Source organism: Tasmannia lanceolata, unplaced genomic scaffold (genome assembly GCF_043159265.1).
Source record: "Tasmannia lanceolata isolate RefF3 unplaced genomic scaffold, GAP_Taslan_0.1 ptg000005l, whole genome shotgun sequence".
NCBI classification, from domain to species: Eukaryota; Viridiplantae; Streptophyta; class Magnoliopsida; order Canellales; family Winteraceae; genus Tasmannia; species Tasmannia lanceolata.
The window spans coordinates 21,893,508-21,964,632 of NW_027518682.1; the positions used below are offsets into that span (position 1 = coordinate 21,893,508).

Genomic DNA, 71,125 nt, shown 5'->3' on the forward strand with positions numbered 1-71,125 from the left:
GAAAGGTGGGGTGGTTCCTCCGTGGAGATTTCTTTCCATTTTTTATGAGATTGGTGACATAATTTCGGAGTCTGCTATCGGCTATCATCATGTCAGAAGATCGGCAAATGATAAGGCGGATGCGATTGACAAGCGCAGTGTATCTGGTGGTCCTATTATGTGGTTTGACCATCTTCCTCCTTGAGGAGTGGTGTGTCATTGATTGTATCTTTCGGTTCTTATGTCTTCTTGTTTTCTATTGTATATATGGGAGTTCCATCTTGGTCTCCTGTTTTTCTGTCATTTATAATATTGCCATTTCAAAAAAAAAAAATTTACCAGGTGGCACTAGTGTAGGAGTCTAACAACCGTTGTCTCTTTTCAGCATTTTCCTTTTTCAATAGATACCGAATATGCGGACTGTCACCCTTGGGATCAGTTCAGTACTAAGAGACAATTTTTGGGCCCCACAAGGGGACATTTATGTGCAATCAAGACCGCTGATCTTGTAGATCAACATGAAGTAACCCACGTTGTCTCACTCTCATGCTTGAGATAAATTTGTGAGGTGATATATTTGCCCCATTTCCTTCCCTGAGCCAGCCCCCTATATTGTATTTATGAGTTATGAGGTTTTTTTTTTGTTTTGGTAACGAAGGGTGTCCCCACCCCCTTCAGGGGGTAGGACTATTTCCCTACAGATGCACGCAACCTGGAAACCATGCGCATTAGGTAAGCAAGGGGGGATTCGAACGCTCGTCACTAGGGAGCAAACCCATGACTTTACGCCAGAGAGCCACACCCTTCCGGGTTTGAGTTATGAGTTATGAGTTATGACTACCCTTTTATACTACAAGCGAGGTGGCATAAGTAAGACAAGGGGGTCAAATATATCATATCCTTATGCTTTTCAAAGATAGGGAGGAGCGTAGAGAGGTTTACCATCTCTGAGAAGGCTGGCCGCAGCCAGAGAGACATTTCCCCTCATCGTATTTTCCTCGGTAATCGCATTTACCACACCCATCGGAAGGGGCAGTGAAGTTGGCCCAATATCTTCCGAGACTTTGTCCATTAACCCAAGCGTTGCCCTTTCCCATCCCTTGCAAGTCCACTACCACTGCCTCTTCACCAGGAGGTGCCTTAAACGTTGTCTGCAACAAGCAATTTAAATCAACTTCAAAACGGCTTTATATCAACATGTGTAATGGTTAGACAGAACAAGTGGTCTAGCCCACTTTAGAATGACAGTCCACTTTTAGTGTGTCTCTATGCATTTTCTTGTACTAAATTAAAAATTTATCTATGTTTAATCTATGTGTATAATAATGCTTGTAAACAATAAACTAGTTAAAATTACATACACGAATATAATGTATAGCTATTATCAAAGAATATGATGCTTACCAATAACATTCAGTAATAAAAAAATGATGAACTAATAATATATTCATGACGGTATATATGTTCAATAGACTAGGATAATGAAAGTAAAAACTGAGAAAATGAATCAAGAAAAAAAGACTCACTATGATAATCCTCATCAACATGACACAGAACCATCCAAAAATAGTATTGCTCTTTTAAAACCATTTCTAAATAGTATTTCATTAAGTGATAAGAGAGGTTTTGACCAAAATATCCTTCATAGAACGGTTAGCATTAATAAAATTTGGAGGGTATTTTTGCAAAACATTTCGGACCGTGACTATCCAATGGGCATCTATGGGGTGCCCATACCCAATACGAAATTTTTCGGATCCCAGATTTGATGATCCGAAATATGCCCATGGATCCTATTCATATGTTTAGATCCCGTTCATTGTTACAAGATCAAACATAAGACCAGCATCCTTCTAAATGGAACGCAAACTCCCGATTTCCTTTTCTTGGAAACAACCCGGTTTCAATTTGGAATAAGCTACGACATCTACCAAGGTATAACAACTGATCATGACGAGTAAATGATGGGGGGGGGGGGGGGGAGGAAATACACTTTTAGGAGAGAGCATGACGAGTAAATGATGACGCCATCTTTGACTTTTTGGATGGTGGGCAACTCCATAAACTTGATAATTGCCATCAGTGAGTGCACAAGTGAAACTAGAAGGAATAGAATCCGGGTATGTTTGTTTACACAATATCCCAAGTTTTGTAGGGATTTTGCTGCAAAATCAGCGAAGTATTCAGTTTGGTTGCATGTGGTTTTTAGAAGTATATACCTGGAGACTACCTGGTTTATCCACATGGAATATCACAGAAAACTGCCAACAAAATCTAAGCAAAAGATGACTTTTTACTGTCAAAATCCTGGGGTTGATGCTTTTCTCTTGCTTCTCTCTCTAATCTAGTAATGACAAGGTAACCACGAGGGCTTGACTTCTCACTGTTATTCCCGACTACTCCACAAAGTAACTACCTGCAACTAAATTGAACCTATTCGAGTACACACAAAGACAAACATCAAAGGGGCCATAATTCTGCCCGCCCAAAAATATTTTAAAAACTCAGAACTTCATCTGAACAACATTAAACCAAATGATTATGGAAAGATAAAGACATTTGAGTTTTTGGATCTTTTTTTTTGGAATTCAAGTTGGGATTGAACTCGGGAGCTTGTGGAACATTTTATCTAAGAACAAAAGTCACATTGAAGAGACGGTTTATTTTATCCCTGGATAAACTTGCTACAGCTATTCAGGCCAATCTTTGATCATGGATAAAATATTAGCACAACAAAATTTTTGAACCAGGCACAAGTAGGGCATAATGAGTGTCTTTTAGGAAGCAAAGTAATAGTGACTTACCTTTTAGCATTTTACTGTGTGGCCCAAGGACGGAAAGGCAGGGTGAAAATATCACTTCCTTTGATTTTGTTTACTGATAAACAAATGTGACCAAAGTAGTATACTAACCGCTAAGCCGACCCTTGACACTAAGTAAAGTTATTTGGTTCATCTGGCGGTCTAATGTGACTGGAATTATAATGAAACTCCTCACATCCCTAAACACTCTTCTAATTGGCTGTTGATTTCTTTATGGATATAGTATCAAGTGGAATTATTGAACATTTCCCATCTTTAATTTTTCTAGATTATAAGAAATAAAAAATCTCTATTAGTAAGTTTGAATCAGCTTATTTCTTATTTTATGAATTTAATTGTAGCCGATAAAAAGCCATTAGAAATCCAATAAAGAAAGTTTTTTTTCGGGAGCTGATATTTCCGCCCCACTTTTAGACTAATCCACTCCAACTTGGAGCGGATTGGTCTAAAAGGGGAGCGGAAATATCAATTTCCTTTTTTTCCGGTAAAACCATTCATTTGTCTGTAGCATGAATCACACTCTTCATGTTATTGGAAAATGGTAAAGCAAATTAACTCAAAATTAGATTAGTTATAAGATATAACATAATATTTGCTACAAATTGAGAAGCCTAAATGATGGAGGCATGGCCAATCAAGGACCTACGATCATCCGATCAACATACATAGAATTAGTTTTTGTTTGATAGATAGCCCCACCAAATCAAGAGCCCAGATTACCATGCATATAAAGCATATGGACGGTGGAGATGAAGGGAAACTACGAGGCATAGCCGTTGGAAACAAAAGCGCGCCCATAGAAGAAAGTGGTGTTTCCGTAATTTTCTCTATATTCTAGGGCTTTTTATTTACTCAGCTTTGGCCTTTATACAGAGGACAGACTCCAACATTTATCCAAATCCAAATCCAAATCAATATGGCCGTCATCGTCGGCTGTTCCTGTCCGTCTTCTTCTAGGTCAAATGCTATCTACCGGCGATCTCCATCGTTCCCAGCCAAAATTTCTGAAAAAATTCACGTATTTGGTCAGTAATTTCGATTTATTTCCATTTTCCTCTTTTGATTTTTGGTTTCTGCAATTGTCTCTGTAAAAATAATGCTACTTTCTTGTCGAGTTCATAAAAAAAAAATAGGCACGTTGATGGATACATACACGAATCATGCTCATACCATACATATATAGCTTTATAACAATTAAAAATAGCACATGTTAAATGAAATGAAAAATTAAAATTAAAATAAATAAAAATAGTAAATTAGATGAGAAATGCATGCATATGATCTAGCATGCATAAAACAACCAAACAATACATTAGACATAAATCTATCAAACATAAAAATAGAAAATATAAAAGGAAGTAAAACAATAAACTATGCGTAGATAACACCCAAATCTTTTCAATTCTTGTTGCAAACATGCATATCAAATAAAATCATGCATGATTTTTAGTGTTACAACTAATCCACAAATAAAAAAAAGTAAATAGAGAATGTCGATTTTATTTCTATTAAAAAAATCCCAAAATTTGTGAATCCAACTTCAATTCATGGCTTGCATTTCAAATCTTGTTTCTCATGGTCAAATGTAGTAAATCTATGTTGATTTAGGCCATATAGCCTTTAATCAAATGTATCATTTGTATTGCCTGATACACCTGGTGTATTGGTCGTATCAGCTGATAAACTTGCAATCTTTTGTGACCAAATTATGTGTGGGGGGTCCATATCCTATTGGACCCCACCGATATGGATAATGGGTCCATATCCTATTTGACCCCACTGATATGGATTCTTTTTTTTTTTTGATAGGTAAGTTGGGGTTTGGCGGGAACCCCAACCGGTTTATTAGAAAGAGAAAGATATTACAATCAGCATGCAAAATACTAATCCTGTCACAAGAAAAGGGAATCAGACCAAAAGAACAAAGATGAGACCTATCCTTAGGAGCACTATCTAAGCAAAGTGGAAGCACAAAGTATCTAAAGAGTCATTAATAATCAAGAGCGTCTATCATCCTCTGACTCAACTTCCTAGCTCTCCTCAGATTCTGGTGGATACTTATCGGCAAATAGGGATATTTCTAGCCATGGCTATATTTACGTGGTCCAATAAATGTCAATATGGATTAACTAGTAACATATAATGTTAGATGAAGTTATAATCGTATTGAACCAGTATCAAATCCTATCTTTGCAGAATTGTGTTCTCAATTTATATAGCCAATGATACGTGTGAGATCTAAATTCCATGGACTAAGTCGATATATCTGCAACATAAAATAGTTCCCTTTATATGTTAATAGCCTGCCAAACAAAACCTCTAAGTTCACAATAACCGTTTTCTCCTAGATGGAAGTTCTGTTTTCAATAGGGCAAAAGGAAGATAAAGGGAAGCAAGCTAACCTCAAGTAATTATGTATCACAACATCTGAACTTTTCATTTTTCCTCTTATTGTTTGCTTGCAGCAAAATCAGAGCTGAAAAGATTTCCACATCTTAGTGTAATTTATTTTCTCAAGCATGTCTCTGGGCTCACAACATTGGTTAAAGCAGAGGAAATACCATTTCTCCCACATAAAGAAGAAAATGCTACAATCCCCTTCCCCAAGTTAACTCATGGTACATCTTTGATGGAACAAATATTGTCTAGCAACCATTCCATTTCCTCAGAGTCCGTTGATTGCCTGATGATTAAGTGGGGTGAAACTTGTGATACCAATCAAAATCTAACAGGTTATGATCATATCAGTTTGGCAAACCTGCCCGCACATCAGGTATGATGGTGAGTCTCCCCTAGTGCTGCTTCTGTTATTTTTGCATTATCAATATGACTGAAACATTTTCTGTTTGGTTATTCTGTGATTTTCAATTCTAAGAGGCTTCTAAGTATCCAACAGACTGTGTTCGAAGTTTAATTGCTCACTGTTCCAGACATAAAAATACACCAGGGCTGAGCCCTCTAGCTAACTGGTTAAGGCTTTGTTCTTTAACTATGAGGTCGGAGGTTCAATCCCAGCTTACCTACGCCCCCCCCCCCCCACCCCCCGGCAAACAACCCACAAAAAAAAAAAAAATCCAAATAGGGCATTGTTCCTTGCCAATGTGGTGATTGTGTATCCTAGAAGTTGGAACTGGGAAATTGATGCTGCCAAGATATGGAAGAAAATGCACACAACAGAAAATAAGTAGGAATAGAGAAAACTAAATTGGTAGAACAGTACCTGAAAAGGGACTGTTCATGATACAATGGCTGGTGATGCTAGAGTGACTATGCTGGAAGAACTATCATGGGGACTATAATATAAAATAGTATATGCTGAAGAAAAAGACCTATATTTCATTTAGTAATCATCCTAAAAGCCATCTCTATACTTCATGCATATAGAGGCAAATCAAGAATGACCTAGACTTTAACCTTAACCCGTTTCCAACTAAAACTTCACTTGTAGACACAAAAATCAGTTTTAGGAATCAAACTACAGCTAAACCCTCTTAAACTGGAATTGTACCTACTTAAATACAAAGTTAACTTATAATCCTAACCTTATTAACAATTTCCTAAAGAAAAAAGACTTCGGAAATTGAAAATAAAACTAAAACAATTTAACTCTAATTTTCCTTTTTCTGTTTCTCAACAAAATTTGATTAAAATATAATTTTCGTCACTAATCGGGTCACTAAACTCTAATCTACATTTTAAAGTTTAAAACGGAAATATCTTGCAAAACGTATAGAAATATATGTTATAAATCTTGAAAAGATCAGACAAGCAATAGATCACACAACACTGATATTATGGGGAAAACTTATGCCTTTCAGAAGTTTCTGCTTCAACTGAGTGACCCTTAATTTCTGACTGCATCATTCTCCCCTGACTGGAGAGAATTCTGTAAGTTATGGATAGATTGTAATAATGAGAGGGAGGTTAGAGTTGTAACATAGAGAGATATTTTGAATGGGGTATAATTCAGTTTCTTTCTTGACCATAAAATGACTCAAGATGACCAAAAGTACCTCTGAGCTTAAATGAGACCCTTTGTGAAGATGTTAGCAGCTTAATCATGACCTGAAACATAACTTGGATGAGCCTTACCATCCTCAGCTTGCCATGGATAAAGTGGTAGTCTATGTCAATGTTTTTTTTTTATGAGTAGTCTATGTCAATGTTCTTTGGTCCTATCATTCCTCATTATTTATTTGACTCACATTTTCGTGGCAGTCAAATGTGAGTCTAATTGATGGGAAGTTAACTGTGAAAAGCAGGGAAGTGTGACTTCTATTGTTAAAATCCATGAGTTTTTCTATGCTCCTTTCTTAGCCATCACTCTTTTGTTTTTTGTTTTAATTTAAACTTTGTTGAGTCTTCATAATTCCATATCAAGCTTAGCATAGCCCTTGCTTTTGATTGAAATCATGATCATTGCAGAGAATGGGATCGTTCAGTTTTCAAGCAGCATTTGTTTTGACAAATGCATTAATTCTCGGTCTACCTTTTGAGGCTTTGGCGGAAACATGTGAGGCTGATAATTTCAACATGCCTCTTCTGTTTGCAATAGCCTTAATAGGGGCTACCGTTGGAGGTAAGATGAGTTACACAGCACCATTTCCCTTATTCTATCCATGAATCCCCACTTTGTATGTTTTATGTCGGCCGAATTCGGCCCAGTAAATTGCTTATTACTTTGTACTTACTAAAAATTTTGCCATAGAACAATTGTAGTTTTCTTTATGCTAGATTGGTTAATTTTGCAGTTGATTATGTTCAAGTACACTGTTTTTAATTGAGTTTTATGGGGTAAACCTCACAGTGAGGCGTGCCTAAATGCCTTGAGGTGAAAATTTTAAGGCATTTATCTCATGGTCTGAGATGCAATGAAGCATTGGCCTTGGGTGCAGAGAATGCCTCAAAGATTGAGGTAAGCGGCACCTAATACTAAACAGACTTTTTTTCAAAAGATCTTAGGGGCTTGGACCTCACTCCTTAAGCCCTTGAGGCAAGTCTCTTCTAGAACATCTCAAATTGCCTAAGGTCAGCCAAAAAATTACCCTTGCCACCACGCTTATACAGCATGTGTTGTTGCAAAATAGTAGGTTTTTTTCTCAACTCAACTGCTATCTTAAATTGCCTTTAGCCAGCAGAAAAATGAGGTGTTTTAGTTTTTTCATGGTTTTGGAGTTACGTTTTGTTAAGGCCCTATCGAATAAAATCTAAAAATATCAGGGTTTGCATGTTGGTCTTCACTGCATAAGCCCTTGTGGCAAATCTGTTCTATAACATCTCAAATTACCCTTCATAGGATTTGTGGCACGGCAGAGGAAAGGAGAACTGGCGCGGCTAAATGATCAGTTGCGCCAGATAAATGCAGCATTAAGAAGACAGGCAAGGATAGAGTCGTATGCCCCCAAATTGAGCTATGCACCAGTTGGTAGAATTCCAGAGGCGCAAGTTATCGTCGATCCAAGGAAGCAACAATTGATCACAAATTTAAAGACTGGGAAGAATCTCTTAAGGAATCAAGAACCAGAGAAGGCATTTGCAGAGTTTAAAGCAGCTCTTGAGCTTGCTCAAAACCTAGGGGATCCTGTTGAGGAGAAGAAGGCTGCCCGAGGCTTAGGTTTGGTTTCTAACCACATTCCAATTAATTGAAGAATTGTTTTCTGTAATTAATATGGTTTTGACAAGCAACTAATAGGAGAACGGCCACCCGAGGTTTAGGTTTGGTTTCTAACCACATTCCAATTAATTGAAGAATTGTTTTCTGTAATTAATATGGTTTTGACAAATCTTAGCAACAAATAGGAGAACAAATATGATGATTTTCTGTATTTTCAGAAATAGCACAAGTATTCCAGTTCTTTAAAGTGATTAGTATATCTTCATTTTCTTGATCAACCAGATTATCCTTCATTCTTTTTAAAATTGTCCCACTTAATCTTCTGAGCCATTTAGCTAGTTTTAACCACCTTGGTTTCTTAAATAGCATCTAATTTATGCATTACTATAGGACTGCTACAGTATGCCCAAATTTTGAGAAAATATTTTCTTGATCTCCTTCAACTACCCTACTCTTCTCACATGTTCAAATATTTTGACGCACTCACTTAACACAGCAACAGTATACTATGGAGTGTATCGCACATTCAGAAATCATGGATGTCTGCAACTCTACATTTAGCGAAAAGGACTAAACTATCTTCTAATTTCAGGTTTCTTTTGGTAAATGCCTAAGAATTTTGATAACTAGACCAGGAGCATATTTTTTTCTTCATCTCTACATAAATGCGAGGATGTTGAAGTAATTCTTTTAGCAATCGTCTTTATTCTTTTTGGTTGCATTCAGGGGCATCTCTACATCGGCAGGGGAAGAACCGGGAAGCGATAAAATACTACTCTATGATTTTAGCAATATCTGAGCGACAAGGGGACGATTCTGGAAATACGGACGCTTATGGAGCAATAGCTGATTGTTATACTGAGCTCGGAGATCTTGAGAGAGCTGGAAAATTATACGATACTTACATTGCGAGGTTAGAAACAGATTGATTTTTGGTAATTGTTCCATACAAAATATGTCAGTAGAGTTTTTCTTGAACTTGTTTATCAGGATGATGTAGTCTTTCAAATCTCAACCAATCATAGGATTTTCAGTTCTGTAATTTAGAACCATCTCTCACTGAAGCAAATTTTGTTAAGGAATATTTGCAGATTCGGCCCAAAGTGGGTTTTTGTATGAGTGCATTAGCATTTGTTTTTGCAATTTCTGAAACAGCATCTAATAAATGGAGAAAGTAAAACTAGACTGCCTTTCTATTCCTATCTCATTCTTGTTTATGATTCATTGCTCATTTATCTCATTTTTACGTTGTTTGATTCACTGAAAATGAGCGCTACTGTCAGCATAGAAGGAAAGGTTTCACTCCCGTTGAGCAAGAAGAAATGCTCTAAGCTCAGCTTCCTAAACCATTCCAACTAACAGTCAGAATTTCTTCAACTAACAGTCAGAATTTCGTCATTTCACATATAATGACATTTTGGTATTTAACATGGGTATTTTGATGGGTTAAGACCTCTGAGCCCATTCATAGGGTGGGGCCCACCATTTTACACCTCATGTTCTGATGGAGTGGTGCTCACTTTTTAACCATCATGCACATAGCATGGACCAAGAATGCTAGTAGTTGGTGTGACTGTGACCTGCCCTATCAAAACATATCATTGAGCATCACGGATATGTCTTTCTACAAGGTAGTTTTAGTCATTTCACATATAATCACATTTTGGACTTTGTATTGTTTAAAACAAAAGGGCAGTGATATTTTCCCCCTCTGACTTACGGGACTTCACGGTCGGGCATCATATAATTTCTCCAATTTGTAAATTGTCTTTGCGAATAAAGCAAAGTGGAGAAGTTTTGCAAAAGTGCCCAAAAAATATTCCCAAAAGAAGAAGCAAGCTAAGCTCCCTGCCTCTTTTGGGATTAAAAAATCCAAATTTGACAGATCAACGGAAGCATGACCTTAAAGAAGCCCTGGAAACAAGATCACAATCCCTAATTCCAACAGGATTGTGGATGATCATTCCTTGTATTGTAGGCCCTCATCATGGAGGTGACTTGATCAGAAGATCACACTTATCAGATGACTCCAAATTCCCAATCAATGGCTTGTAAATGTACAGCTAAGAATAAACGAGCAGTAATTTACATTCAGGCCATCTTCGTTTTGGATTTTGATAATTGATTTTGAATCCAAAAAAAACGATTATTGGACTACATATATTGGAGTTTGAAAATCATTTCAAGACAAGGTCCACAGATTAAATATTAAACTAAAAAAAATCATATCTTAACGTCCTTTTCATTAAAGATCTCAAGGTATAATGTATCCCATTAAAGTAATTAATTATATTTACAACACCAAGGAAAACATCCCCTCGCCTAATATTATTTAATAATAAAGTTGCCTTATGTCGGCCATACAAGATAAAAACAGAGGAATGTTTCAGTTAGGCGAAAGCAACACATGGGCTTTAATATATGCCCGATTGGAAAAAAAGACTACGATTACGCCCATTAAATTAATCAACCGGTTGTTCTATACTTATTAGAGCAGGGAAAGAGTCTTTTCACCTAATTTTAAAATCAGCTAGAGTTTATGTGGCCCATCCAAATGGAGATAATGGGAGAAAATGATAAAAAAAGAAGAGAAAACCACTTAAGTCGATCAATCTACAACGATAGCTAGTATTACCCCACTAATGGGGCAATACCATGTTTTGATAGTGGGACGAACTGACCTTGCTTTATATTTTTAAGCCAGCTGTCTAAGGCGAGTTATTGGGTTTTAAACCCAGGACTTGCCGTGAGGTAATAGCTCTGATACCACGTGAAACAACCGATTACTCAAGAAGCCTAAGGTGTTAGACTTGTGTTATTTAATCATTTACACTCAGACAATATGTAACTTGTTTGTCTCAATGCCAGGAGGCTATTGACCCCATCAGCAAGTAATATTTTTGGCTGATGAAAACTTGAAAACTAGTTAAATCGGCACATGTATCGGTTTTATCAGTCCTATTTATTGCACTGACTGTTGACGGAGATATAACCAATGTATAAGCAGCCTAAACCCTTTCTCATTGGTGAATTCTATGAGTCAGCCAAAAAAATTCTAAATAAAAGAAATGGGTGCTAATATCAATTTCCATGCAATACAATGGAATTTCATTTTTACGAAGATTGTTTCATTGTGGAAAGACTTATGATATTTCTGTAGAGACCATCTTTAGGTAACACTGCTGTGACCAAAATCATTTATTGAGACCTGAATCAAACTAAAGAGGGTCTCGAAAAGAATTGAAGTTGGCGACAAAACATGAAAAAGCCAATCACTGAAAAATTCATTTTCCATGAAAAATATCTGGGTAAAGTGAAAAATTCATTTTCCATGGAAAAAATCCTGCTAAATTTTATCAGAAAAGTGGAAAAAGTGAGTTGTCCCATTATCAAAAGATGGTAGTGTATATATCAGACTCCCTTTAAAAAAAATGGTATTTAAAGTAAAGTTATTCAGACCTAGCTGTCACTTTCATGAGAAATGTTATGATAATAAAACACCTATTAAATAATAAAGCAATGATGATGTGATGTATTTATAAGTTCAGGGCTTAGTTCTTCTCTCCTAATATTTAAAAATCAGCTGCCCTTTATTAAAGAAAAAGAAAAAGAAAAAGAAAATAAAACTAAAATATCAGGTAGACGAATGCGACACGTCAATTAATAAAAAAGAGATCCATTAAAATAATGTTTTATTAAAATGGTTCTTCCCTTGTAGGGAATGATACGATGAGACCTCTTTCTCTAAGATGCTCATGAGATGTTTTTTAATCCTTTTCGATGTAAAATGGGCATAAAACAAAAGTTTACAAATTAACAAATTTAGCGCCCATTTGCAATCTCCATTTATCCAACGGTTGGGATCATCCATCAAGTATCATTTCCCTTGATGGATTCATGTCATGTCGGGGGAGGACAAATTAAAGCGTCTCATGCACATCTCATATTAAGACTTCTCATAGTTTCATTCCCGTTCTTTACATAACAGACGAAATAGAAGAAATAGTCCGCTTCAATGTGGGGCCAGCAAAGACTTAGCAAGAGCACACGTGAACGGTGTAGATGTGTTCTCATTTAATGAGATTTGGATTTTAGCTGATTAAAATAAGTAAAATTGTGGGGTGGTGGGACCCATATATTAAACTGCTTTAAATTATATTTACAGGTACGTTCCAAGGGGGATTCCTTTTTCCGGCAAGAAAAGGAAATTTGAAAGCGAGACGCGTCAATATCTTGACACCCTAATGACGTGTTTGGGTAGCCTAATGGAACTGTTCAAGTCACGTGGCTCGAGAGATTTTTACCCAGTAGAAGTTAGACACGTATATGTGTCCACGTGATTTATGTATGTAGCTGGGGTCGGACTCAAGGAATTAAAGTGCCCCTTCTAAGGAGGTCAAATCATAGAGACCAGAAGGTCAATTTTTATGACTAAAATACCCCTCAACAGATGGAATTCAAAGCGAACGCCGACTAGCAAATAATTTTATGTAATTTTTTCACCTTCCACACGTGGAATGTGGATATTCACTTCTATCCTTTCTTTCATGCATTTTTGGGATTTAAGGATCTCAAAAAGGCTTTCTGAAATAAAAAACTGAAACAAACATGGCCTAAAAGAAGCAGGGCATTAAAGGTTTAGCCCCTACCTCAATTTTAAAGGCTTTGTTCTTCAACCTAGAGGTAAGACGTAACATAGATTGATACAAACATATTTAGTACACCCATCTAATTGGGATTTGCTAGGCACCATTGCAGAATGCATTTCCAAGAGCATCTGTTGCATGAGAGAGCAGCCACCTCAGATGAATAAAATGAATAAGACAAAATCTTAGAGTATGTGGCTGCTCTCTCATGCAACAGACGCTCCGCGAAATGCCTTCCGCGATGGTCCCTAGCAAATCCCCATCTAATTATCTAATGCTTGTCGACACAATGGGTATTTTTGTACCTTTCCATATCTAATGTTAATTTCTCCAAATTCCTTCTTATGGTAGTAACCTCATTTAGGCAGGAGAAAAGTACGGAATGTGGGCTTATGTTTGAAGTAATTACGATTGCGGGCACCTTTGAAACAAGAACAAAAAACGGGCTAATCTTCTAAATCGGGTTGGAAAAAGACCCTGATACTCTTCTGACATCGACAGAAACGTCATTTGACTTCCTTTTTCATTATTGCCTATTACATTGGCGTGTTTCACGAGGCTTCTTTTGGTTAGTTTGAATGCGTATTTGAACCGAAAGAACCTTGGGTTTGTTTCTATCTTAGCCGTCGGAAATAACTAGAGACGGATGGATGCTTTACACATGTTGAAAAACTTTTTGGAACGCTTACGTCTCTTTTGGCTGAGAAAGCCGCCGGATTCAGGAGTACGCTGCCGAAATATTAAGAGGTACGCCGACGGAAATAGGGCGTACGTTGGCAGAAATAGTGGGTACGCCGGCGGAAATAAAGGGGTACGCCTGCAGAAAGCGTAAATAATAGGGTAAGCCGGCATAAATAATGAAGGCCAAAAGATGAGAGAAAAGATTTTAAGCCAAAAGAGAAGTAGGGTGTACGCCGGCGGAAATAAAGGGGTACGACGGCGGAAAGTGTAAATAATGGGGTAAGCCGGCGTAAATAATGAGGATCAAAAGAGAAGAGAAAATATTCTAAGCCAAAAGAGAAATTGGGTGTACGTCGGCGGAAAGCGTAAATAATGGGATAAACCGGCGTAAATAATAAGGACCAAAAGAGAAGGGAAAATATTCTAAGCCAAAAGAGAAATAAGGTGTACGCCGGCGGAAAGCGTAATTAATGGGGTAAGCCGACGTAAATAATGAGGACCAAAAGAGAAGGGAAAAGATTCTAAGTTAAAAGATAAATAGGGTGTACGCCGGCATTAAAAAATGGGGTAAGCCGGCGCAAATAATGATGACCAAAAGAGAAGAGAAAAGATTCTAAGCCAAAAGAGATTTATTCAATAACGTTACCGTTCTAAGCCAAAAGAGAAGTGAGAAAAGATGACGCTGCTCACTAAAGTTTTCAATAACGTTAGTGTTCCAAAAAGTTTAAGTTTTTTAAGACGTTTCAAGCATCCATCCGTCTCTAGTTATTTCCGACGGCCAAGAGAGAAACGAACCCAAGGTTCTTTCGGTTCAAATACCCATTCAAACGAACCAAGAGAATTCTCGTGAAGCGTGCCAATTTAATAAGCAGTAATGAAAAAGGAAGACTCTGTCAATGTCAGAAGGGTATCAGGGTCTTTTGACCACCCGATTTTGAAGATCAGCCCGTGTTTTGTTCTTGTTTTAAAAGGTACCCATAATCCGTAAGCTCCGCAAACAGCAGCCCACATTCCGTACTTTTATCTATATTGATATTGACTTGAACACTGAAACTGAGAAATTACCCCGGTAATGGACTCCAATCATTGGAGATGGACGTGAGAATCTAATTGGCCCCTCCTACCTGACGTTTTATAAACTCATCTTGGGATCCGTTTTTAAATTCATTATTTTTTAATCACTAGTTTTGTTTTATTCAATTCCTCAATCTATTTATGTACCCCTTCAGTTTTTACTTTCTCTTGGACATCAATCATCACCCAATAATTCAATTGATTTGGGAGATGAGAATTCCCTTATAAATCTTGTTTTTGAGGCAATTTGAGAAAAGTCCATATCTTCATCTCTGAACATTTCCTCTCTTTAAGATTGAATTACCAACTATGTTGGGCAAACAATCTCGCCCTTTTCTCCGGCGGCCGGATCCGATAATTCCCGGAGATCGAACCGGGTTTTCGGATTTCATTACGAGCCCTAGAAGCCCTCTTGAATTCAAGATCCGATCACCCGATGGATGGAAGAATCGCGAATCCCAAGGGATCGGATTGGGGATAGTCGCCGCTCTGGAGAAATCTGAGGAAATTCAGGCAAAACTCGTATTGGGTAGTCCGAAATTGAGTCGATCGGATCCGATTCCGATTAATTTAGTGAGAACATCTGCTAAATTTAGAGGGGGTTTTGAGGGGACTGAAATTGGGTATTCTGAGAGCTATACTTGTGTGATTTCTCATGGTCCCAATAAGTCCACTTCTACTAGAGTTTATTGTGACGGAGGTGAAAGTGGTGGAGAATTTCATAGAAATGTGCTTGATAGGAGATGGAGGAATGGGGGACTTTTTTGTGACTCGCCGCCGAGATATACAGAAGAAATTGCGGCATTCCCGATGGCAGATTTTCTCAGTTCATGTTACCTGTGTAGGAAAAAGCTTCATGGGAAAGATATATACATGTACAGGTATAATTCTTGCTCTATCTTTTAGACATGAACATATTTTCATTTGGGTGCAGATTTTTGTTACCAAATTTGACGTTCTATTAATAAGACTCTGGTCGTCTATACTTGGATTGGATATGTTGTATTTTTCTTTTTCAGAAGTTTGGGCAGATTTAGCAGAATTTGCTTTCCTTTGTTCTTTATATCACTTGTGTTCTGATATACATTCAATATACACCTACATGGATTGGAAAAGAAGGGTTTATATAATTTTAAATCTGGGAGGAGATATTTTTCAGACCTGTGCAGTTGATTTCAACTTGTTTGGATTAAACTAGGCAAATGATCTATTCGCCCCCTCCTTTTCTTCATTGGGCCACCCTCTTGTAGTGTAAAAGGGTAGTCATAAATACACTAGAGGAGGCTGGCCAGGGAAGTAGTCATCAAATAATGTGAAATGACTAATTTTCTCCTTCTGAAGGGAATTGATGAACATGTTTGAGAAGAAATTGCCCAAAAAAATCATTCTTATATTGATTTAGAAGCCAATTAGAATATTAATGTAAAAAGTTTTACTTTCAGCTGTAAGTTAAATGTATCGTATTTAGCTGATAACCAATGATTATTTTCTTGGGGTTTATGCCTTTTGGGTTAACAACATTATTCTTATATTGCAACCTGCAGAGGAGAGAAGGCATTTTGTAGCACAGAGTGCCGGTATAGACAGATAGTAAGCGATGAGCGTAAGGAGAAATGCGGATATGAAGCTTCAAAATCATCTGAAATATCGGTTTCGCCCTATTCCGATAATCGATTTTTCTCTCCGGGAGTTGTCGCCGCTTAGTTCCACAAGGAGGAGGAGGAGATGATGATTTGATTATATATATGGTGACACTGGTATAATATATGAGAGCAAGGAGGAATTTAGGGAAATTTTGAATGTAATTTTGAACTTGAAGCTCAGTATAAGTTACAAATGTAATCAAGTGACATAAGGATGGGAGTTGCAAGTTGCAACCCTTTTCTTATTGATGTGTAAACAGTCAAATCTGAAGTGGAAATAGGAAGTGTTGGTTCGGAGAGATTTAACCAATCAATCACTTTTATGAGTAAATTCTTGGATACTTAGGCCATGACAGTTTTTTCCATGTAAAATTGGTTTATCAAGTGTTCAGAGAGGGACTAGGAGCGTGGGAGAATAAGAGAATTGAGAGAGCAGGAGTGAGGAGAGGGTGACTAGTGGCTGAAAAATAGGGAAATGATAACTCTATTCAACAGAGTTTTATTTTTAATGGTTGTGAAACATGGCCTTACGGCATGTTTGGCAGCCATGAAAAGAAATTCATGGAATATTTGTTTGAGAGAAAGGCAGAATGGTGGGAGAGAAATAGAGATTTGAGTTGGTTGGGGAACTGGGAAAACAAAGTTCCTATTCGATAAATGGGAAACAGGAAAAACAAAATTCCTATTTAAAACAGAAAATGTTTTTCTCCCTTTACCAACCCCACCACAAGCTCTCCTCACTCATAGCCCCCTCAAATCCCACTCTCACCAGCCCTATCTACCCTTCTCTCACCTTCGGTAAACAAATAATTGATGATTTTTTTTCATGGTTGCCGAAAATGCCCTTAGATTGAAGCCTCTCTTCGGCAGCTCACTCTGTGATGGCTTTCACCCTTTCCACATGTTGTCTTTTTTTTGTGACTCGAACACGGGACGGGGTGGATGCTCTGATATCAATGTTAGGTACCTTACCAATATGCTAAATGCTCCAAAGCTGATGGGATGAGTTAGGCAAGGCCCTTTAAACCTGTACCATACCAGGTTGGGTTGCACCCAGTTCCTTCCCCACCTAGGACCACCGTAAAACACAATTTCTGTAACAAAACTCTTCATTGGTTTAAGAAAGGCTACGAAGACACTATTTATTGGATGGACAATTGCATTCGATTGTGAGTGCAACTTGTGTGCAGGGATGACATTAAGGCAAGTTTGGAAGACATTAGTTCTATATATAATTTATAAAACAATAGCAATCATTATTAATATATAATCATACATAACTTCAAAATCATGTGCAAATAAGATATGGAAAAAAATTTGAGACCATAAGTGTGGACTATGAGAAGCACCCACCGGAGCAAAACTTTATGCAACTTGGTGACCGAAAAAGGCTGGTTAAGATCAAAATAAGGGATGTTTTTGGTAATTCAGCGGGCAGGTTCGCATTGATCCCAATTCATTTTTTAGCCATAGGTAATCCCACCCCGACCCAAATTGCAGTGTTCTAAGGCAACTGATGGCCACATTTGGGCCTCTTTCAATACCAGTAAAAATAATTTTTAATTTGCATATAATCTTGCAGTGAATCGTACTATGGCGTCTCCCAAATGTTCCCTTGTTAAAGGTGCCTCGACCTCTCACCTGGGCAATGTAAAGGTGCATTCCTTGTTAAAGTTTTCTACTCTCACGTAGAATTAGGTTTTTTTTTAAAAACTGAGGTTCATGTTTTTTGGAGAAATTATATGATGCCCGACTGCCAAGTCCGTGGTACCGTTTTGACGGTCAGGCACCATATAAAAACTCCATTTTTTTAATGGCTTTTTATCGAGGTTCACGGATGCATGATGAAATGTTTTTCTTATTTCTTTCACTACGGCTCTGTTCACTCGCGTTCCCGGGAGACCAAATCCTAGGTAAACACCCTCTTTTTTCCCGAGAGAGCTAAAATTCACATGTTCTCTTCATGGGATTTAGAAGTAGCCTAGGTGGAAAATGTCACATCTGACATGAAAATTGAAAAAAATGATGTGAAAATGAGTCTTTTCTCACAAGTGTGAGATTCCTTTTCCCTTTATTTTGATGGGATTTGCTTTCCCAGGAAAACTAGTGAAAAAAGTTGGGCAAGCAGTTTCTCGGGAGACCTTTTCCTGCACAGTTCCTGCGCAAGTGAACAAGCGCAGAAAACCTTTTCCTGCACAGTTTCTCTGAATTTCTTTTCCTAATGCCACATCAGATTCCCAGGAAACCTTTTCTTTTCCTTTCCTAGGAAAACAAGTGAACAGAGCCTCCATGCCAAATAAATTTGCATACATCAGTAACATCAACAACAAAAAGAAAGCGAGATGATTTCTTCACACCTCCCTGTAGGCTTATGCGCCCACCTTTTAACGTGAATGCGGGCAGACTCTTAACGCCTTTTGATGTCAAATCATGTTAACAAGGGGGCGCATAATCCTACAGGGAGGGTGATAAAAAATCTCCCTAAAGAATATGTTCATTCATTTTCAGCAAAAGACATAAAAAAGCGGATGGAAATGTTGGAAAAGGAAGCGTGGGTAGTGGAAATATCGTTATGTCATGCATAAAAAAGATGGCTGGTAAAATTTTGTGCAAAAGTTACAAATTTCTTGTACAAACAGTGTTAGCACGCACAAATTTTCATGCACCAACGTTAAGTATATGCATTAATCAGAATCAACGTGCAACTTAATATTAGTCGGCAATCTTGTCTTTGTACACCAAGTTCATAAGAGAACCACCAATTTTCAGTCGCTATTTGGGCCAAAGTCCTAAAACATCTGTCTTCGTATCATTTTCCAATGTCGTATTTACCAAGCTCATCAAGATATTCTTGAAAACTTTTGTATAGATAATAAATATCTTAGTAATAAAGGCCACAGATTAAGTAGAGAAGTAAGCTAATAAAAACATATCGACCATACAAACCCTATGTATATTAAATCATACATCCAATCCTTGCAAATAGAGCAAGCACTGCATGTGAAACAAACTAAAACTCACAGCTGACAGGAAAAGGAAGAAAGAAAACAAACCTGCAGAACCCTAAATCTGAGGTTCAGGTCAAAATCAAAACTAATCTCATTGCTGATAATACATGAGCTGCTGAGCCGCTGCGACGTTCGGAAAGCCACCGTCGTAGATTGCTTGACTAGCGCCAGTGCCCATCCCCATAGCCGCCTGTTTTAGGGCGTGTTGACCTTGGGCGTGCATCAACGCTGCCTGGCCAGAACCCATCTTGCTCAGGGCCAGCTGACGCTCATAGGCTAGTAGGTCCGTTGCAGAGAAACCAGGGAAAGGGGCGGCGCTAGGCGGGGGAAGAGGGGTTGACAACGTCCCAGGTGGGGTAGGCTTGCTACCCCATGAGCACTGCAAGCAAACATGAGGCATAAGATTGTGGACTTGCCAAATCATACCAGCGTTTCTTTCTTTTGGTTGAATGGTAAGTTTTAAGCCCAGAATCTGCTATGACTACATCATGTCAAATTTACCATAAGACAGATACATATTGGTTCCTGAGAGATTAATAAATCTTATGTTGATCTGAGTTTTAAATGCATATATACCATATATCCAATTTGAAACAAGATCTAAAATAAGCATTTTCAAAAAACAAAAAAAAAGAGATCTATAATAACATGTTAGAACATGGAGAAGACCGATTTTTGCATAAAGAACCACTGTCTATCCAAAGTTACCAGAAGAACCAGCAATGGGAAATGGAAAATAGGCAACTTTGGGTCGGAAGTGCCCAGGACGCACAAAAACCCAATGTGAAAGAGTCCCTGAGTAAGATGCATACAACACTAAAAGTCTACCAGCAAAATTTGCAGCACACAACACCAAGGACGTTAAAGAAGGTTACCTTAGTTGGCTTTCCGTAAAGAATCCGTGCATTACCCATCTGAACGGCAAGAGCAGCTTCACCATGGGTACTGTATCTTACAAAACCAAAGCCTTTATCTCGCTGTACACGAACTTCTTCTATTACTCCAGCACCAATGGCATGGAAATGTCGGTGGAGATCAACCTGGGTAACCTGCACGTAGATTATTCATGAGAAGAGTGGCAGAATATTAGTGGTCACAAGTGAGAGGCAGTCCAACAATTATGACTGCTATTATTTTTAGGGATTTGCTAGCGTCCATCGCAGAAGGCATTTCGCGGATGGTCTGTTGCATCTGACAGCAGCCACCTCGTGAATGAAGACAAAATCTGCTGAAAAGTGAGCCTGGGTGGCTGCTGTCAGATGCAACAGACCATCAGCAAAATGCCTTCTGCGATGGACGCTAGAAAATCCCTTATTTTTAAATGCGAAAAAATTATTAAAAGAATAAAAGAAAAACCCAAAGACTGAGATGGTCTAAAGATGCAGTACAAATATATATATAATAGAAAAAAAAAGCAGAAAATAAATGTGGAATGATAAAAGAACACAGAGAAACCTAAGGAAAGATAATCTGCCACCAAACTACACACTCTCAAGGTGGGTAAGCGATAAAATAACAGAATCTTCACTCTACCAAGTCCAGACCCCTGCTAAAGAATCAGCATCCGTGCTAGCCAATTGCCAGAGATGTCAATCTCTATATCAAGTCCCTCCAAAGAATCTCGGATCTCCTCGATGGCATCTGCAAACTGCCAAGGAAAGTACCTCCCTTCTTTCACCAATCTGATGACTTTGAGGGAGTCTCCCTCAATGATCATACACTGAATCTGATCCCGAGTAGTGGATCGAACCCACGAGATGTGCTATGACCTCTGCTTCGATAGTACCCTTCTCACCAATTGGGCCTGAAAAGAACCACAAACTGTCTTCATTTCTCAACAATCCCCCAGTGGCAGCCTGGCCTAGATTATCAAAACTCGAACCATCAAAGTCCATTGGAATTCACGGCCCTCCAGGTGAATGTTACTCAACCTAACCACCCCCTAAGTCCAATGAAAGGATATCAAAGAAATTCCACAAAAAAATGGTGAGGATCGATGTAACTATCAAGAAGATTTATTTATGAATACTTCACATACGCTTTGATGTGATGTTCCTCTCCTTCCATTAGAGCAACAAAATGGCAGCTAAGGAATAGGGTCCACAACTTACGTCCTACCTGTAGAGGCACAAGGGTCGAAACTCCATAACTCAGTATGATCAGCGATATGAGCATGTAGCGAAATCGACAAACTCTGAAGAGACAAAAGACAAAGTACCACAGGCCACAAGAATACTGCCAATGAATGAGAAGGTTAACGAAGTCGGCATCGGAAAGGCATAGAGCGGAATTGTTAACTACAATCATCCATTTATTGTGAAGGTGATCCATAGTGAGGATCTTATTTAGGCAAGCAGACCGGTAGAAAGCGTTAATCCTGAAAAGGCATGTATTTTTTAAATTAACAGGATTAGCGAGTAATAATCCCTTATGACCTATGGTTCGTAGAAAGATTTGACGGCAAAATGCCCATTGGGATCCATTTCCAAATTATTTTATCCTTTCCTTTCTGCTTTATGTAGATTGAGTTACATTCTTGTGTTGAAGGAGAAGAGAGAGTGGAGAGAAGAGTGAGTTGGATTTCTCCCCCTCACTTATGTATTTATATTAAAAAGAGAGAAAACATACAAATGACCACTATGCCCAATAGGGGTACGGTAGGGGAGAGAGGGGTTGGAGGTGCAATGGAGACGGGGGGACTGGTTAGGGGGGAAAGAGGTTGGGGGAAGGTGCAGGAGGTGCAGGGAAGGGTGGGGTGGGGTTTACGGTGGGGATGGTGGTTACGGCGGGGAAGAGTGGGGGCGGGAGGTTCAGGGTGGGGTCTGGTGAGGGGTAGGGAAAGAGGGGTGGGGTCTGGTGAGTGGTAGAGATTAGGGTTAGTGGGTAGAAGAAAAGAAAGAAAAAAAAAGAGAGAGAGAAAGGGAGGAAGAAGGAGAGACAATGGTGGTCCCTCAGGATCCAAACCCTAGGGCTCTGATACCATGTTGAAGGAGAAGAGAGAGAGGAGAGAAAAGAGTGAGTTGGATTTCTCCCCCTCACTTATTTATATATAAAAGAGAGAAAACATACAAATGACCACTATGCCCTTAGACAACACACACACAATAAACTTCTAACATCTTGAGAGAAAGGACATGACGTCCTCCAATTGCCACTCAAAGAAATTCCTCCTAAATCTAAAATTCCAATACAACATAAGGTTCACTCTGCAAAGAGATTCGGCCACAAAAAATTTCAGTGAGAAGTCACATTAAATATTGCTGGGAAATCTTTTTTCAATGATTTGTCCCCGCACCAGTTATCTCTTTCTAAAAGAGAGTCAAGAACTTCATGATGCCCCGCCAACTGCAATCCCATGAGATCTGTATTCATCTAAAGGTGTCCACTTTTGTGGACCAAAACTTGATTTTGCATTAATTACCCTTCTCCATAGAAGATCTCTATCATAGCCATATTTCAGGAGTCATTTCCCAAGTAAAGCCCTCTTCATTGATTTTAGCCTTTTAATCTCAAGGCTTTCTCTACAAGGCCAATATACTACATCACAACTAACCAGATAATACTAACTACTTTCATCCACGGCATTCCATAAAAGATTTCTTTAGAGTTGTTCAATTCTATTGATGACGAAAGCCGGACAGAGGAATATCGGCATAAAATAGAGGGGGAGGCAGCCAAAACTGCTTTGATTGAGGTATTTCTCCCACATAAAGAAAGCAATCATTTTTCCAAGGCGAGAGTCTCCTTTCCATGGATTCAATCGTCCGGGCCCACAAATTTTTGACGGCCTATCAAAACACAAAAGAAGGCCCAAGTACGTACTGGGGGAAAAGCCCACCTTGCATCCCAATACTTTCTCTCAATATGAAAAGCTTCAATTAATCCTTCGGATCTAGCCCAATCCATCATCCTACTAAAGGCTTCTGCAACAATAATGAGCAGATGGAGGTAATGGGTCTCTCTTTGACGAAAACGCCTAGATGTTTTGAAGAAACCCTTAGGAGAATCGTTAACGAGGTTAAAGCATCTAATCGACAACAAGCACTTAAATATTCAATCTCTCCATATGGCTCCAAACCCCATTCCTATCATAATGTAATCGAGACAGCCTCATTCTTCCCTATCATAGGCTTTTCCCATGTCAACCTTGGATAGGACCCCCGATTTGCATGTTCAATGGCAGAAATCAATGGATTCATTTGCTAGCAGTGCTCTTTCTATGATTTGTCTGGCTTGAATAAAATGAAAATGCACTAAGATTTAGAAATGATTGCTCCAAAACTGATCGGAGACTATCCACCAACACTTTGGAAAGTATCATACGGACACTATCTGATGCAGAACGTACGGCGTGGATCAAATCTTTTATTCTTATTTTCGTCATTTTATTTGTGGTAGTTTTTTGGGTTGTCAAATCTGGTTCTTTTAGCATGATTTTGGTGTTTTTTGAAAGGTTTTTCGATTACCTATCTAAAGAGCCCAAGATTACGCTATTTGGAGTTGATTTGGCTAAGTTATACGCAGTTTTAAGATGGTATAGTTATATTGCGGGATTACTATTTTAGGAAAGTTTTAGTCATGTTTCTACTCTTTATTTATGTTGCTTTAGTTAGAAGATTGAGAATAATGGTTAGGCAAGAATTTAGGTTTGCTATTCTTAGGTTTTGGATCTTTATATTATGTAATGACATGAGAGAAGAAAGATAGATTTGAATAAAGTTTGTTTTTGGGGTATCTTTTGTGAAGAGCATTGGCTCATTCATGTGGGTGAAGGAGCTTCGCTCCTATCATTTGTTATGTTGGAGCTTTTCTCCAAACCGTGGCATGGGTTTTCAAACCCCCACGAGATTATTTTAGTTGCTTCTTGTGTGGATCTTTATCTTGGTGTTGCCGCTCCACGCTCCCTGCGTCACTATCTACACGACTGATGGGATGAAAGTCTCCGCTCCGTCGTTTTAGAGGATGAGCATGATAAATGCGGCTCTTGTGCCTCTAACTAGATTGCAACCTCCACAAAATTCTTTGAATACCTCCATTTTATCATATTTTATCTATTCCCAGCACACCTAGTAGAGAGCTATGCAAAAGCCATCAGATCCCAGTGCTCTCTCTTTTAAAAGAGAAAATGACATTTACTATTAAGACTGCAGTGATACCAGAACCAATAAAGGAGCAAGGCATCCACCCTACCAAGAATGAAAGCTCCATGAAATTCTTTTAGTATCTCCATTATATCTTATTTTATCTATTCCAAGCACAACCAGTAGAAAGTTATGCAAAAGCCATTAGGCCGCTACCTAGATTGCAACCTCCATGAATTCTTTGAATACCTCCATTATATTTTATCTTATCTATTCCCAACATACCTCGTAGAAAGCTATGCAAGAGCCATCAGGTCCTAGTGCTTCCTCTTTTCATAGAGAAAACGGCATTTACTATTAAGACTGCAGTGATGCCATAACCCATAAAAGAGGAAAGTATCCACTCTACCATAATTACAATCTGATGTTCTAGAAAGTACGGCTGAATTTTCAGCTGGCATACAGTAGTAATTGTAAGGGAAAATGATCATACACAAGTGTGGTAAAGTTTGCATCACATAGGGTCCCCCATGAGAGAATAGTAACAAATAACAACAAAAATATAAACATATTTTTTGGAGCACAAAAAGATAAATGCATTTGGCTTTCCATTTTGTTGTTCATCAAAACGTACTTGCCTAATTTGGGTGTACATGCGAGAGATGAGACGAGTACGGTTTACAATCTAAAAAATTTTAAAATCCAAATTTATATTGATTTCTCCTGTTCATTGCAACTTTTGTTTTAAGGCAAAAGAGAAACTCTAAACCAACCAAAAAAGCTATGAAGAAATAAATCCTTTAGCCTTCAAAATCTTTTCCAGCATCATACTTTTCTTTTCTCTGAAAGGAAACAGACACACAAATTCATCCCTACTCAGAGCGCATTTAAAACTTAGATTTTTTTAAAATTAAAAATCAACTTGTTTTCTCTTCAAACACTTGGAAATTCAGTCAATTAGTTTTTGGAATATTGATGTTTACACCCTTCTCTTGGTACATAGACACCCTCTTTAAACACTTTCATTAGCTGTAAATCTCATTGGCATATGTAATGTAAAAACAGAGAAGGGTGTATCCACCAAAACAAAGGGTTGCAAAGATCAGCTCCTTTTTGCCTAAATTTCTTTTATAAGGGCATTTTCGGCACATTGTTTTGTTGGATAGAGTTACATAAAACCCAAAGCTATAATTTAGGGTCAAGTTGCATAGAAGTCTTTTTGGGTTGCGCCTTGCACGAATTGCACCCAAAATGCAAGTGGCTTGCAGACCCAAACTGAAAATTAGCTTCCGATTGAAATGCCAACACCAGTGTGTTTCTGATCTTACACGTAAGGGCAATTCCTAGTTATTTTGACATGGAAGTTACCGCCCAAAAGGTAACAGCACTTAAAGATGTGGAGCGACGAAAGGGTTGAGATGGGAGATGGTAGCTTGCCTCAGGTGCAAGGTTGCCAACATAAACAGTGGTATATTGGGGATTATTCTCTGGGGCATCCTCATTTGAAGCCTCCTGGCCATCATCTGAACAAGGAAAAGTAAACATTTAGTTAATTGAGTGTCCGTTGTTCACGATGAAAGCAACCAAAGAAATGTGTGGAGACTTAACAAAACCAATGATCCACACTACAAAAACTGGAAACATGATGGCTGCTGCTTAGAAGGGCAGAGAAGTACTAAGAAACACAACCCAAGGATTCAATGAATTTACTCTAATTAAGAATAAGATAGTAGTAGAAGACACAATATGAAGAGCAAAAACAAAACGCAATAATAAAAAAAAGGTATAACATGATTTACTGGACCCATATATAGATAATTTATGAGAACTTGAAAGCATCTTGGTTTCTCAAAAACATAGGTACAGTCATTCTTGACTTTCATTGTAGTTCGTAAAGAAAAATGACAACTAATAACATAAACTATGAACGGTCCAGATTTTAGAACCCACCTGATGTTCCATTTGTTAGTTCCACCACACATTTAGCATCTGAGCTCTGTTTATCATCAGGAAGACCAGCACCCTTTGACGCCCAGTTGCAACGGATCTGTCTACTCCCAAGCCACTTTCCTGTGTGATGAAATTAGAACAACATCAAAACAATCACAATCTGCAGTTGCTCTAAGGCCCTGTTTGTTTGAGATTGTGTCAACCGATTGTAAGCCCCAAACCTATTATCGGACTCAAATTTAAACGTAAGTTTGAGTCCAATAATAGTTTTTGGGCGCACAATCGGTTGTCACAATCTGAAACGAGCAGGCCCTAAAAAGTTAGAATTAGGGGGATTGTGCGTGCATGTGAGTGAGTTTGTGTGCGTAACTGAGTGTGAGTGCGTGAGTGCATATTCGTTGGTGGCAGGCGTAATAAATAGAATCCATAGCCTTGAGAAAAAGTTGTCCACGCATTACAAAATTCAAGAACACAACTAAGTATATGAGGAAGCCTGAATGCCTGATTAGTGTCCCTTTCAAATTCAGTTTTCAATTTCACGAATTAAAAGGAGTGACACTATTAATGAGGCAAATCAACAATAGTTGTTGCACAGCCAAAACCATATAAACAGGTTGAATCAAAATAGGATGAAAAGAAAAGTCAGAGAATCAATAGCACAATATAGATTTCCTTACCAGTTAAGTCATTTATGGCACTTTGCGCATCCTGCCGAGAATTAGAGATAATAAGAATAGTGAAAAAATGGTGCAGCATATAGAGTATTCCAAATCATCAGCATTTTATGCATTTCACCTGCTGATTCCGGAAAGCAACAAATCCAAACCCTCTTGAACGCCCAGTCTTTTGATCCCACATAACCCTTGCATCTCTGCCACAAATGAGATGGTTTAAACTGTTTCGAGCTTTTACAACCATGAGAGGAGGTTTGTACTGTAAGAACACAGTCACTTAAGGCACTTGAATTAAGATCCTAATAAATTCCTGTGAGTACTGAGTATGCACTGACAAAATTCACAAAGAACCGAGACAAAGATTATAAAAAAAGGCTGGCAATTGGAGCTTACGAACAACTAGGATAAACAGAGAAACATGCAAACAAGGTCGCATCTGTAACCTCGGGGCTAAGATCACCAACAAAAATGTTGAAATGACCTGCAGATCATAATATTAAAAAATCATTTAAGAGAAAGACACAGCCAATGTCCAACCTGAAAGAAAAAATCAAGAGGAATGATAGAATAAAGGGCGCCCTTGCAAAAATCAGCTTCAAGGGCGCCCCCATTGGTCTGTTTCAGCAAATTCAAAGCTGTTTCTGCTTTTTACTGCGCCATCCATTCTTTTCTGTACCCACTTTGCTTAAATAGACCAATGGGGGCGCCCCTGAAGCTGGTTTTTGCAAGGGCGCCCTTCATTCTATCATCCCTCAAAGATCAAACATCAGGACTGCAAAGATAATGTTAAGAAGACAAAGTAACAGCACATAACCTGATGTGTCCTCCCTCTGGCCAATGGCATATGCCCAGTTAACTTTAATAGGCTGACCAAACCTGGAAATTTACAGTTTACAGTTTCTTCAGAGTAACATACAAGAGAAACAAAACAAAACCACAGATGACCATTGTGATTCTACTTACAGATGCCTTCCATTAAGAGTCATAATAGCAATTGCAGCGTATCTGCGATCGAAATAGTCGACAAAACCAAATGACGACTGCACACATGAATCAACAAAAAGATGGTGATGAGTACCAGAACAAAATTACTACCAATATTCCCCAATTTTTTTCATGTTTCATTACCGTTTTTTTTCAAAAATGTTTCCAGCAACCATGGTTCAAACTATGGAGAGCGGCAACACTATCAAAAGTATCACATCCACACATTAACATGATAGAGATTTTTACCTCATGGTCAAATATGACAAGGGTGCTCTCAAGGCTATTTAGTAACATGAATATCAGATAATTCTATTTGGACCTATGTAACTTGAAACAGGGAAAGTGTTCCAGTAGCACACATGGAGACAGAAAAGTTGGGCACGAGTACTTCAAAATATCTGATTCTCCGACGCATTGGCATGCACACATATACACAAATGTACATTGGTGTGTACAGATCTTTTTTTACTTTTGAATGGTATCGGTGTGTATAGATCTATACATATATGTGCACTCATATACTCAACTCAACTCAACTCAACACACACACACACACACACACACACATTTAACTGTAAAAATGCCCAAATAAGGAGTAAAAAATACGTACAAATTCCATTTAAGTAAAAAAAAAGAAAGAAAGAAGACATATAAATAGGTATATATCCGTATATCGAGAAAGAAACCTAGAGCTGCACACATGTTTGTTGGTGCTGATACAAATTTCTGTATGTCGAGACTTGAGAAAAAAGTAACCGGGCATGTTCTTGTTTCCTATCTTCGCTCAAAACACATAATATCAGAATTTACTTTTTGAATGGTGACACATAATATCATTCTAGGTTTGATACTTCCCCAATATACATGCGCAAATAAAAAAATCATGGGTAAAGACATTTCTTCGTTATGAAAATCTACCTTCTCTTTCCTTATGAGCTTGCATCCTTCAACAGGGCCAACACCCTGGAAGACCTCTTGAAGAAGTGCTTCAGTAACTTGGACATGAATGTTACCTACATACCTGCATTCTCTCAAAAGCATAAGCCAAAAGTAAATAAGAAACACCTTCTCTAAATGACAAAGACCAATAAGTATAAGACAACCATACATTTCATGAATGTTTGAAAAAAATAAGGAAAGAAAAGGGAACCAAGAGAGGAAATTTCAAAAAGTAAGGATGATGTCGGAATGGAGTGAGATTAAAACCCATTAGGAGGGTTGGTACCGTAGTTAGCAAAACATGATTCGGCAAAAAAACAGGACGGCCAAAATTCGAGTATAATACGGTATTGATTCAAAAAAACGCAGTAAAAGAACGGAAACACAAGAAAATGAGTTTAAAATTTTTTCATTTACAAAATATGGTGGGGGTAAAATTGGAAAGTTGGCCAAAAACGTGTTTAAAACGTTTGCCTGGATTTTTTTTCATTGTAAAAGTTTTAAACGGAGTATTAAACGGCACAATAAAACACGTTTTTTTCACACACAAAAAACGCCGTTTAATATGGAGTTTGCTAACTATGGTTGGTACCAACGATTGACTATGAGTGTTTCCCCAAAAGAAAGAAAGAAAAGTGCATGGCTACCTCAAAGAATCCAGGAATAATACTAAAATGAAAAGAAGAAGAAAAATCGAAAGCAAAAAAGATAATGCCCTACGACACTCACACACTGCGGCATGAACTTGAATCAAACCCAGGAGGCAGATTTCCGCTTGGGATTGGCTCTATCTGCAAAACACAAGTGCGTAAAAAAATTGAAAAAGTAGAAAACAGCTCCCAAATAATGAAAAGTCTACCTTCATAAAGAATTATCTACAAACAAACAAAATCTAGTCTCGAGTAAGAAAAAAGTACCATTAAGCCTACGGTCACAAAATTGCATACAACAAAAAAATGTCACAAAATTGTCAAAAAAGATAGCAACACCTACGACTCCCCAGGTGAATAGTAAATCACAACTCTCCCTTTTTACAAGCATGGGTACAGGGAATGACATGGATGGACCTAACGAGAAGTCTAGAGAAGCAGCAAGTTTAGTCATCATAGACTCCAAGGTCCCCAGCCACAAATTATGTGAAGGGTTCTGCTGATATCAACCACAAAGAAACAAGAGACAGGAATTATACTCTCAAGAGAAACTAAATCCTCACACTCCTTTTTTCATCAAGCAAGCTAATTTCCTACAATCTCAGTCGGAGATTGTAGACATTGAATGCAAAGCTCCTTCTCCCTAATGAGGAAGCAACTTAGGAGATGTTTTAAGAAAAAGCTCAGTCCTCTAATTCAATCTCACTCGGAGGTCGGTCCCAAGGCTATTCTGCAATGTCGAATGGTGAATCGTAAGAACAGGACTGTGACTGAGGTGCTTGTTAAATGGGCGATTTCTTCCTGCTGAGAAAACAACTTAGGAAGTGTTTTATGAGCTACAAAAGAAATCCTCATTTCCCACGTTGAGGACAAGGTGTTTTTCAAGCAGGACGGAATGTTATGTTGTATATTAGCTCTTTATCTTATCTTTTATTGAGTTGGTAAAATCCTATTATGATAGCTGCTGTTTATAGTTTATTAGGATAAGTTTATAAGTGCCTGTAAAACATTCAAAAAAAAAGTTTAGGAATGTTTGAGTCCTATAGAACTCCATTGGGTGCTGTTTGGGTGAGTAGTTTAATTAAAACTATTTAGCAATTGTGAACAGTTAAGGAGAAATAAAAAAAAAAAAAAAAAAAGGTTTGTATTTTTCAGAGTACTTCCTCTCTAAAAGGAAGCCTCTTCCAAATTTCCTTTGTGAGATTCCTCACATCCTTCACCTAGATCTAACGAGAATAAAATGCCTATAGAAGACCGAAAAGAAGTTAGAACTTAGAAGAATAAATCACCAAAAGGCACGAAAAACATAACATCAAGAACTCAGAGCTTGGCTTGAACTCGAAACCCTAGCTCTCTCTCTTCAGGGAAGATCATACCAAATATGAAACACAAAGCATAAATCCAAAAAACGAACACCCGTGGAGATCATAAAAAATACAAAAGGAAAAAAAATAAAGAAATCGAGAGGAGAAAATGGAGGAAATACCTGAGGAGGAGGTAAGAGACCAGGATGATAGAGAGATTGCTGTTGCTGAATGAGAGCTTGTTGCATCAAGGCTTGTTGTTTTAGCCTCTGTTGCTGTTGCTGCATTTTTCTTCTTTGTTTGATTTTTTGGAGATTTCTTCGAGCAGAGAGGAATTGAGAAGAAGAAATGGCTAAAGTTAGGGCAGGGGTAGGTTTCAAACGCGAGCGAACAAGGGGAAACGGCAAAAACCAAAAAAAAAAGAAAAAGAAAAACCCTCGAAAGCGAGGGAAAAAAAAAAACAGAAAAAAGGACGAATAGAGAGTCCAGAGAGACAGAGGGAAATGAATGCGGAATGCCCAACCTAGGGATTTTGTACGAGAGCCTCTTAAGCAATTTCTCTAACGGCACCGTGAGTAGTGCCATTATCAAAATATAGGGGTTGGGGTCTGAATTCTGATATCCACAATACATTATTATTATGATGTGCTGTTCACATTGTTTTAAGATGTTGATAGCATCATGGGTATTATTTCTCATTGGATGTTCATACTTCATAGCATGTTGAGAATTATAACACTCGTCAGTGCCATTATCAAAATATGGTAGTGCATATATCAGCCCATATATTGATATATAGGGTACTGATATTCTCGACGAACTTACTTTGTCTTTTATTATTTAACCGTCTACTAATATTTGCACTACCATGTTTTGATTTTGATTATTAGACGACCTCACCTCGTCAAACACTATAACAATTCAAAAAAAAAAAAAAAAAAAACCTTAGCAGCCAATTACAAAGGAAAAGACAAGGAGACTTCAACTAAGTACTCAAAAATCACTAATTCCTATCTTCTGTACCTTTGGGCCTAATTTATTCTGATTTATGGATCCACCTCACCTTGGAAATGAGTACTGTTGTTACATATGCTTTGTTGTTGATTTTTCAGTAAGGTTACTTGCTTGTATCCATTAGTTCATAAATCGGATGCGCTCCCCCCTTTTATTAAGTTGAAATCTCGTCTCCGTAGCATTCCTCTTGAAGACTCCAATCCGTAGTGCAGAGAAGCATAGTCCAAGCCCTTCAATACCTTACCTTTGCCACCCAATAAGGAACATCGGAGCCAAGTCAAAAGAATCTTCGCTTCTTAAAGGATATTATATATCATATGGGCTCTTTCTTCCATCGTCTTGTACAAATAAACTACAGGCCTACACAGCTACTTTGTAAGCTTGGGTTCAAATCTCTTGTCTTGGAGCTCAAATAAATAGCAAACTATAACATACTCTTCTGCTGAATGGTAACGAGCATGTAGAAATGCCATGTTCATTTTGTATGATAATGTCACCAAATTAAGGCAACAAGCAACTCAATGTACATTTTCACTAGTGACACTTTACACTGGACCAATCAGTTTAGTTTCAACATTTGGCTAATGGTGAGTCTGATCTTGAGTAATGATGCTCTAAAAAATTTATTTTATATTAACAACATATTAGTGAAATAAACACTCATACAAAAGAGATTTCAAGAAACAAAAAATACAGTTTCACTTCCACTTACCAGATATACAAATACTTCCATATCCCATCACTGCCTGGGAAGGCAATTAATAGGCTAATGCATAGTTCTTTTATTTTTTTTCCTTTTTGTCCCTGTTTGCTCTTGTATGGACAACTGGTCTGATTGTATTGCATGAGTATCCAGGTTAGCAAGGAGAATCCAAGACCCAGGCCGTAAATGTCCTTCCTTACAATAATTTTGATCGGAGATTTTATGAATCAGACATGAGAAGAGCGACCATAGCATCAGCACTCTCGGAGCTGTTGTTATTCACACTTGGTATTTAGTCCTCGGGAGATAGGAATTGTAAAAGTCTTTCATTTCTGTAAAGCTGCAATGTTCGCTATAAGGGACTTCATACCTGAAAAATGAATGCTCTAAACGCATTCAACATAGCTATATATAAACAGATATAATAACAGCAACACAAACAATTCATGTAACTAAAGCTACAATAAGTTGATCTTCGATTAAAGTGAGAAAAAAACTTCCAAAGTAAACCCGGACTGATGCTTACATACATAAAAATTGCAACATTGTAATCAAAAGATTTCAACTAGTTCACTAAAGTTCTACTGAGATTTAACTTTTTTGGTATATTAGTTGGTTCCAAAAGACAAACCTGATAGCCAACGGAACCAGAGCCCATGAGATATATCACTAAAGAGATGACCTCAACCACTTGGGACACCGAGGTATTTGCAGGTTTCTAATGAAACAGCATATGGGAAAGATGCTCAATTGCATATAAATAGATTGTTGAGCAGGATCACAAGCACAATCTTGAGGACAAAGACAGTGTAATGTCACCAACAAGCCTTGCTTCTAGATGATGCATTTTACAGGTCATTGTGATCATTAGTTGTGGTATTTGCAGGACCTACAAATATCTCTTGCTCCATTTTACTGGTAGTTAAATGCTTTCTTCATGTGCTCGTAAGAGAAAATATTGTCATCATGCTTTAATAGAAATACGAGAAGTCGTATTTGGAGAATTTTCGATTGCAATCCGATGTTAGGTCCTGTCTCTGCTTTGTCTCTAATACATGATAGAAATTTATTTCTTTAGCTGGTACCTCTACTAGAAATGACTGATTTTCATTCCATTGGTGAAATCTCTTGTATTTTATGATAATAGAAGTCCTGCTAAGAAGCCGGGTATCTTATGCCCTCCGCTATTGGAGACCCTCCCTAGTTACTATTTGTCTTATTCTGATGACAAGTTATGCTCAAAGTATTATTATATAGTGAGTTGTTAGTTTCCTTTTAGTACAAGATATGAATAGGCTCTTCTGGATTGCAAAAGGCTAGGTACAAGGACACTAGGGAGAGGTGACAACAACACGCAGAAACGACACACAGCTAGAGGCAAGATTCAGAGTCTAAGCACATATGCCAGCAATTGCTTTTTCCTTTTCCTTTCTTTACATTCCTAGTTTTGAGTTGTATTCTTAAGAGGCTCTTGCTTGCAACTATCTTCTTATGGATCTTTAGCTCAATTGGAAGAGCACTTTGGAAACATGGCCTTAATCTTTGTTTCTCAAGAGTATAGTGGTTCGAATCCACCAAGATCTTTAGTCACTTTCCGTGAGATAGTACTTAATTATCATGAACTGTGGCTGGAATTTGTGGTGTCTGCTTCAACAACACTAACAATTGGTCTCCGTTCTTTTACAATTATGTATTATCAGTGTTCAAAACAGCCCTGTGACAACTAAATATAGTCCCAAAACTATTCAATGAAGCTGGTCAAATCATACTTTCTCCCAAATGTCTGCCATTTTTTTAATCTTCAGGATGATTCCATGTTGAGGAATACTCTGTCTTCTGTTGCATCTTATTATGGGGTTGCAAGTAACAGTTGTGAAATAGAGGGATTTCTTCATGAAAAGAAAATAAAAGAAGATGTGCAACTGGATATGACATAAATCACACTGACTAGTTATTTCGAGTGGAACTGCAATTAATGACAGATTTTCTTGTCATTGTTTCATCGAATGCTGGTGAAAGCCTATCTGCCTCCATCCATCCTAGCACCAATTCCTAATTTCCAAAGAACAGGGGTTAGTTATAAACTTGTTCCCCTGCTCAAAGACATGGTGAATGTATTCATCTTCTTAGCTTGAGCATATGAGTGAGTCTATTGAGAATTTCCTTTTTCTTCATGCCTGTATTATCTTTAGCTTGCAGCCTGTGAGAAATGAAGTTCAGCACTGACCCCTTCTAGAGTAGCTTCTAAAATCATTCTAATCAAACTCATGACATCTACAAATAGCTGCCCTCATGGATAGAGTCCAACTCCTAACTAGTAGTTCACACCATAAATGAACAGCTTAATTGCGCCTTGAGGAACCAGATTCTGCCGCAAGCTTAGTAACCAGTTGAGAAAGTAATCCCGGTGGCAAAAAATGATGGGGTTCCAATTTAGGGCCCTTTTCCGACTCTTTATACAAGGGCGCCTTTAGTTCTATCATTCCTCTTTTGAGAATACTTTTTGTAATATCGTGTTATACAATCAGTCATTTTGCTAAGTCATTTTGCTCATGCTCTACAAGTTATTTATCTTTCTTGATTTGTTTTTGAATGACTCTCTTTATCTTTCTTGATTACAGAAATCATATCCCCTTCAAAGAAAAGTGAAAATTTTAGGGAAGTTGTTCATATCTCTATGTATTTCTTCTGTTCTACACATCCGCACTTGATCCTACTAATAAATAATTAGGATCATCCGGTGTTATTGTCACGGAAGGGGTGACCTGTGGAAAGGGCTACCTGGAAAGGCCAGGGTGAAAGCCGTCACAGAGCGGGCCACCGAGGATGGCAGATTCGGAAGCGTGGTGGTATGTTACGGTCCTGAGTGGGGGGCCCGGTAAGGTACCTAACACCTCATGTGGGTGAATGCTCCAATCATCGGCGATGCCGGCTGTTGGGCCTCATCGTGGGGGCGTGCCTGAGAGAAGATGGGTGCCTTTTATAATCTCATTGATTCTTTATGACAAAAAAGAACTTACAATCGATTGAATCATACAAGATGTTCAAAATCAAGCCGAGGTTCATTGCATGTGTTCAGTCAGCCAAGTACGATAAAACTTGCAGACTATCGAGGGTGAAAAAGGTGAGCAGCGTAGGAGGGTGGAGAAGCCAGGGGGCTCGTGTAAACGGTGAGCACAGTAGGAGGGTGGAGAAGCGAGGTGGCTCGTGGTGGCAACGGGGAAGAACGAGTCCATGGTGCCGGAGATTGAAGGACTTAGAGAGTTCGGCAGCCGAGTAATGCATTTTTTGAGTATAAGTCTGGGAATATTGTAGGGCCGGGACAGATTTTTCTTCAAGTGGGTTGGGTTTTGAAGTTTTCTCCTCAGCTTTTCATCTCCTACTTTTGCCTTTTCAAAGTGAGAATAACAGTACTAAGCTGGTGTGTGTGTGTGTGTGTGTGTGTGTGTGTGTGAGAGAGAGAGAGAGAGAGAGAGAGAGAGAGAGATTAGAATTTAGAAGCTGTAGTTTTTCATTCAATCAACCAGTTTTTCATTCAATCAACCAAAGATGTATGAAAACCAGTAGAACAAACATGAAACGAGTAGATCAATAGTAGCTGGATTGTCTTTCTTCGTCTTCTAGATTCTTTAACTTTTGTTCCTCTCATTCGCCTGCTTCGTTGATTCTGTAGTTGAAGGAAAGAATGCCAACTTGGCGTTCTATTTATAGTAGATAACTACAAAGAGGAAAAGCAGATATTTTGGCATGGCGTTTTATATTCAATAAACACCCGACTACATTCAAGCGGCTCTTTAACCACTTGATGCTAGCATTCCTCATTATGTATATTGCTTACTAATTACCGTCATTTCCAACATGATCAAAATTTTCGTCTGAAGGGACCCACCTTGGAGAGGACCTATATCCAAGTGCGGACCTTGCCAACCACCAGAGACAGCGCCAACTCTGAAAAATGTGAAAAATTTCTAGACCTTTGAAATGCCCAAAAATGCCCTTTGTCCCTGTAACTTTTCAATTATTTTAGAAGGGGCAAAGGTGTTTTAAGAAGGGCATATTGGGAACTAAACATATGCATGACTACTTTATGTCATCTTTTTAGAAATCTCCTGCCAGTAGCCCTTTGTCCAAGAAGAAACCCTTTTTATTCCGTCAAAATTGAAACTATGCTACATTAGTTTAAAAAGAGGTGGGTTTTTAAGGTCTTTAAAAAACAGGTATGCATGTTTTTATAGCAGCACCAATGTAAAAAGGTTTATTATTGGTGTGCTGATTTTGATAACACCACTCCACTTTTGCTAAATTCAACACACCTAGTTTTGATAGTGACATCTTGTTATTCTATCCAATTTTGAAGAATTAATGTTTTTATGGTCACTTTTGCTAAATTCAACACACCTAGTTTTGATAGTGACACATTGTTATTCTATCCAATTTTGAAGAATCAATGTTTTTATGGTCAGTCAAGCTTGGTTCACTCTGATTGTAAGTTGTAGAATTTTAAGTCCTTTGGCAGTTTTGCAAGTTTGATTGTGTGGAACATTCTCGAGGCTCCATTTCTTTTAACGTAAAATGGACGTAAAATAAATTTTATGCTAATTTTTAGTGTAAAAATGGCATAAAAGAAATTTTATTCTCAATTTTAGTGTAAAATTTGTTTTTGCACCAATTTTATGTCGAGAAACGGAGCATAAGTAAGAAATGAGTTTGAAACTTAAGATATTTGACATCTTCTACATAGAGACTGTAATTGAGCTGCACAAATTTGATGAGTTGTTTGCCCCCTCGGCGCAAATTCCTGGCTCCGCCCCTGCATATATCCCATGCGTGAATATAACCATTTGATTCAAGGACAGTCGTCTGATGAATGTTGAGCAATGGATCTTTCTTTTTAACCGTCCATTTTAAAAGCCAAGAATTAGATGGCAAGTATATTCCAATCTAAACAACATCAAACATTGGTTGATCTGATCTTGTAGGCCATAATCATGAGGCGGGGTCCATTGTTCACCAATGCCAAAAGAGTATTTTCATTTCATTTGCCAGGCAAATAAATGAGGAATGTTAAACCAAAACCCACCCTTGTAAAACCCCAGTAGCAAGGGCGCCCCATTGAACCCACATCATAACTGGATTATGCGCCCCCCCCCCCCCCCCCTATTATCCGTTAAAGGGGGGGGTGCATAATCCTACAGGGGGTGAAAAAATCATCTCCCTTTTACATTTTTCAATCCAAATATAAATGACATTGGGTGATATGGATCCAATAAGGTGCCCTTGCAAAAACCAGTTTAGTATTCCTTGCAATGTATACCATATGTACGAAATGCTAAATTGAAGAGCGCCCTTGCCAAAATCCAGCCGCAAGGGTGTCTCTCATTGGAGCCATGTGATTCAACTGCATATGATTGTAAGTGCAGCTATAAATGTAGTTGGATAGCATGGCTCCTATGAGACGCCCTTGCTCCGGGTTTTCTGTGAGGGTTACTTTCAGTTTAGCATCCCTCCAAGGTTCAAACTACAAGCAATGTCCTTTCCCCATGATGCTTTTATTGGTGGGCTAAAAAAAATGAAAGCAAAGCTGAATTGAAGCGCACGTTTGTAACTTGTAACTTGTAAGGGCGTCGTACCCATTTGGCTCTATGTCATCACCCACATCTTTATCATTTTTCATTTTTAATGGCGTCATAAATAAATGAAGTTTGATGATGTAAATCCAGTGGGGAGTCCTTCACGCTGTATTTTTGCAAGGCTGCACTTCAGTCTAGCATTATTCTTGTAGAACATGATGAGGCGACATACACAGCCTTGGTCCCACATAGAGAGTACATTAGCTTTTCTTTTCAGAAGCGTAAACAAGCTAGGCGGAATTCTCAATGTCATCCTATCCGGCATTTTTCTGTTACTGTTCAGTTCAACGGAGCTGATCACTTAAAAGAGAACCATGCGTGAACGTGCCTGGTTGTATTACAACGACGTCCCCCCACATCTCTCACTCTCAGAAAGATGAGCGACATGTACCAGATCTTGTGAAGCATTCAAACCTACTCTCTTTTTTTTGTCGGTAATGACATATATATAGTCTTTGACACGTTTTGGGAATGGGCTTCCTCTGGGTCAATGAGGTTTTGAGTGGAGGTATATCATTCCATGGCCCCATCCCCCCACTTGCCTCTGTAGTGGAAAACGCGTCTCTATACAGTTTTTTTTATTTGCTCTTCACTCTTCGCTCCTGCTTCTTTCCTTTTTTAAGTCGCGACCTTAACAAGGTGGGGAAGTGGGCCCATCAAAAGCGATCGGTACGCGTATATTATAAGTTTCCCTTTCACATTTATATATTACAAGATCCCTTTAAATCATATAATAATAATTAACGAGCTAGATGATAAGGTAGTAGTGTTAAAATTATTTTTTGGACCCGCAAAAATGACTCGCACGGTCAATCAATAATGTGGCCAAAAATTCAGCTGTCTAGATTGACTTGTTGAGGCCACTTAAAATTGCCCTAGCAGAGCATTTTATTCACAAAAATCCCTCACTCGGTAGTCGGTTTGGCAGGCCTCGTCATGACCGACAAATTGTAGTTGAAGGAAATGTTAATTTAGAAAATACCGATTACGGGTCCAGATTAAAGTTGTAAGTTTGAATTGTTAAAAGAAATGTTACAAATTCATATATTTTCCTCGGACGCTGTACGAATTACCATTTCTTTAATTCTACGATTTCCATCACATGTATTCAAACTGCCTTTCATTAATAATCGACTCAGCATTATTTTATACAGATCAAGCAAGAGGAAAAGAGAATTAATAGTGTGCTTTCTATAGAAGACTTAGTGGGTGGTACATCACCTTCACCTTCGTCAAAAAAGAGGAGTTCATACATCAGGAATAACAATATTCAAAAAGAATACAATGCCATGCTTTACACGTGCTTGGGATTCAAACCGGCATCATGGAGTTAGTTTCAAAGCCGACTCGAAAGAGACAGCTGAAGGGGATTTTGCTGGTCTAAGAATCTAAGATGGCTACTGATAGTCTGATAGTTAGAAATCAAGTGGCTTGCGGAGCCAAGCCGAGCCATGACTTGCTTTCTGTCGGCGCCGAAGATGCTGGGGTTAATTGGTACGGAGCTTTTGCATTTATCCTGCAAAATAGCACCAAAAAAGTTTATTTTCTGAGACAAGGAAATATTATTTCACGGAAAAAAATTGTTCATTCCCTCTTCGGATTGCAAGAAAAATATTTCTAACAGGAAAATTTTTCTTCCGAATTCTGTGTGTGTGTGTGTACGAAAAGTAAGGAACTTTATATATAGTTTTTCCCTTCCAAACTTTTCCAAGAAATTCCTTGAATTTGGGTAAGAAAAATGATATTCCACGGAAAAAATAAATTGGAAAATTTTCTTTCTTCAGTCTTTTTATGCCGACGAAGAAATTTTAATAAATTAAATAATGCAATTATTTAATAAATTGACATACCTATCCTTTCTCTTCTCAAGGAACCGGTGAAGGGAAGCCTTTCTTGCAATAGGCAAATCTATTACAGAAAAACAAAAGAATTACGTCAGTTTTGTGTTATTGATATTAAATGTATCAGTGAAAATTAAGGAAAATAATTCATGATATAAAGAAATGGTACCTGAAACAACTGCCTGAGGAGGGCGTCTGATGCTCTCTTGTGGAGGATTGTGGGTAGAACTCGAAGTCAGATTAGGATTATGTTGTGGCAAACTTCCATTCCCAGAAGAGGAAATCGGATTAGGCTTTTGTTGTGGGAAATTTCCATTGCCGGAATTCTGTGAGCTTCCCATGCTTGCCAGAAGCATGAGTTCCTTTGCCTTTTCCGACGGAAAACTGTCGAAGACTAGTACTCTGCCGGCATAAAATATCGTCATCTGGGCGGTTTCCGGCTCGGTTGCAGTCCTGGATAATATTATTAAAAGAATAACGTGAATTTTCGACCATGATAAACCACATTTTCTACGTGCATATTCATAATAAATGCAATGCAGCCCATTTGGCGTGAAAGACGGAGGCAATCAATGCAGAATTTTGTCAGTTTACCAAAGTACTCTTGTAAAAGTACCAAAATTTTGTCAGAATTTTAGTCTTCTACGCAAATTCATATCAGCACAACCTTGCACTAAAATTTTTTATTTTTTTTAATTAATGGTGTAAGCCCTTATAGTCCCCTATTTTTCAAAGAGTCTTCTATGACCACATCATAGGATGATCCAACCACCCATAAGATGGAACACGGCGTAGATAAGTTGTTCCCCAAAAATTATTTCCATGGGATCATCCTAGCCCTCGGATCTATAGAGGTTTCCATCTTATGCAGTTCCTCTATAGATCGGAGGGTTGGGATCAACCTATGGTAATGATTTTTGAGGAACAGGGTTCCATCTTAAGGCAAGTTGAGACGGAAGATCTTTTCACATTCTTCATGAAAATTTTCTAAGGGATTCATTAGCCGACCGCAACTAGTTGGGACAAAAGCTTAGTTGAGTTGAGTTGACTTGAGCTTAGGGTTCTTTCTCAAGGAAGGTTTGGATCATCCTATGATGCGGTCCATACACTACTCTTTGAAAAGTAAGGGCTTGCACCATATAAAAACTCGCATTGCACTAACCCATCTGGTCGTTTATTACGGTTCCCAAAAGGACCCTTAAAACTAATTAAAAAAAGGAAAGACAAGCAGAATTCGTGCCATTATTAAAGAATGGTTTTTCCTATATCATTTCCCCAAAAGTTAAAATTAAATTAAAAAAAAGCAATAATATATCTGAATGTACCTCAAATCGCCTGTCTTTCGGACGTCTTGCATTGAAACTGATGGGGCAAAATTGGAAAACTGAGGGAACATATTCATGGATTTCGCGTTTCGGGTAACATGATTTCGGTCAGCGACGCCTTCGTTGCTCTCCGAAACTTCATCCGATATTTTCAATTTCGGCAATAAATCCATCGTCTCTTGCGCCGGCCGAAACGTTTCAAATCTTCCTGAAAATTCATCAACGAGAAGGAAATTAGCACCACAGTTTTTCTCCGCTTTATTGTTCACGTGTCACGGAAGAAAATTTATCCTTTTTTTAAAAAAAAAAACATAGAAAATTATAAATTATAAATTATTCACTGTCCAGATTTTGATTTCTAATAGTCAACATATTTGGAAAAAAATCACAAGAAATCGGTAAAGTCATGAAACTCTAAAGACTGATGTAGATAAACAATGGTTTATAAGAGAAGATTTCAGATTTCGATCTTAGATCATATACACGGATTCTTCATGTAGATCCGAAAAGGAAACAAAAACAGATAGATAGCTATCATCAAGAAAGCATTTAATTGGCAGAAACCCTATATATATTTTCTGACTTTGATTTTTGAAGGAAGCCAGTGCAAAAAACCAGCAAATAGATTAAAGGATCGCAAATTCAGGAATTTTCACCAGAAAATCACAAATCTGAAAAAAAAGGCCTTGGTTGTTTGGTTGTCTTCACCAACAAATTAAGGAGACAAACTAGTAGAGATTTTATCCCTAAAAGGTAAAAATTTCTATGTAAAAAGGAAGGAGAAAAAGAGAGAAACAGGTTCATACCTTTCCCTTCGGGATTGCAAGTCATTCCAAGGCCTAGATCTCCGAAACTCCCTTTCTCCTTGAGGTACTGGCTCAAAAGGTTGCAGGTTTGAGAAAAATTGGATTTTTCCGGTGCTTTCGCCATTCTCCATCCCGGAAACATCATGGCTTCTGAGAATTCCTGTGAGCTCGACATATTGTCCGGCCAAAAAAAAATGGGATTTGATCCTTCAATTTTCGAGAAATGGAACCTCTAAATATATCGTCTCTCTCAATTTCTTCTTCTTCTTCTTTCTCTCCCTCTCTTGCTTGTTCTCTGATGAAGTTTTGCCTTTGGTTTTTATCCTTTTCTTATAGTCTTTGATCTCCTTTCTTTCTTTGATTTCAAGCACGTGATCTATTTTAAAGGCCGAGAGAGTTTGAGAAAGTCTTCCAAATCCTTTCGCCAAAAATAAAACAATTCCGAAAAAGAAAGACATTTTCGCCGTGAATTACTAACGGTTACCGTCTATTGTCGTTGACGGCAAGAAAAGAGCCCAACGTGACGACTGACGAGGCGATATATCAGTGTTACGCTTCTCTTTCTTTCACGGTCGTCTAAGAGTTCCCCGTTAGGTTTAACGGCGTTATTAAAAACACCGTCTGGCCACGTTTTTATTCCGTCTTCCTTACCTTCGTCCGTGGGAAAGTTGAGTTGGTGGGTCCCACGCGCCTCTGCAGGCACGTTACCTGTTTGTCAGTAGTGGGGGCCACGACGAAACCCACGCGAAAGCTTCCTAATGTAAAATTGCAAACGCGGTTGGCGCCGCAGTAGGTGGCTCAATCACACTATTGGCTCTGGGCCACGTGGTGGAGTATTATTGGATGGTGATGTGAAAATCTTTTCTCGTGATTGCATTATAATACTGTGTCTCCCGCTTTGAATTCCCAATGTTTTTCTCGTTGCGAACTCTCTCGTGACGTGCTTAAGTCGCTTTGACAGCACACAGTTCCGCCCAAGCAAAAAACATGGCCCCAGCATTGAAGAAATTTACACTACCGCCACTATTTATGTCAAAAAACGTGGCACTTGATTTCCGTTTCCACACCTTAAACCTGTGCGAGATTTTACATGCTGTGAGCCATTATAGTCCAGTACATTTTCAAAATGGACCGTACGCCCCACACCATAGGATGATCCAAACCGTCCATTTGATGGGACACAACATAAATAGGTTACGCCTAAAATAATTATTCACATAGGATGATGATGATGATGCTAGCCCTCCGATCTATAGAGCAACTGCATATCATGGAAACCTCTATAGATCAGATGGTTGGAATCATCACACGTAAATGATATCTTGGGCACAACCTATTTTTGTTGTGGCCCGTCTAATGAACGGTTGTTTGGATCATCCTGTGGTGGGGTCATACAGTCCATTTTGGAAAAATACTAGACATAAAAACTCCACTTGTTCCGAGCAGCCCATCACATCATCACAACTAACCCAAAAAAAAAAAAAAATTAGCGACAAAAATGCCCAAAAGCCTTTTTCAAAATGATATATATGCCCTATTTATGTAGACGTGGATATATTAAGAGGGGTGTTTTTCGTATGTGTGTTTTGATCACTTCACCGGTTCCCCCTTCTATTTTATTTAATATAATAATTTTCATTCGGTTCACATGAATATGAGCTTTGGTTGTATCAACTAATAAAAAAATCCAAATAAAAAGACTGGGAAATGGTCAAAACATGTCATTTTCCCAAAAATATTGATAACACGACATGAAATCAATATTTTATGTAATTTATCAGTACAAGCATTTAACCCCATATTGGAAATAGACATTGGAATAAAATAATAGGCCTTCCGCCTTCCTATTGTGCCATGTGCATATTCGCACTTTAATTACTATTTTTAAGGACAAAAAAAACTTTCCTTTTTCTAATATAAAACGGCTATCACACACTATTCTAGCAAATCCCTTTTAGTATAGGTCGGCGATTAGGAATTAGTTGTTACATTTTACGGTGAAATTTACACCCCACATATCACTAATCACTAATTAATAAAAGCGAGAAAAGAAGCAAACACACAATGACAAAACACAGAGAAAATAAGGTTAAGCTTGGCTGCAGATAGTTACCAAAACTTAAGTGGTCAATAGGTATCGGGGGCGACAAGCTAAGTAGTCTTCTCGTAGTTAGTAGTGGTAAGTAGTGTCTGGTTGTCAGCCTTGTGAGGTAGTGGTCAGAGGTGTGAAAGAGAGAAAAAGGAGAAAACGCATCAATCCCAAGATTTTACCAGGAAAAAATCGCCAAGTTTTTTGCTTGTATTTTGCTAATGGTTTTTAATTAATACGTCACATCATAAGACAAGGAGGAGACTAAGTCAAGTAGGCTTGTAGTACTTTGAAACTCAACATGCAACCAAATAGCAAAATAATATTTTGTTGACATGGCGCACCCAAAACCCACACAAAACCATTGCGAAACCACACATTTTGTGCAATAGGTGGTCGGGCAATAATGCATGTCCACGATTAAGAACACAATAATCCGCTATGAGAGAAAAAAAAAACAAGGAAAAAATATTGCAAGAGATCTTATAATCTCCAAAAACCAAAATCAAAATCATGTCTTCCTATAATAAGGAAGGCTATCCTTTTCTCTCTCTCCTAAGACCGTAGTATCCCTCATAGGCAGATTATGTGGCTTTTACAAGAACCTTTATATTGGGGTTTCTCTCAAAAACCTAAACCTAAACCTAAACCTAAACCATCTCTAGTGAATATAGGAGCCAATGGTTCTCCCAATTGGACAACCTCCTCATTAGCTTGCTTATGAAAGAAAAAAAAAAAAAACCAACACTTGCCTCTTCCTATATAGTTCAAATACCCCACCAAATGTGTTCAGTAACCTAGTAATAATGCACTTAATTTAGCTTTCAAATGGTTCTTTTGTTGAATCATATCTCTCTTTTCCTTTTGGATATAGGGCCCGTTTATTTGTATTTTGATTCGGATTTGAGTTTTGGATACAAAACACATCAATCTTCATGATCATGCTTTAAGAGAGAGAGAGAAATAAAGAGGGAGCGAGGGAGGGATCGTTGTTGCCGGAGCAACATCGAGGAGCAGCGATGATGACGGAAGTTGCCACAAATATTAATTTCCAAATAATGTCTCGCAGAAAAGATTTGAAAATCATAATCTTTTACACTGCTGTTGCTGATTTGGAAATCTAAGGATCTAATCCAGTTCAAGATATCAACTAAATCTAAATCTAAATCTTGTGGCCTTATTGAAAACGATAAATTCCCACCCTTTTCTTCCCTCCCCAGCTGCTCCTTCTAGTGTTAAAAGAGAATCAAAATTCATAAATATACTAGAGGGGGCTGCCCCGAAGAAAAAAAAGGGCGATTTTATTACTTCCCCATATGGAAAAAGCTAAAAAGAAAGTCACATTTACACTCCGTAGAGGACATTTATTGGGCCCCAATTCTATCTTGTTTTCATGATCAAACCTATTGATCAGAACAATACTTATATTTCCGGCTAAATGTCATTAGGAACACATTGGCTAGATGATCCAAATCTCTTGATCCATAAAGCCTTAGTTTAGGATTTTGCGAAGATAAGCTAAACCATTGAATGGGACCAATACTACGGGGTTGCTTCATAATTTCATACAAGAACCGAGATTCTGATAATTTAGACAGTTTGAGATTGGGTTGGTGTACCTATAATGTTACACCTGGCCATCTGGGTCACCAGCCATCTAGTGATGCCACACCAGCAAGAGTCCCAGCCAGGCATAGGCTTCGCCCAAGCCATCTCGCCGACTATGTGCACATGGGGTAAAGGCCCAGCTGCCCTTCACTAAAGCCCACCATCTGCATAAGGAAAGGCTAAAGTTGTTAGAAAAGAGCAAATAAAATTAGGACACCTGTTAGTTGTTAGAGAGAGATTGTAAAGGGAATCAATTATATAATGACAGAACCCATCGTTGTGATGGGCAGATAGATTGATTTTCCACAATTTTCCTCTATTTCCATCTTCTTTCCCCTGTTCATCTTCTCCAGGAGGCCACTCAACCTCGAATTGAGTTTTTCTTACAGATCCACACCCATCAATTGGTGCTTTCATTGCCTTCTCCCAACCCAATGGCAGAAGGTACCAGATTCAAGAAAATAGAAGAAGCCATTCACCAGCTCCATGACTCCACCTCTTCCCACAATACCCAAATCCATTCCCTCACAACCCAGCTCTCTTCCATCACTACTACTCTTGCAGAGCTCGTCGCCGTCGTTTCAACCATCAAGAGACAACTCGATCCGCGTCGGATTGAATCACCACAGCCATCTTCCCCATCATTCGCACTCCCAGATCCACACCTTAGCCGTTCGATAAAGTTGGATTTTCCTCGCTTCAACAGCGTCGATCCCCTTGGCTGGAACTTCAAGGCCTTCTCCTATCACAATACCCCTGATGAGCAGCGACTTACCATCAGCTCCTTCTACATGGACGGCCCAGCCCTTGCTTGGTTTCAATGGATGACAAACAACAAACAGTTAACATCATGGTCTGCATTCACCGACGCCCTCGCCGTGCGATTTGGCCCTTCTGAATAAGTCGATCCACAGGGTGCCCTATCCAAACTCACACAGACAACGATGCTTGACTACTACCAATCTGAGTTTGAGGCTCTGGCCAATCAAACCGTGGGATTACCTCCATCCTTCATGCTCAGTTGTTTTATCTCCGGATTACGGCCGGAGCTGCGCCGCGAAGTTCAATCGCAGAAACCTACATCCTTATCTCAGGCCATCGGCCTCGCCAAGCTTAAAGCCGATCACTACGCGGATGCCCGCCGATTTCAATCTCGTTTTTTCCAATCAAAGCCTTCGCTGCCACCATTACTCCCTCCACCCCCAATCATCACTGCCCTCCCCCCTTCTCCGCCTCCAAGTCCTCGTTTACCCATTCGTCGTCTTTCGCCAGATGAAATGCAGGCCAGAAAAGATAAGGGGCTTTGTTTTAACTGCGATGAGAAATTTCATCGGGGCCATCGCTGCAAACCACCAGGCAAATTCTTGCTTCTCTTGGCCGACGACACGGATGCAGACTTTTCACAAACACTTGAAGAACCTGTTTCTACCCCACCATCCCAGGGCAGCCCACCATCCAACTCTGATCCGGTAAATACCCCACCCCCAGAGATCTCCTACAATGCCTTAGCCGGCCAACCCTCCCTCCGTACCCTTCGTATCGCCGGTACTCTCCATAATACCCCCATTCAAATTTTGGTGGACAGCAGTAGTACCCATAATTTCATTCAAGACCGCATGGCGCGCCACCTCCGCCTACCCGTTCAGCCGGAGTCCTCATTTTCTGTGACAGTCGGTAATGGCGATACCCTCCTCTGCATTGGTCGTTGCTCCCAGATTCCACTCATCATTGAGAAGCACAAATTTCTCCTCGACCTATTTGTGTTACCGTTACATGGCGCAGACCTGGTACTCGGAGTTCAATGGCTGCTCGAATTGGGGCCCGTCACTTTTGACTATTCAAAGCTAACCATTTCATTCCTCAAGGACTCCAAGACAGTTACACTTCATGGCGAACCAACTCCCGTCCTCCACATGTTACAACCTTCCCAACTACAGCGATGCCTCTCCACCTCTTCCATATCCACTTACTATCGTTTGGAATTCATCCATCCTAACCTCACAGACAATACTCCTATTCACCCAGATATCGCCACCATCCTCTCCAATTTCCCCACGGTTTTCGACACCCCCCACGCCCTACCACCACCACGAGGATTCGATCACAACATACACCTACTCCCTGGTTCTGCCCCTGTCAATGTCCGACCATACCGGTACCCACACTTCCAAAAGCAAGAGATCGAGAAATTGATCTCTCAAATGCTCACAGAAGGTGTCATACGGCCTAGCACCAGCCCTTTCCCCTCACCAGTCCTCCTAGTGAAAAAGAATGACGGCACTTGGCATTTTTGCGTGGACTACCGCGCCCTCAACGCCATTACAGTTAAAGATAGATTCCCTATCCCCACCGTTGACGAAATGTTCGATGAATTGCACGGCTCACGCTTCTTCTCTAAACTCGACCTCCGCTCTGGCTTTCATCAAATCCGCGTCAACAGTTCTTCTATTTCTGCCACTGCCTTTCGTACACACGAAGGCCACTACGAGTTCCTCGTCATGCCTTTTGGGCTCTCCAATGCTCCTTCAACATTTCAGGCAGCCATGAACTCCACCTTCAACGACTTTCTTCAAAAATTTGTCCTAGTCTTCTTCGACGACATTTTGGTTTACAGCCCGACTTGGGAACTCCATCTTCAACATCTCACCCGGGTGCTCTAGCTCCTCCACAACTCGACCTTCTTCGTCAAACATTCCAAATGCCAATTTGGGCAGCAATCAATCGACTACTTGGGCCACGTTATTTCCGCTGACGGCGTTCGAGTTGATTCCTCCAAAATTCAGGCCATACTAGACTGGCCGCGCCCATCGTCGCTCACTGCACTCCGCGGATTTCTGGGTCTCACAGGCTACTATCGCCGGTTCGTTCGAGGATATGCCTCCATTGCTGCCCCACTTACAGATCTCTTGAGGAAGGATGCTTTCGACTGGTCCGAGACAGCCCAATCAGCTTTTGAATCTCTCCAACAAGCCATGATCACAACTCCAGTCCTCACACTCCCAAACTTCGGTCTTCCCTTCACCATTGATACAGACGCATCAGGCGTGGGCATCGGAGCCGTCCTATCTCAACAAGGCCACGCAATCGCTTTCTACAACAAAAAGCTCTCCCCCGTCTACAATCATCCTCCACCTATATCCGCGAGATGTTTGCGATTACCGAAGCTGTCAGGAAATGGCGCCATTACCTCCTTGGCCGTGAATTTATTATTCGCACGGACCATCGCAGCCTGCAACATTTGATGGACCAGTCTATCCAAACACCTGAGCAACAATATTGGTTGCAGAAACTTCTAGGATTTTAATACCGTATAGTCTACAAACCGGGGAAGGACAACATTGTAGTAGATGCTCTGTCCTGATGTCCCAAATTCTCAGCAATTTCTAGCCCCCAGTTCACATTAACCGCCCAGCTCAAGACCGCATTACAATCTGATGTTGACTCTCAGCGACAAATCCAACTCATCATTCAGCGACCAGGGGAGTACCCAAACCATAGAGTTACCGACAACCTCCTCTTCTACAAAGATCGTCTGGTTGTCCCGTCCCAATCCTCACTACGCCTTGACATTTTCAAAGAGTTTCACACGAGCCCCATCGGAGGCCACTCCGGTTTTACCCGTACTTTGGCCCGCATCAAACAAGGTTTCTTTTGGACAGGAATGCGCTCACACATTCGACAATTGGTGGATGAATGCCAAGTTTGCCAGCAAACTAAATATGCTACCTGCTCCCCTGCTGGCCTTCTTCAATCCCTACCTATACCAGACAAGGTTTGGGAGGATATAGCCTTGGACTTCATCACCAATTTGCCCAACTCCCATGGCAAGACAACTATACTCGTCGTCATTGACAGACTCTCTAAGTATGCTCACTTCCTCCCATTACCCCCACACTACACCGCGCCCTTAGTTGCAGAACTCTTCGCCAATAACATCTATAAACTCCATGGCATGCCCCGGAGTATAGTCAGCGATCGCGATCCTTTATTTTTCAGCAAATTCTGGCAAGAACTTTTCCGCCAACAAGGTACATCACTCAAAATGAGTACCGCCTACCACCCACAAACTGATGGCCAAACGGAAGTACTCAACCGTTGTCTCGAACAGTACTTGCGATGCTTTGTCATGGATCAACCGCTCCATTGATTCAAATTTCTACCTTGGGCGGAATATTGGTACAACACTACCTATCATTCAGCTGCCGGCATGACCCCATTTGAAGCACTCTATGGTCGCAAACCCCCTACAATCCCGGATTACATTCGTGGCTCTTCTAAGGTGGATCAGGTTGACAGTGCTCTGCTCCAACGTGATCAGCTTCTCCAACTACTGAAGGCTAATCTCCTCCGTGCCCAACTTCGAATGAAACACCAAGCCGACAAGCATCGAGCTGATCGTGAATATAAAGTGGGTGACTGGGTGTTCCTCAAATTACAACCTTATCGACAATCCATCGTCGCCAGTCGTACCTCCCACAAGTTCTCACGCCGGTACTTCGGTCCCTTCCAAATCCTGGAGCGTATCGGTTCTGTCGCCTATCGTCTAAGCCTACCCGAGGGCTCAAAGATCCATCCCACATTCCATGTTTCCCTCATCAAACCATGTGTAGGCGACCCTTCTAGTCATGCCATCCCCTTGCCCCCAGTCACTACAGAGTCCCATCCATTGGTCCAACCTTCTCAAGTATTGGCAACTAGAACAATTCAACGTGGTCAGTCCCTCTGTTCCCAGGTCCTCATTCAGTGGTCTGGACTACCACCTTCAGATGCTACATGGGAGGACGCTTCAGAAATTCAGCGCTTATTCCCTGCCCTGAACCTTGAGGACAAGGTTCCTTTCGATGGGGGAAGGAATGTTACACCTGGCCATCTGGGTCACCAGCCATCTAGTGATGCCACACCAGCAAGAGTCCCAGCCAGGCATAGGCTTCGCCCAAGCCATCTCGCCGATTATGTGCACATGGGCTAAAGGCCCAGCTGCCCTTCACTAAAGCCCACCATCTGCATAAGGAAAGGCTAAAGTTGTTAGAAAAGAGCAAATAAAATTAGGACACCTGTTAGTTGTTAGAGAGAGATTGTAAAGGGAATCAATTATATAATGACAGAACCCATCGTTGTGATGGGCAGATAGATTGATTTTCCACAATTTTCCTCTATTTCCATCTTCTTTCCCCTGTTCATCTTCTCTAGGAGGCCACTCAACCTCGAATTGAGTTTTTCTTACAGATCCACACCCATCATATAACATCGAAATTCGAAAGTGATGGGTCAGGAGAGAGATCAAGACATGAAATATGCGTGGTTCACCAAGTTCTACCCTAGCAGGGTCCAATCATACTCAAAAGAAGAGTTTGATCCTTGCTTAGAATGAATGATAACTATATGATTAACACATGCAAGTCGAACTCAAAAGAAACTCAAAAGAAGAGTTTGATCCAGGTTCTAAAGTATTGATTACACATACATTCCCCTTTGCCCATCCTTGGGAAGATTGAGAGGAAGAGAGTGGGCATATATATACTTCCACTTTCCTTTGTCTTGCGAATGAGAAAGAGAAAAAAGGGGAGTCCCTCACGCATGAGCCGATGGGTGGCTCGGCAGGCTAGACCATACCACACGCGCGCTGCCCGGCCCGGCCCGGCGCGCTCGTGGGTCCAAATCCTTTTTTCTTTTCTTTTATTTTTTCTTCCTCTTTTATTAATTATTTAAACCTTCGGTTTTATCTTAACTCTTTATTACCGTTTAAGATACGGTGTAATCGTGGTTTAGTTACCGTTTGGAAAATGTCTCTCACGCACTAAAAGAGTGTGACGTTTCACCCCAACGTGCCTTTTGATTTTCTTTAAAATCAGAATTGGGAAAACAGAAAAGGCATCCTTAGCAGACTCTTCTTCTGTTCTCGTTCTTATCTTCCTGTTTTCTCAAGTTTACAACGAAATTTGGCTCATATAAGCAAGTTCTAAGGCATCTGGGCTGCGTGAGTACACACCCCTGGAGCGAGAGTTGTTGTATGCTGGAGGCATACGCCATCTGCACCGTTGATTCGTCATAGTGGGGGTGAGATTTGCTTTAAGGACACCGAAGATCCTTCGTGCCTCAACTCGATAAGTGATCTAACAACTTTTGTTTATTTGTTTACAATTAATTCTTGCAGAAAATAGTTCGTGTTGATTTATGCTATAGAGGTTATGAGATTAATTCAGTTCAAGGTATTCTCGAATCCTAAATTACAGATTTGCACATCAAATTTCTAACAGTGCACTAGTGTTCCTCCCTTCAGGAACTATTTCTCTTTCCCTTTAGATCTTTTCCTTTCTATTTCTCATTTTACTTTTCATTAGAATTTTATAATTGACGAAATTCTTAATTAATCTATAGAAATATATGGTTTATTGATGAACCGAGATTAAGTTTTGGATGTAGAAGAAATGTCTTTTATCAGATTACCAAAATTAGTATGTAGTTAAAAATTATATAATTTGATTATATCACGATAAGCTCTAAGTGCATTATGATAACAGCAAAAATAAAGATTCTTTCTTCGTCTTATTGACACCTGTTTTAGAATTTTGGATGTTTGTGAACAACTTTCGTATGTTTTAGACGGGCGAAGCTGTTTTAAATCCATTTATTTTAGCGCACCATGTTTTTGCTTTTCTCGTTTTCTTAGACCCTTTTATCCATTTTTTTGAGCTATACGTTTTAAACCCATCCTTTTGGCTTGACATTTTTTTTGCGGTCTTACATAAACCTTGTTTACTTGTTTTGAATTCCAAGGGATCATGCGAGCAATTTCTGAGGATTTTTCTATAGCATGAAGGCATCCAAATAAGAGAAATCTAAGCCAAATACCAAAAGGTAAGGCCTTAAGGGTGAGGTGGAGTGACATTGGCATGCTTGAATTTAACAAGAAGTAGGAATGATTTAAATTTAGTCACGGGGCTTAAGTGTAAAGGCTCTTCTACATAACAGGGATTTAGTGATTGGTGGGGACACAATAGTTTAAAATTTTGGGCATTTTTCATGGAAGATATTTTAGGGCTCCATTTGGATATCAATAGTTTAAAATCTTGGATTTCCTTAAAATCCTGGCTGAGAGATAGGAGAAGAAGGAGACCATCCGCCGTTTTCTGATTTCTCGGCGCTCTTTTCGTCGAGCGAGACATTATGAGATCGTTATGTGTTTCCACATTTTAGAAATCTCAGGATGGGAGAGAGATTTCTCAAAATTGGATTCTTTACTTAAAATCCAGGATAATGGATTGTATAATCCAGAATTTTACACCGCTTTTAAACTTAAACCTGGATTCTAAAATCCACGTATCCAAACAGCCCCTCAGGGTCTGTTCCAGTGAAATACGAGAGGGTAACCATTTTGGGGTAAACCATTTTGAGGAAATCTACTTTCCCTGCATTGGTTTACCCTTGAACTAATTTACATCATTCCAACGTGCAAGGTAAACTAAGACAGGTAGTGATCATATATTGTAGGGGTAACTTTTTTGAGCCATCCATTTTACATCATGCAGATCAAAGGACTAGGATCGCTAAAATGAAATCACTAATCCAAACATTTCTAACTAATTATATCTTAGAAAGCCATTGATTGGATGGTTGGGATCATCCTATAAGTGTGAGTTTATATTAATTATGGGATTTACAAAGGAAAAAGGATAATGCTGATGTGATGTATGTGGGAACAAAAACAGGCTTCTCATGTGAAAGCTTCTCGTTGTCGAAGGATGTTCACAATCACGAGCTTAGATTTAGTTGCAAACAGGTCTCTATAGTGGAGAGCAAATGAAATCTTCTTTGAGATTTTTCAACATTGTAGAGAGGTCAGTCCTTCTGGAAGGGTGCCCTTTTACGTTCAAAGGGAGATGGACTCAATGCCACTTGCCTGCCTAACTTCGCTGCTTGGATTTTTCTTCCTCAAATTTCTCTTTGGATTTCTTTACTTCAATATTATTTGCAAATAATACACCATATGCAAATGTCATTGAAGTTAATTAAATATAATTATGAGAGCTTCTAGAAGGATATGCACGGAGATATTAGGACTAGAAGTAGGGGTTTCAATGGATCCACTTCGGATCGGATCACCTATCTTAGTCATGATCTATTCAAGTCTCTTGTAGGGTGTTCTTCGGATCTTGCTTCCCGTATCTGACTTACGCTTTTGGAGTAATCGGTAGTTTCACATGGTATCAAGCAAAATGTATTGAGTTCAATGGGCCAACCCAAAACGAGTGCCACATATGCCACGTGTAGGCCAACCCTAAAAAGAGGGGCCACACTTGAGCGGGAGAGTTAAAGTATAAAAGATTAGAGAGCTTCTAGAAGGATATGCAGGGAGATGTTAGGGCTAGAAGTAGGGGTTTTGATGGATCCACTTTGGATCGGATCCACCTATCTTAGTCATGATCTATTCAAGCCCCTTGTAGGGTGTTCTTTGGATCTTTTTTTTTTGAAAAGGGTAAGCTGGGGTTAGGCAGACCCCGACCAGATATATTGAAAAAATGGAGATTACAAAGATAGAGCAAGAGCACACCCAAGCCACAAGCGACCGGGAAACAAGAACAGACTAAGTGCAAAGCAGCACGGACAAAAGCAAATCAAGAACAACGGCCAAAAACCAACAAGCAAGCAACAACTAAGTGAAACAGAATTTCAAAGCCCAACAGCAAACAGAGGGGACACGAACCCAAAAGCAAGAGGTCCAGACCCCACTTAGGACTTGTAAGATCCGGGGATGAGCCCTTTGAAGGGGATTCTTTGGCCTGGCAGAGAAGGGGGTGGTGGTAAAGCTTTTCCTTTCTTCTTTGAAATGGTTTGCCAAGATCCTCCCTTAGATGTGGAGGGAGAGGAGACAATGCCCTTACCTGGGTCTTCTTTTGAGAGGCATGCCAATGAATCCTTCCCATCAAAAACCTCTTCCGAATTTGCTAAGGACGCATAACTGTTAACTTGGGCAAATTCTTCATTTTGAGCTGAAAGGATATTGTCTTTGAGAACTTTAGACCCAATCATAGGATTTGATTCAGGAAGAGCTGGAATTATGGGACTACTCCGTACACCCTCAACAACTTTGGAAACAGGTCTCCATTCCTTCCTAGAATGGGTTGGAATGGAAACAGGGCAATCTTCCAAGCAATGACTAAAATCCCAACAATTTGTGCAAGCCATCGGCTTCCAATCATAAATTATGGGTTGGATAATTTCTTTGGAGGAGGTTTTGAGAGTGATAGAGGATGGGAGGACTTGTTTAGCATTGATTTGAATGCACATTCTGGCGTAATTAAGCCGAGTAGCTTCTGCTGTTTGGGTATCCATGTACAGAGGTTTACCTATCAAACTAGCGATTCTACTTAGACAATGCTGGGACCAAAACTTTAGATGAAGCCCCGGGAGCCTTACCCAAATGGGAATGTCAGGAAGTTGCTTCTTATGCAAAGAGGAATCCGGATCCCACCTTTGAAGGATCAAGGGTCTGCCTCCATAATGTTGCCCAGCTTCTTCAAGAATTCGGGTGCAATCGGGTGCAGAAGAGAATTTGAATATGATAAAACCATGATCAAGGTAGTACATTTGTAGATTTCCGGAGATCTGCCATCTTCGCAAGAGAGATTCGCGAAGGGAACTGAAGAAGGGTCGTCTGCCAATAAAATACCCAACCAGACAATTCGCCCATTTAGCTTCAGTTTCCAGGGTCTCATCATCATTAAAATGAATCTTCAAATTTTCTTGTTCTTCGGCAGCAGGGGTGATGAGATCTAACTTTGTGGGCACAGTTCCTTGGTCATGGTTTGAGAACAATTTTTTCCATTGATTTGGGGTAGAACTGGGTGGCTTTAGAGTCAGATTCTTACTGTTTCCGGGAGCAAGAATGGAGTTCCTTGGATTAGGCGCAGAGATTGGAAGATCCCTGCTCTGATCGAAGTTAGAAGAAATCAAAGGGTAGGAGCTGCTAGCTATGGGGTGGGAAGCAATTGGGTCTTTCAAAAGACCATCAGCGTCCAAAGGATGATCGGGAACAGCTGAAATGGGCCCAAGGGGATCTGACGAACTAGGCTTGGGAGTAGAAGCTGAACTGACTTGGGGCTCTTTTGCATTTAATACGGATTTATCTTGCCCAACAGGTAGTGAGGCTGCAGGTTTACTGTGCAGGCATGGCCCACTAGCATGATGCACACAAGAGGGAGCACGATCCTTTGCTTCTTTGGATCTTGCTTCCCGTATCTCAGTCATGATCCATTTTAAATGGGACAATCCATTCGAGTGTCGTAGTTGTTAAAGTATAAAAGATTAAATAATGCCATCTCTAATGACTTGAGCGTTTGTAGTAATTGGTAGTTTCACATGGTATCAAGCAAAATGTCTTGAGTTCAAAGCTAAACCATCTAGGCCAATCGAAAACGAGGGCCATATATGCCACATGTAGGCCAACCCAAAAAAGAGGGGCCACACGTGAGGGGGAGACTGGGAGAGTTGAAGTATAACAGATTAGATAATGGCATCTCTAATGCCTTGAGCTTTTTGAGTAATTGGTAGTTTCACACTAGTAAGTCTTACTTACATTGTACACAATTAAAATTCTCAGAAGAGGCCGAGGACAAGTGTGAGCTGCAATGGCGGTGGAACAGTGGGTTAGAGACTTAAGTCAATGGCTATAGAAGGAAGATAAATCCGAATTTATTATGCATTTTTGTCATTCATCTCTCAAGTCGGTCTCACGAGCTTTTGTTAGTTTTCTGGATCCGATCAGAAAAAAATTTGGATCCTATGATAGGGATTCGAAATGTGTCTATGGATCCTACCAATGTGTGTAGATCCTGTTTGTTTAAGTTTGGATTTGGATGGTCCATCTTGAATCCATTGACGCCCCTACATGCACAGCCAATGAGGCCACGACACACAAGGAGGTGGCCGTCCCACCACTAGGGGGGCAACTCAGGTTAGGTTGAGGTCAACTCCAATCCGACCCAACCTGAGTTCCAAACCAATGAGGTTCAACCTGACCCAACCAGAGGAACCATTTTTCCAACCCGAACCCGAACCGATCCGAGTTCCAACCCGACCCAACCGGAGTTTTTAAGCTTTACATGTACAAACTAAAAACTAAAAAAATGATTAAATAAAAGGCCAGGTGTCACTCGGGTCAGGTTGCCCTAGCCCCAACCCGAACCCGACACGAACTCTAGGAAAACTCAACCCGAACCCGAACCTAACCTGACCAATACCCAATGCCATCTGACTTTTTTTTCAGGTTGAATATGATCTGAGTTGCACCCCTGCCCCCACCACTGACATCCCAAGGCCATGGGCGTCCGCATATAATTTTCTTATGATTATTTGTAAATGATATCTATAAAAGGGGATTTGCTAGCATCCATCGCAGAAGGCATTTCGTGGATGGCCTGTTGCATGTGAGAGCAGCCACCTCATGAATGAAAACAAAATTTGCTGATCTCTTATTCACTTGTGCTAGTGGTGGAGAGGTCAGCGCCTGTGTTCTGGCTCTGGGTTGTTTCCTTTCTCTTCTGCGGTTAGGTTGCCATCTAGGTCACTTTTCAGCAGATTTATCTTCATTCATGAAGTGGCTGCATTTGATAATTTTTGGATTTTCCACCAATCGTTGCTTGATAACACTCAATCTCAAACCCATTAAAAAAAACAATCAATCTCAAGGTGTGCTTATATAGAGCACTTAGAAATCAAGATAATTATAGAAAGAGATTATCCTAATCTAATTCACTTGCCCAGTCTAATCCAACTACTTAATCTATTCCAATCAATCCAACAATCAAATCAAATCAAATCTTAGAAGATTTGATCTTATTCTAATATCCAACCAATCATATTCTAACAGCTCTCACATGCAACAGGCCACCTGCGAAATGCCATTCTATGGACGCTAGCAAATCCTTATAATAGCATAAAAATATAATCAATGGCTTCTAAAGATGCCCTAATGTCCTATTTGCAAAAAATATCAACTAGCAACGTAATCGCTTCTTGATGAGCAAAAACAGTTATGACTAAAGTGAATGAGATCTCATTCACAATCTAAAACGAACAGGGCCGAATGGGGTTTCAACTTTCTATTTGTGATGGTACAAATGATACACGCGCACTCCTAATGCGAATGATGGGACCATTTGATCTACATTGTGCATCAGGTGGTGGGCTTTTCTATGGGTTCCCAATCGCTTTAACCACGACAAGAGATCAGCAAATGATATCGCTGATAGACTAGCTAGCGAGGGTGTGAATGAGGGAATCGCTTGAGTTATTTGATTCCTTGCCTCCTTGAGTTTCCATTTCATTGGTTGTATTTTTGGTTTTTCTTTCTTCTTTTTCTCTTTGAGCTTCTACATGTACCATCTCGGTCTCCCTTTTTTTTCTTTAATATATCTTCTGTCATTCAAAAATAAAAATAAAAATAGGAATTGATATTAGCGCTCATTTTTTAATATCTAACAAAAAAAGGCACACTACTATGACAGAGAGCGTTGATATTGTTTGATAAAGTGGAGAGTGCCATCATCCAAACAAGGTAGTCCCTATAGCATTTCCTTAATAATCTCATTCAATTCTCCCAACTAGTTTTAGTTTCTTACAATTTGCACCTGCTTATAATTTGGCCGTGTAGAAATAAGTAGGGCAAGGACTGAAACTTCTGCTTGTATATAATTGTTAATGTATGTTGCTGAAGCCAATTTGAAGGAGAAGTATATTCAATTCAAATCTTGTAGCAGAGGACTTGAGTCACAATATTTCTGAATGTTGCCCTATCAATGACAACACAGTATTTGTGTCAAATTCCAGAAACAACTTAATTAAACGCATGTTGGGAGACAACTGGTAATCAAGATGATTCAGTGTCTTAGGCCCTGTTTGTTTTGGATTTTGAGAACCAATTGTGAGTCCAAAACTGACTATTGGACTCAAATTTATGTTTAATTTTGAGTCCAATAATAAGGCCCTGTTCGTTTTAGACTTTGACACCCGATTACAAGTCCAAAACTGATTATTGGACCCAAAATCATGTTGAATTTTGATTCAATAATGCCATCCAAGGAAAAATATATATTCAATAATCGGTTTTGGACTCGCAATCAGTTGTCAAAATCTAAAACGAACAGGGGCTAAGTTTTGGACTCACAATCAGCTCTCAAAATCCCAAACAAACAGGGACTTCTCTGGTTGAGACTTTGTATCTTCATAATAATTACCTATTTTCTACAAAGCTGAGATCGAAACCTGCAACCTCATGGTTAAGATACAAAGCCTCAAACTATCTCGTCAGTCATGCCCTCTCCCTCTCTTAGCACTTGGTAAGCTAATATTCCATGAAATAAAATTTTGCGAAACATGGCCTTTGAAAATGAAGTGTTTAACTATTTCTTGGCAGGTAAGCTGGGATTGAAACTCCGACCTCAAGGTTGAAGAATGTAGTCTTTACCAATTGATCTTGCGGCTCAACCCCAGTCAGTGATAAACTATGATTGGAACACATCCATCATTGTACATGTCTCTGGGTAACATGTGATGTATAGTGAAGGGCAGTTGTTGAATCAATTATGTGTAAGAGAATTTCATATAGCTGCATCTCATACTATCACTCTTTCTACAAACAAAGAGAAAAAAATTGCAACTATTTTCTATTATTGCAAGAATATAAACAATTGAGTTTCTAAAATATGCAGTATATACAAACCTAAACAGGAAAACTAAGAAGAAACAAAGAATGAAAGAACCCATTGAAATGCTATTAACGATTAAGTTTCTAACATAGGCACTATATACAAACCTATAAAGGAAAACTAAGAAGAAACAAAGAACAAAAGAATCCATTGAAATGTCTATATAACCACGTGAAACCAACAAAAGAATTCTCAAAAAGAAAAATGCAAAACCTCAACCATCTCCTCACTCAAGCCATCGCCATAAAAGTAAGTCGAAAAGAGAAAAATGCAGTACCTGAAAGCCTGCATTCTCAAAAATCATAATCAATGTTGGAAATGTTTGGTGATGCTGCCAGCTTAAGAATATTCCCTTGCTCATCATGAAGATCAAGATTCTCACAGGGCGCAGGAAAAATAGTTCCAATAACATGCCCTTGAACATATGAGCACTGGAATCCATCCTTCCTTTTGTCTGCTAACCCCACTGTCATGTCATGGAAGCTCACATCTTTCACTGGGATTTCTTCACTACCTTGGATCCGGACTGGCACCCTTACATCCTGGCCATGAACTCCGTTGAAGTGTATGTCCTCAATGACTGGGAGAGCCTTGGGGTCAAAATTCTCATCAGGGTGCTCGTTGTAAACAGTCCTGACCACAATCCCCACCCGGACGCCGTCAAAAGTCACGTTCCGGAAGGAGATGTCATGAACATAGCCCCCTCTCCCAGGGGCCGTTTTGATCCGCACACCACGCCTTGATTTCCACACAAGGAGGTTCTCTACTGTACATTTGAGACACCACCTGACATCTCACTGCCAATCGATATTCCAGAACTACTAGAAAATAGAACCACTCAAATGAATATAAGTATAATGGAATTTTCCATAATCACAATGCAAAATCTTAAATACAGACATGTTTGTCTATGTCAAACATGGGACAAGGGAAAACGAACATGCTGATATGTCCCTACAGTTAGTTTATAAAGCATAATAATAAAAATAGTCAATAAAAGCATACGATATTGAAATGAAGCATATAGATACGAAGGGATGTGATCCAGTACTACACTATAGTACTTGATCTTTACAGGTAAATGCGATGCACTCCATAAATATGGACAAGAGAAGATTAACTCATGCTTCTTCTTAGCATGCATTGAAATGTATCCAACAAGCATGATATAACAATTTCTTCAGATTTATCAATACTGTCGTATATACATACATGTGAAAGGTATGAGCATGATGCATTGAAAGATAGTTCATGAAAGCAAAAGATATAGAAGAAAGAATCTTCATAAAAAATAAAAAATATTGAAATTATATAATAATATGCAAACAATAATAAAAAAAAAAGAAGAAAAGATGAGTCATGGTTTTCTGTAAACATGAATCCTTTTAGAATATGGGTTTTCTTTTTCACACAATCATATGCACATCGACACCAAGGTTTTAAATTTCGACCGAAATCCGAAATTTTGGGTTTCGGTTGAGACCAAAACTGAAATTGGGTAAAGTTGAGACAATTTTTATCGAAATTTCAGTCCGAAATTTAAGGAATGTCACAAAAAACTCTAGGTTTTATTCATTATTTAATATTATCCCGAAATTTCAGCCGAAATTAGAGGGATTTTACCAAAATTTTGTAGGGGATAAAATATTACTTTATTTGATTTCGATAGATTTCATCCGAAAGGTGAGTAATAATTCTGAGGATGCCAAATAATTTGGACAAAGGTAACAAGCACGGTTCAACTTTATATGTTTTATAGTCATTTTGACTTCCGATACCCTGACCCGAAGCCTTATTATCAAGTGGGGGAATTGGGTAAACTATGAGGAAATGTTTGCTCCGATTGCTAAAATGACCAACGTCAGATGCATTCTGTCCATAGCAGCTGATGGGCACTTTTCAATTAGATGATCAAAATGCCTTCAAAATTTCGGCTGAAATTTCAGTTTCGGTGAGGATCGAAACGTATTCTGAAACCGAAATTTAAAACCTTGACCGACACAACGTATCCACACGCCTGTGCATGTAAAATATCTAACATTTTCACAATATCACACCCTTAAGTTATGGTTTTCTGTGAACATAAATCCTTTTAGAAGATTGGTTGTCTTTTTTCACACAATCATATGCACGCTGACACGGGCATGCAAATATAGGTTGTCTTTTTTTTCACACAATCATATGCACACTCACATGGGCATATAAGCATAACATATCCAAGCACATATGCATGTAAATGATCTGATATTTTCACAAGATCACACCCTCACAAGTCACAATGACACATCATTTGTGTTTTTATTTGGAGTGTGCATACCAAAGTAGTCTTTCTATTTTCTAGAGGTCATGCCAATGAGAGTCAGAGATAATCTCGAAGAACTCTCACCTCATAGATCGAGCAACAAGATTGCGAATAAGAATGTTGGAAGATGGCCGGCCATAAGCAATTCCATACTGATCCCAACCGCTCTTAATCGCAATGGCATCATCCCCAACACTTATGTAACAGTCTTCTATCACCACATTCTCACAGGAATCTGCACAGACGATGACTAGTACTCTAAGCTACTAAGGCTGAATATATATAAAAAACGAAAGAAAAAAGAGGTTGACCAACAACTCTTACAGTTAGCAGTGAAAAAAAATGTAGACACAATACGGTTGCAGAACTAAAATTTTTGGAAAAAGAAATGATAAAAGAAAATTAAGGCAGCCTGAAAATAGGTGAAATGCTGAGTTCGGCCTTTCCATGGGCCCTTAACATAGTATAGCCTCCCACAGTCGATAAATCATGAACTGGGAAAAGGAAAAATAAATTGAAACTAGAAAGGTAAGAATGGTCAACAAATGCAAGCTCACCAGGATCTATTCCGTCTGTGTTTGGAGCATCCAGCACAGGAGCCAAGATAGTAACATTCGAGATTGTTACATTCTTGCAGTCAAAGGGATGGAGTGTCCAGAAAGGTGCGTTGCGAAGAGTTATGTCGGAGATTCGGATATCACTTGACCACATGATCTGCACAAGTGTGCCCCTAGTGTGGTTGAGAAGTTTTTGGCGAAACTTTTTCCACCATGTCTGACCTTGTCCGTCTATGGTACCATTGTATCCTGTGGGTTAAAAGACACTAAAATAGTCAGTTGAATACCAATTGACACGTGCAGATTATAGGAAATTGTTAGAAACTTACCGACTTCTCCAAAAGCTTAAGCTGTTGGAGAAGGGGAGTATTTAATCTTTTATACTTTAACAAAAACATTTTGTGGACATAGATAATGTACATTTCAGAGGTCCTATCAAAATTTGGGACACTTTATAATGTAAGAAAAGAAAACAGGGAGCAGGTATGCCACCATTAAAATTAGTCAAGCCAACTATGCAAGTTTGTCCCATATGTAACGAAGTTAAAGTCAAATATAACAAACTAACATGTTTGGAAATGCCTCAATTTATGGATGACATTAAGAGCCTCTGAAGAAAATTTTCGCAATAAAACTTGAACTATTAAGAAGGAAATACATCTAACCTGTTATAACAACATCCTTGAGATTTTGACCGTGGATCAGACTCCCATATCGAGGCCCAGTATGGTCCCTCCCAGATCCATATGACGGTAATGGAGGCATCAATGGCCAATACTTCTCATCCTGTTAACAGTCACATTAGAAGAAGATATCTGGAGAACACAAATATTATGGTTTTTTTCTAAAATATGTAAGCCTTGAGCAATATAATATTTTCAACCCTCATGCTTTTCAAAATCTTGTTCTAAAAGAGAGCAAGTGAAATCTTTTTCATGTAATAGTTATGTCTGTCAGCATGAAAAGCATGCTTCCGGCATTTAGTAAATCCTGTTATTCGACAGTGCAAGCCAATGCACGCACATTGGTCTCACATGCATCACTCCCTCCCATCAGCCCTCCGTTACAGTCCTCTCCTAAGATACAGATTTACATTTTTGTCTAAGGCATGCCCATGAGACTATAAGCCCACAACCAAACAACCTCAGTTTCTGTTGAATCCACCACACTACAAGAACCCAACTGTCCCAATGAAGACATTCATAAAAAAAAAAAATCTCACTCACTTCAGTAAGCAAGCATCAAATTACATCAGGTTAAGAAAAAGTCATTGCAAATGGACCAAAAACAGAACCCAACTAGTAGACCTAAAAGGCATATGATTTGAACAGAGTAAACACCAAAAAAACAGAATGTTACTCCTTGGTACAGAATTTGGCCGTTTTCATCTTAACAGGAAGATCTTGATGTGCAGTAAATGTAATATAATGACAAAACCAAACAATTAATCATTCACAACCAATGCCAGTAACAGACTAAAAAAATAGAGATTCAAGTAAATAGAGGAAAGACACCTACATCAATTCCAAGTATAACAGCATCTTCCGCAAGAAAGAGAGTCATATGGCTAGTGAGATTAAATGGCACTGTAAGCCAAACTCCGGCCTGCACATTCAGCTGACCACCACCCTGATTTCCAAATGTTGCAATCGAAGTGACAGCCATCTCAAATGCGTCAGTGTTAAGCGTCACTCCATCTCCGATGCCTCCAAAATCGGTAAGATTGAAAACAAGTGGACGCATACTAGGGATAAGCCTCGGCGACTGGACGATCCGAGGCGGCCTGAACATGATGTTCATCTCCCAAATCAAAAGCGATATGATTACGAAAATCCAAAGAACCGTCAACAGTTTCTTGTACGATGAAATGAATGCCAGAATCCAGCTCCTCCACCGTTTTCGGGCCATAGGCCGCCTTGGAACTCCAGGACCATGATAATTGTCTTTTACCAGAAAAGGCAGACCACCCCAATATTCTTCCATTACTCTCAGTATTTCAAAATCCCATTACTATAAGTAATGGGACATTGAAATACTGAGAGATGGGAAGTTTTGAGAGATAAGAAGACTGGCAAGGAGAGTGAGAAACGTGATAGAGTCGAAAAGCCCCCAAAACCTATCTTTGTCTTGTATCATAAAAACACAATTATGTTAAGGGATTTGCTAAGTACCATCGCACAAGGCGTTTCTTGGGGCGCTGGTGCATGTGAGTGTAGCCACCTCAGATGAATTGAATGAATATGACAAAATCTGAGCCAGCTTGGCTGCTCTCTCATGCAACAGCCGCCCTGTGAAATGCCGGTGCCTGTCAAATCATAAACGAGTTTTTGGGCATTTTATATTGGGAAAAAATAATAATTCTTTGAAATGTTTTTCTAACTCAATTCCCATGAATTTAGAAATAAAGTTTTTTATTATTTTCTAGGAAAATTTCATTCCTTCTGCGCGTTGGTCCATTGGAGGTTTTTTTTTTTTTTTAATGTTAAAGGCATTATATTGAAAAGAAGAAGATCAAGGAGATCCCCTCACTTACAACTTAGAGATACAAAAGAAAAAGCAAATCCAAAAAGGAAAGTGAGAAATAAAAATTAGGAAGGAAGAAAATCAAAGAACTAAAATCTCTCCCTAGAAACCCCATCTCAGGCCAATTTATCCGCCTCACCATTTGCTGACCTCCTTACATGGTTGAAAGAGATAGATGCCGTCCCAATCCTATCGTAAATCTCGTCGAATAAAGATGCAAATCTCCATGGAGCAGTCTTTGATCTTCTTAACCAACGGATGACATTAAGAGAGTCACCTTCGACGATCACTTTATTTAGATCAACATTTTAGAGTAGTTTGATTCCTTGATGTACGGCCCGAACTTCTGCCTCATTAGTCTGCTACTCCGATTGGACCTCTAAAAGCCCATAATATTATACCTTTATCATCTCTTGGTAGACCTCCCATGACCTAAGGGCCCGGATTCCCCAAACTAGATCCATCAAAATTTAATTTCACTACTCGATTCAGCGGAGACCATCGTTGAACTACTTTGGGAATATTGGTAGATTCGTTACAAATCTCTTTCCAACCATGCCATAGATTATAAGCCGATACAAATCGAAACGACTCAAGTGTTTTAACCCAAGATATAGTTAAAGCAATAACCTTATTAAATAGAAATTGCGCTACCGCCTTGGAGTTTCTCTTTACGTGAAAAACTCTTTTGAGGATTTTTTCCTCAGATTTTATTCTAAGAACAAATAGGAAAGAAAAATTCCATGGGAAAAAAGGATGGTTAAGAAGAAAAATTCCCTTTTGTTAGGAATTAACAACACAACAAAATAATTATGCAAAAGATAAACGAAAAATCACACAAATAGAACACACACAGATTTACGTGGTTCACCCAACCAAACTTTGATATGTGCTACGTCCACGGCAGAGCAACAACCCAACGATTCCACTATTCTGAAGAAGAGATTACAAAATCCTTACAGCTCTCTCTGAGGCGGGCTCCTAATATCACACCCTTTTTATATGGTGTTCTCAGACGCTTTATGATAAAGGGAAAAATCATAATTCATGAAAGTACAAAACTACCCCCTAAATTGTAAATCTCGGGAAAACGTGTACAGTACTTTCAAGATTAGATTGAGATCAAGCTTCACCAATAACACTTTCATCCAAAATTTTCCCTAAATTAGGGGTTGTTTGAATATAGGGAAAACAATTCATGAAAATAATATTTCATGAAAAGAAAATTTCTATGGTCTAGCATGAATTAAGTTTTTTCTAGAATCATGGAAATAAAATTCATGAAAAAATAAATTAGTCAAACACTGGAAAACTAATTTAAGAAAAAAAAAATTATGAGAATTTTTTCCCAATTAGGAAAGTGATATTCTCAATCCCTTTAGTTATGGGGCAGAGATATTCCCCGTACCCGTTACAACCACTCCAAACCGGTCTCTCTCTCTATCTCTCAACGTTGTTGGGCCCAACAATTAATTTGAAATCTTTGAACAATGTAGGCCCCGCCCATATTATTCAAAATGAACTGTACGGCCCGCACTATAGGATGATCCAAACCGTCCATTTGATGGGCCAAAAGTAAATAGGTTGTGCCCCAAAATCATTTCCATGAGATGATGGGACATTGAAATACTGAGAGAGGGGAGATTTTGAGAGATAAGAAGATTGGCAAGGAGAGTGAGAAACGTGATAAAGTCGAATCGGGATAGTAGGAAAAGCTACAAAACCAATCCAAAACCCAATATGAAGCGAGTATCTGAATCGCCCTGCCAATATTTATGGCATGTTTTTTTTCCCCTTGTGCCACCCCATTGTAGTGTAAAAGGGTGGTCATAAATACACCAAGGCTCTGTTCACTTGCGTTCCCGGGAAAGCAAATCCCTCGAAAACAGCCTCTTTTTTCCTTGACAAGACAGAATTCTGGTGTTCACTTGTTTTCCTGAGAAAGTAACAAGCCTAGGTGGAAAATGTCAAATAATGACATGGAAATTGCCAAAAATGATGTGAAAATGTCTCTTTTCTCACAAGTGTGGGAAACCAAATCCCACTATTTTGGTCGGATTTGCTTTCCCGGGAAAACTAGTGAAAAAAGGTGGACAAGCAGTTTCTCGGGAAACCTTTTCCTCCACAGTTCCTGCGCATGTGAACAGGCGCGGGAAACCTTTTCCTACACAGTTTCCCTGAATTTCTTTTCCTAATGCCACGTTAGATTCCCGGAAAACCTTTTATTTTCCTTTCCCGGGAAAACAAGTGAACAGAGTCTAAGAGGGGGTTGGCGTAGGAAAGGAAAGGTGATAGTCATTATCCTCACAGCATGGAAGGAGTCAGACTCGATCCACAGCCGGGTAAGCTAGAGATCGGATGTAATTTTTTTTATTTTGATCAATAAATTCTGTTTGTGCCAAACCCTGCCGAAATTGGGTAAACTCGAAACGTTACAAAATTTCGACCCAAATTTCGGTCAAAATTTTGTTTTCCCTGATATTTCAGTCCGAAATTTAAGGAATATCTCCCAAAAAATCTAGAATTTATTCTTCATTAAATATTTTTTCTGAAATTTCAGCCGAAATTACTAAAATTTTCGGTAATTTCGTTCGAAATCTTGTACGAGATAAAATATTATTTAATTTGATTTCGTTAGAATTTGTCTGGAATTTTGATTTCGGTGAGGAATGAAACGCATTCTGAAACTGAAATTTGAGACCTTGGTTATAACTTATAACTAGGAGACACTTCATAATTAAGGATGCACATGCATGGCAGTGTGACAACTGGCAACTATCATTGTATTGTCAAAAAGTCACGTAAGAGTGGGGTCCTCTGCCTTACATTTGCCACAACACCCACTAGCTATTCAATATTTATTGACCCACTATTAGCCAAACCACCGGCTTGTCTTGTCCAGGGGAGCAAAAAAACTAGGGCAATTACAATGCATATCATATTCACAAATAACATTGTGTTTTTAGGAGTTGATAATTGCATTAAGGCACCGATTGTTTTGGTTTTGAGAACCGATTTTGAGTTCTGATCACTGGAATCCAAATTTAATTTGAGTCCAAAACTGATCATTGGACTCAAATGTTGAGTCTAAAACTGATTATTAGAGTCAAATTTACATTTAGTCTGACAAAGTTAAGAATAAACTTTGATTGAATGATTTTGGATGCTTTTCCATTGACTACAGTAACATATTTATATACAAAGTAGCAACATGTATCCCATATTGGGGATTGTGATTGAAAAGAAAATAAAGAAAGCTGCAGATCTAAGGAACCTAATTGAAGGTGAAAAAGAGAAAGCTAATATACATGGAATGTACAAAATAAATGCTTGCCTAATATTTATTGACAGAATCCATAGATCTAAGGAACCTAATTGAAGGTGAAAAAGAGAAAGCTAATATACATGGAATGTACAAAATAAATGCTTGCCTAATATTTATTGACAGAATCCATACAGTTGTATGGATTCAATCATTTCCTAATACTCCCCCTCAAGTTGGAGTGTGAATGTTAAGCACACCCAACTTGCAAATGAGTTCATGGAATTGTGCAGCACCAAGAGCTTTAGTAAATAAATCAGCAGGTTGTTGTTGGGTAGGAATGTAAGCTGTACGAATGAGGCCCGCCTGAATATTTTCTCGAATAACATGACAATCAATCTCGATATGCTTGGTGCGTTCATGAAAGACTGGGTTGGTTGCAATATGCATGGCAGCCTTATTGTCACAAAACATTAAGGCGGGTTGTGAATGAAACACTTGCAGATCACCAAGTAGATAAAGAAACCATGTGACTTCACAACAGGTAGTGGCCATTGCTCGATATTCAGCCTCAGCAGATGATGTAGAGATCGTATTTTGCTTTTTTGATCTCCATGAGATAGGGGAGAAACCCAACATGATGCAATATCCAGTGGTAGATCTTCGTCAACTGGCCTAATCAGAGTCGCAAAATGCCCGTAGTTGAAGAGGGCTAGTAGATGATAAGAGAATGCCTTGAGCACGAGATTGCTTAAGATACCGAAGAAGACAATGAGCGGCATCAAGATGTGGTTGTTTAGGCATGTCCATAAATCGGTTGAGCATTTGCACAGGAAATACAATATCTGGGCGTGTGATGGTGAGGTAAATTAGACGGTCAACAAGACGGTGATAGCTAGTAGGATCGGGCAAGAGATCACCATCCGAGGATGTGAATTTAAGATTTTGTTCCATAGGAAATGTTGCTGGTCGAGAGCCAAGAAAGCCAGTATCTTCCAAGATTTCAGGTGCATATTTGCGTTGAGAAAGAAGTATGCCATGCCGTGAGCGAGCGACCTCAATGCCCAAAAAATATTTAAGATTTCCAAGGTCCTTTAAGTTAAATCAACCATTGAGAAACTCTTTGAGAGTAGTGATCATAGAAAGATCATTTCCGGCAAGTATGATATCATCCACATAAATGAGTACAACTGTAAAGGAGGAGCCTGAAAGCTGTGTGAAGAGGGAATAATCTGACTTGGATTGAACAAAACCAGCATCTATTAATGCAGTAGAAAGTTTGGCAAACCATTGACGAGATGCCTGTTTCAGTCCATATAACGATTTATTGAGCTTGCAAACTCGTGTCTCCTCCTTTCCAGAAAAACCAGGAGGTAATTGCATGTAAACTTCTTCCTCCAGATCGTCATTCAAGAAGGCATTATTGACATCTAACTGATGGAGATGCCACTGCTTGATAGCAGCCACTGCTAATAAGGTACGGAGAGTTACTAATTTGGCAACGGGAGCAAATGTTTCTTGGTAGTCCAATCCCTCTCTTTGACTATAACCCTTGGCAACAAGGCGTGCCTTGTAACGTTCAACCGAGCCATCAGAGTTATACTTAATTTTGTACACCCATTTACACCCGATGGGGTTTTTGTGAGAAGGAAGATGGGTGAGGGTCCAAGTCTGATTGTCCTCAAGGGCTCTTATTTCAGCTACCATGACTTGACGCCCATCTGCACCGTTGATTCGTCATAGTGGGGGCGAGATTTGCCTTAAGGACAGCGAAGATTCTTCGTGCCTCAACTCGATAAGTGATCTAACGATTTGTTCTTCCTTTACAGTTTATTATTGCAGAAAATTGTTACTGTTGAAATCTGCTTTTGAAGTTACCAGATTAATTTCGTATAAGGTATTATCTCATCCTAAATTACAGATTTGCACATCAATTTTTATAACTTTTTATAACAGTTTTAGGGTTTGGAAAATTCATTTGAGTAAGTAGGGGAAAAAAGATAAAGTGCTGCAATAAAATGTTCGAATTTACCGAATAAACGGATACGGATAATATCCGAATTCGAACAATATGCGACGGATACGAATTCGGTAATAGATATTAAATATCCGTCGAATCCGAATTCGGATAGTGTATACTGTAATCGAATTCGGATATAGCCATATCCGCTCCGAATTCGATCCGTTTACACTACGCATAAGACATTCTTGAGGACCAATGAAGGTGATAAAACAACTGTACCCACATGTGTAACAGGGGCATGATGTCCATCAGGTAATTTAACTCTGGAGGAGCCCATTGAAGATATTGATGTAAGGAGTGAAACAGAGCTGACCATATGGTCTGTGGCACCGGTATCGATAATCCAAGAAACCCGATTAAGGGATGAAGACAAAGTCAAAGACATACCTGCTAAGTTTGCAGCCAAGTGATTCTCACCTTCCTGATATATCATAGCACCAGCTTTCTGCTCCAAAAAAAACCGATAGTGCAGAAAAAATCTGGCGCTACTTATATGATATACATGCAACGATAAAGACTCAGAGTATGAACATGTATTGCCCGCTTATTCACAACAGCCAGCATCAACCACGACGGGCTGCTTAACAATCAGTTTTGCCTCCATTGTAATAGCGTGAACAAGCAGCGGAAATGTGCTACCAATAGCAACATCTACGGACAAGAACGGGCCAAGAAAGTGAGCAA

The 71,125-nt window shown here is 39.2% G+C and overlaps 5 protein-coding genes and 1 pseudogene across 7 annotated transcripts; 3 read left to right on the forward strand and 3 right to left on the reverse strand.

The window, feature by feature from the left end:
* Window positions 1–3,681: 3,681 nt before the first annotated feature.
* Window positions 3,682–9,497, forward strand: LOC143877967 (protein FLUORESCENT IN BLUE LIGHT, chloroplastic-like). 2 transcript variants are annotated; one of them, XM_077380327.1, is made up of 5 exons: window positions 3,682–3,826; window positions 5,267–5,574; window positions 7,227–7,380; window positions 8,098–8,415; window positions 9,142–9,497. In XM_077380327.1, the coding sequence occupies exons 1-5, from the start codon at window positions 3,718–3,720 to the stop codon at window positions 9,342–9,344; spliced, it is 1,092 nt and encodes a 363-aa protein (XP_077236442.1). In that variant the 5' UTR covers window positions 3,682–3,717; the 3' UTR covers window positions 9,345–9,497. The 2 variants fall into 2 exon arrangements, with proteins under 2 accessions (XP_077236442.1, XP_077236443.1); XM_077380328.1 differs by lacking the exon at window positions 3,682–3,826 and having other exon boundaries at window positions 5,444–5,582.
* Window positions 9,498–14,927: 5,430 nt separating this feature from the next.
* LOC143877969 (FCS-Like Zinc finger 13-like) lies at window positions 14,928–16,758 on the forward strand. The gene is made up of 2 exons (XM_077380329.1): window positions 14,928–15,697; window positions 16,361–16,758. The coding sequence occupies exons 1-2, from the start codon at window positions 15,126–15,128 to the stop codon at window positions 16,518–16,520; spliced, it is 732 nt and encodes a 243-aa protein (XP_077236444.1). The 5' UTR covers window positions 14,928–15,125; the 3' UTR covers window positions 16,521–16,758.
* Window positions 16,759–19,143: 2,385 nt separating this feature from the next.
* LOC143877970 (oligouridylate-binding protein 1-like) lies at window positions 19,144–31,474 on the reverse strand. The gene is made up of 12 exons (XM_077380330.1): window positions 31,235–31,474; window positions 29,828–29,889; window positions 29,078–29,180; window positions 28,136–28,212; window positions 27,987–28,048; window positions 27,566–27,653; window positions 27,294–27,369; window positions 27,176–27,206; window positions 26,499–26,618; window positions 25,986–26,071; window positions 20,343–20,516; window positions 19,144–19,846 (listed from the first exon to the last, which is right to left on the reverse strand). Exons 1-12 carry the CDS (start codon window positions 31,337–31,339, stop codon window positions 19,559–19,561), a joined length of 1,272 nt encoding a protein of 423 aa, XP_077236445.1. The 5' UTR covers window positions 31,340–31,474; the 3' UTR covers window positions 19,144–19,558.
* An 8,030-nt stretch (window positions 31,475–39,504) lies between these two features.
* LOC143877971 (protein TIFY 10A-like) lies at window positions 39,505–42,718 on the reverse strand. The gene is made up of 5 exons (XM_077380331.1): window positions 42,372–42,718; window positions 41,566–41,773; window positions 40,410–40,693; window positions 40,250–40,307; window positions 39,505–39,915 (listed from the first exon to the last, which is right to left on the reverse strand). The coding sequence occupies exons 1-5, from the start codon at window positions 42,544–42,546 to the stop codon at window positions 39,822–39,824; spliced, it is 819 nt and encodes a 272-aa protein (XP_077236446.1). The 5' UTR covers window positions 42,547–42,718; the 3' UTR covers window positions 39,505–39,821.
* A 7,557-nt stretch (window positions 42,719–50,275) lies between these two features.
* Window positions 50,276–51,037, forward strand: LOC143876425 (uncharacterized). Its single transcript, XM_077378119.1, has one exon. It carries the CDS (start codon window positions 50,276–50,278, stop codon window positions 51,035–51,037), a length of 762 nt encoding a protein of 253 aa, XP_077234234.1.
* An 8,782-nt stretch (window positions 51,038–59,819) lies between these two features.
* On the reverse strand, window positions 59,820–64,639 carry LOC143876847 (putative polygalacturonase; annotated as a pseudogene). Its single transcript, XR_013250487.1, has 5 exons — window positions 64,152–64,639; window positions 63,299–63,419; window positions 62,634–62,882; window positions 62,161–62,311; window positions 59,820–60,595 (listed from the first exon to the last, which is right to left on the reverse strand). The product of XR_013250487.1 is annotated as a putative polygalacturonase (transcript).
* Window positions 64,640–71,125: the final 6,486 nt, after the last annotated feature.

What these genes read in the sequence shown, in the direction of transcription:
- LOC143877969 (XM_077380329.1), top strand. Translation starts at nt 15,126, where the DNA reads ATGTTGGGCAAACAATCTCGCCCTTTTCTCCGGCGGCCGGATCCGATA. An exon ending in AAAGATATATACATGTACAG is followed by an intron (nt 15,698 to 16,360) that starts GTATAATTCTTG and finishes TGCAACCTGCAG; the next exon opens with AGGAGAGAAGGCATTTTGTA.
- LOC143877971 (XM_077380331.1), bottom strand. Translation starts at nt 42,546, where the DNA reads ATGTCGAGCTCACAGGAATTCTCAGAAGCCATGATGTTTCCGGGATGG. An exon ending in TTGCAATCCCGAAGGGAAAG is followed by an intron (nt 41,774 to 42,371) that starts GTATGAACCTGT and finishes ATGAATTTTCAG; the next exon opens with GAAGATTTGAAACGTTTCGG. An exon ending in CTTGAGAAGAGAAAGGATAG is followed by an intron (nt 39,916 to 40,249) that starts GTATGTCAATTT and finishes GCTATTTTGCAG; the next exon opens with GATAAATGCAAAAGCTCCGT.
- LOC143876425 (XM_077378119.1), top strand. Translation starts at nt 50,276, where the DNA reads ATGACCCCATTTGAAGCACTCTATGGTCGCAAACCCCCTACAATCCCG.
- LOC143877970 (XM_077380330.1), bottom strand. Translation starts at nt 31,339, where the DNA reads ATGCAGCAACAGCAACAGAGGCTAAAACAACAAGCCTTGATGCAACAA. An exon ending in TCAAGTTCATGCCGCAGTGT is followed by an intron (nt 29,181 to 29,827) that starts GTGAGTGTCGTA and finishes GAGAGAATGCAG; the next exon opens with GTATGTAGGTAACATTCATG. An exon ending in TTGGCAACCTTGCACCTGAG is followed by an intron (nt 20,517 to 25,985) that starts GCAAGCTACCAT and finishes ATCTACGTGCAG; the next exon opens with GTTACCCAGGTTGATCTCCA.
- LOC143877967 (XM_077380327.1), top strand. Translation starts at nt 3,718, where the DNA reads ATGGCCGTCATCGTCGGCTGTTCCTGTCCGTCTTCTTCTAGGTCAAAT. An exon ending in TGAAAAAATTCACGTATTTG is followed by an intron (nt 3,827 to 5,266) that starts GTCAGTAATTTC and finishes GTTTGCTTGCAG; the next exon opens with CAAAATCAGAGCTGAAAAGA. An exon ending in CAAACCTGCCCGCACATCAG is followed by an intron (nt 5,575 to 7,226) that starts GTATGATGGTGA and finishes TGATCATTGCAG; the next exon opens with AGAATGGGATCGTTCAGTTT.